This window comes from Amblyomma maculatum, chromosome 5 (assembly GCF_055883805.1).
Source record: "Amblyomma maculatum isolate TAMU_Amacu chromosome 5, ASM5588380v1, whole genome shotgun sequence".
In the NCBI taxonomy this organism is placed as follows: domain Eukaryota; kingdom Metazoa; phylum Arthropoda; class Arachnida; order Ixodida; family Ixodidae; genus Amblyomma; species Amblyomma maculatum.
Window position 1 is genome coordinate 115,923,506 of NC_139348.1, and position 72,089 is coordinate 115,995,594.

The 72,089-nt window shown below is 43.6% G+C and overlaps 1 protein-coding gene, 1 long non-coding RNA gene and 1 pseudogene across 2 annotated transcripts; 2 read left to right on the forward strand and 1 right to left on the reverse strand.

The window, feature by feature from the left end:
* Window positions 1-7,512: 7,512 nt before the first annotated feature.
* On the forward strand, window positions 7,513-20,812 carry LOC146189285 (uncharacterized). Its single transcript, XM_084605227.1, has 10 exons — window positions 7,513-7,585; window positions 12,402-12,448; window positions 13,519-13,557; window positions 14,337-14,375; window positions 16,437-16,533; window positions 18,251-18,384; window positions 18,714-18,761; window positions 19,537-19,572; window positions 20,124-20,289; window positions 20,670-20,812. The coding sequence occupies exons 1-10, from the start codon at window positions 7,513-7,515 to the stop codon at window positions 20,684-20,686; spliced, it is 696 nt and encodes a 231-aa protein (XP_084461353.1). The 3' UTR covers window positions 20,687-20,812.
* A 10,480-nt stretch (window positions 20,813-31,292) lies between these two features.
* On the forward strand, window positions 31,293-45,902 carry LOC146189286 (uncharacterized; annotated as a pseudogene).
* Window positions 45,903-48,275: 2,373 nt separating this feature from the next.
* On the reverse strand, window positions 48,276-56,450 carry LOC146189287 (uncharacterized). Its single transcript, XR_014707285.1, has 4 exons — window positions 56,393-56,450; window positions 54,487-54,651; window positions 51,868-51,966; window positions 48,276-48,378 (listed from the first exon to the last, which is right to left on the reverse strand). It is a non-coding gene; the product is annotated as an uncharacterized LOC146189287 (long non-coding RNA).
* Window positions 56,451-72,089: the final 15,639 nt, after the last annotated feature.

Below are 72,089 nucleotides of genomic sequence, written 5' to 3' on the forward strand. Positions count from 1 at the left end.
CACAGAAACAGATCAACAAAAATTCAAATCCGTGCAATTCGAGTGCTGTTCTTCTTTTCTGAAGTCCGGATAAGCTTGATATGGCTTTTAAATGGCAACGGTTGACAAGCTTTCATATAGCCAGAGTATGCCCACCCTACCCTCCAATTAAAGTTTACAGAAAACGGTATTCATACAAAGGAATTCTGTACAATGGAAAGTTGTTTATAGAACACTGTTTATATTACAAAATATCTCCAATAAAACTGAACTGCTGCAGTGAACTAGTCAGTGTAATTAGGACTTTCTTGAAACACCAATAGGAAACGGCTTTCCACGCCATGCTAGTCCGAATGGAGATTCTTTACGGCGTCACCCAGCACTTGAACAAGAAATTAAGTTGATGTTACAATATATAAACCAACATGTGTCGCAATAACGAAAGTTTACTCAGATGACCTGTAAAATCAGTTGTTGATATGCCACGCCACCGTCTTCCGTTACTTTAAAACGAATAATGCAAATCCTGCAAATAAATGTATGTATACATTCCCTTCAAATATGCAAAACGCAAGAGTCTGACTTGTGTATGACATGTGAAATGCAAAGGCACGTGTGGGAGTTCAATGCCTCGAACCTATACGTGCGCTACTATGCAGCGCAATAAAGTGCTCTGTATTCATTTAAACCACATGACGTTCCCAAGCGCGCTTCAGTGAAACCCCTCATCCATCGAGGATGGGATTAGGCCACGCATAATTACTTTGACATTTTCACCAACTATGAAATCTGGTTTCATTCGTTTACTCGAATTCAGAGTTGATAGCACTTTTTATATGTTTTCTCGGCGTAAAATATTAGGAGAGGCACTAAAGGTAATATAATCACGAGGCCGCCTTTGTGTCATGGCATGTTCTGGTCCTCATGGAACAATTTTGGACAAACATAGCTTTCTTATGTAATTACTAATAAAAATAATGAATAAAATAATGAAAGCTCATTATAGAATCATTAGGTGATACATTGGATAGGTTGAAATGTAACAGAGTGAGGCCAAACATAATTATTGCCAATAGAAATCTACTAGGGTTGGTTGTCTGAACTAAGCTTTGCGCTGAAATTGCAAATCGCCAAATTAGGAAGAAACATAAAAAAAAACAAGTTAGCCAAATGATGTTTGAAAACGATGCATGCATTGCTCTGTAAGAGAACAGCCCTTGTCTCAAAGTACGCACCGCACGAAGCCGGTGTTAAACAAACGCTGCAGAGCACAGTAGTAGCTCCGTGCGTAGGCTCCTCCTACTTGTTGACAAATGCGATTAATGACGCAAATACAGCGACATCGGCTGCAATTAAAGAAAGATACACACTGCGCCTAAGTCTGCTGAAGAACGGTAATGGCGAAAGCTACTTTAAAGGATAGTATTCATTAACTGGATCAACATTGTCATAGCTACTATCATCATCACTATCGCTTTTCTTATCATTATAAACTATATGCACCATCGTTGTCATCAATACCGCCACAGTCATTACCATTACTGTTATCATTGATATTAAATGCGTCGTCATTGCCAACATTACCATCACTGTAATCATTACGATAATCACTAACTAGTAACTGCAGCCTCATTGTCATCGCTATTATAATCATTATCACTAACTACATCACCATCGTCATTGCTACTATCATCATTATCGTCCTGATAATAATGATGATAATGATAATGAGTGAGAGAAAGGTGAGAAAAACAAAACGACGCCTTAGGTTGTGGATAGTAATCTCTGTGAAAGATAGTGGATTGAAAGGACATCTACAAATCTTGGCTAGGACACTTGCGGATGTTTATTTTTCATAAGCCCCACCCACTACAAAGGGGAAGTCAAATATCAAATCCAGCTCCACATTACCACTAGTGTTTATTTTTAAACTGCACACATTCGCAGCTTTTAGGGGTGTCCAGATGATCAAAAATTTCCATGGGCGAATTGAACATCCCTTTTTTTTTCAGTCCAAGGAATCACAGATGATGCGTATTTAAGTCATTTCAAGCAAATCGACTACTTTTCTTTTTTTCTGTCACATACCTCATGCCTGGACTTGTGGCTCTATTTTACAGTAATTTGTCGTCGGTGCAAGACATGATTTCCCAGTGCCTATAATTTGACGACCATAAATTTAAAGTACTAACTTCGTGTTGCGGGCATTACATGAACGGCGCCGCCGTGGTGGTGCAGTAACGGTTAGTGCACTGTGTTGCCCAAGGATGCGGGAATCCCGGCTGCAGTGGCCGCTTTCCAATGGAGGCGAAAAGCAAAGAACCCATGTATTGTGCGATGTCAGTGTACGTAACAGAACCCCAGATGGTCAATATTTCTGAAGCCTTCCACTAATTTTAAGGCGTCTCTCATAGCCTGAGTCGCGTTGGGACGTAAAAGCCCATAAACTAAGCAAAACCAAAGATTCGTGGACGTTTGTAGTCTGGTTTGATTTATGCAGTTTTACATCCTAAAGCAACGGCAGGCTATGAGAGGCTCCTGTGGGCGGTAGTCGCGTCACTTAAAGGTATAATTTTAAGATGTGTGAAAAAAATTAGCAGTGGTTTAACTCTGGTTAACCCTAGTTGATTTGCGACAGCAATGAGGGAAGGTTCTTTTGCCTGCTACATTATTTCCCTATCACGCCCTATCAGTGTAAGGTGCTACATGATTGGGGACACTTAAGTTCATTTTTTAAGAGTATGAAGTGAGAGAATAACCTACCAGCCCACGTATAAATATTTTCTTCTTCGAGGCTGTTCGAAGTCAAACTTGCCCCTTCCCGGGACGACGCGACGGGCCGAAACCTGGCACAGTATTGCTATCGCAATAATATCCGAAAATTTCGAACGGCGAACTAATATCCTCGAATTCGATTAGCGAACAAACAGTGCACTTTGGATATTATTCGAACGAAATTCGAATATCCTACGAATTTTTCAAATACATTTCGAAGAAGTAGCACGAGATTCGAATAAACCCCACAGTAGTATTTGTCTTCCACGATTGCTCAAAAACATGGTACGCACCAATTCTACTTGCAGTGCTACTGCTGCTACTGTGACTATCATGTGCGAGTTAGAAGATTCAGTGCTGCTACGCGGCCCAGTCGTTTCGCAGCGTTTATTTTGCTCCTGAAGACTCGTCGACCTGCCAGGGTATGAGCAGGCTTAGCAGCCTTGCCTTGTGTCCGATCTCGGAGGCCATGGCTGAGGCGCTGTGCAACCTGTCTCATGTTAATAGATTTAGCATACCGTGATCCGCGATCCGCCGCTGTGACCCTCTACCACGCGTGGGCAGGACGCACAAGCTGTTTGGTCCCGACGCAGCAGGTCTTTGCGCCGACTAGTACGTGGCGCCATCTATCGACGTTAAGGGGGTTTGGGCATGCGCAGTGAAAAGCGCGGTGGCGGATTATGGTAGTGGATCGCGGATCACGGTAAACTAAAACTCTCTATTAGAGAGCTTTAGTTTACCGTGATCTGCTACCGTGATTCGCCATCACGCGTTGCACTGCACATGCCGACATCCCCTTGATGCCAATAGATGGCGCCACATACCGGAAGGCGGCCCATAGACCTGCAGCGTCGGGGCCAATCAATTTGTGCGCCCCACCCAAGCGCGGTAGAAGGTCGGGGTGGGGGATCGCGAATCACGGTATGCTAAATCTCTTTACTAGAGAGTTTTAGTTTACCGTGATCCGCGATCCGCTACCGTGATCCGCCACCGCGCATTCCACTGCGCATGCCCAAACCCCCTTGGCGCCACGTACTGGTTGTCGGCGCATAGACCTGCTGCGTCGGGACCAATCAGCTTGTGCGCCCCGCATACGCACGGTAGAGGATCACGTTGCATATTCAGCACTACAGTGCGCCGAGAAATAACAGAATTTTTCAACGCGCTAAACGAAAATGTCGAAACAATTTATTCTTTCTTCACATACTAGTCTTTCTTCACTATTTTTTCTTCATGTACACGATCCTTGCTTCGCATACAATACACTTAAGTGCTAGCTCAAGGACATTAGGTGCGGTTGAAAGCACCATCAAAATATACAACTGCATTTGCATATGTGTACCTAAACCGGGGAAAAATGTCTTCGAATGAAACAAACTGTTCCCTTGTTCCAAATGGCGAGGAACTACCAAGGGTTGTTGGCGCATTTAGCAAGGTGCTTTAAACAAGATGGGAAAACTCCGATGGTATGAAAATACACGAAAAAATATTGAGCGGGATTCCACCCACCGCCGCCAAATGGTGTGGATGCATTGAAAAATCAGAATATAAAGAGCCACGTATACATGCTTAGTTGTTTATTCAGTTACCTCAGAGGGCCAATTGGAAAGGATATTACATAATAGGGGCAAATGAAGCCCACTAATAACAATTTGTAAGGACTCCAAATGATGTATGCTGGATAAAGTGGATGAGATATTTAAATCGGCTGCACAACCGCCACAATGCTCCAAGGTAAAGTGATAAAATTCCAAGTGAGTAGTAGTAGTAGTAGTAGCAGTAGTAGTAGTAGTAGTAGTAGTAGTAGTAGTAGTAGTAGTAGTAGTAGTAGTAGTAGTAGTAGTAGTAGTAGTAGTAGTAGTAGTAGTAAGATGAGTTACGGGTTTAGGGCGGAATTGGTCGGGTCCTAAGTCCAGGGCTTCGTTGACTGATGCCGCTGCTCGAGCTCTCGCCAGAAGGGTCTTTTGTGGCGCAGGGTTGGAGCTGGATAGAGCCACCTCCCAATCCGCCCATGTTGGGTTTTCTTTGCGAGGTATGGCTCAATTTTCTTGGCAAGCCCATAATATGTGGTAAAAGTCTGCGTTTTGGTCGCAAAATTTGCATTCAGGTGAGAAAGCACCCGGACTTATTTTGTTAAGTTTAGATGGGCTGTTGTAGGACAGTATTTGTAAACGCTTGAGGGGACACTCCTCTGATTTATCGAGTCTTTCAGCAGGTACTGGGAATGTCTGTCTCGCTAAGCGGGCGTGTTGCAGTATCTAGTAATATGTACTGAGACGCTTGGGGTGGTGATGTGAGGCGAATGATGAGGAATCTCGGGAGAGGAATGCTCGGGCTGCGGCGTGTGCACACTTGTTTCTCTCTAGCCCTTGATGAACATGTACCATATTGTCTGAGGCCTGGCGTCTGGTTTGGGATAGGATTTTACACGCCGAAGGAGAAACCCGGCCTCGCATGCAGGTTCTGTAGGCTGTTTGGGGATTCGGTGACAATATATATTAAAATCGGTAGGTCTTGCAGCTAATACGATCATTGCCTCCTCCATTTGTGCGACGTCTGAATTTCTATAGCCCTCAGCCCCGCTATTGTGCGGCCCAGGCAAGTGACGGCTGCTGTTGTGATGCCTTCCTAAGAACCCGCAGCATCCACAAAGAAAGCTTCTTTGTCCTTGGAGTAGTTTTTATCCATCGTTCTGGCTCGTGCTTTGCGTCGCACCTCGTGATATCCGGGAGGCATATTGCGTGGTAGGGGCATGGTGTAGATTTTGCCTCCCCATCCATATGGTATGTCCTGTCTCTGCTGCGTGGCGCTGGGTTGGCTAAAGCCAAGCTGTTCAAGTACTTGCCGTCCAGTGGTGGTACCCGAGAAACAGAAAGTTCGCGTTACAGAGTGAGTCTCTGTGAGTTCGTCAATGGTATTGTGGATGCCAAGTTTAAGGCGGTGGTCGGTAGACGCGGTGAGCAGTAGCCTTAGCACTCGCTTGCAGGCCTTGCGAAGTTTGGTGTCGGGTTGCTTGAGGTCGTTCTTTCGTAGCTTGAGGTACGGGGTAACGCAGGTTATGCGGCTGACGATAAAGGCCTGGATTAGTCGCGGTGTGTCGTTCTCTCTTATACCATCCTTCCTGATCGTAATACGTGAGGTAGTTCTGCTGACTTGTTCACACGTCGTCGGGAGCTTAGCGATAGCTCTCGAGTTGGCCCCTTTGTTGCTGAGGCCGAGGATGCGGATGGTGTCTGCTTCGGAAAAATTTTATTGTGGATCTTAATTTGAATCGGTTCATTGCTGCCACGGAGGGTTATGCACTAGAAGTTCTGATTTGGTAGAAGAATGGGTGAGTCCGCAGTCAGCGACGTATAGTTTTGCACAGTGTTGGAGGTTTCTCCTGGAGTGCATCTTCAATCTCTCCGGTGTTACCTTTTGTTGCCGAGATGGCAATGCCATCTGCATAAAGAGCATGGCGTTTGCCTTCTATGGTGTTGAGTCTGTCCGGTAGGTGCAAAAGGACGAGGTTAAGAAGCGAGTGGAGGACCAACTCTTCTGGTGTCCTTTTCGTGCTCAGTGAAATAGTTTGCGAAAGGCCTTTTCTCAAGGCTGGAAGGAGCAAGACTGATGATTATGATCATTAAGACACTAGCGGTATTGGACATAATTAAAGCTACATTGCCTATGTTTTACTTCTGCCATTGCTCTATAAGCTTATATTGCTTTTACCGCGCCCGTCAATGCGCAGCGATTAGGTAGTGTTTACTGAGGGTTACATATAATGCTTGACAATGATGAAAGAGACGTATGGCTCGAAATTGAGCATTATGTCGTTAAGGGCTCCGAAAGCCTTCGCTCTTTTTCGACATGTCGCAGATTTGTCGACCATTCGTCCCGTACGTTTGGAGAGCTCCAGTCATAATGTTCGGTCTCTCTGGCGTCCATGCCTCCCCCCCCCCCCCCCCCCCCCCGCTGTGCAATTGGCGTCAGCACGTGTAGCGGTTCCTGACTGCATTTAACAAGCTTCCATGACAAAAACGCCCAAAAACAACAGTAATAAAACTAGGAGTTCGTCGCTGCGCAATTATTCACTAACTTCTTTTGTTTCCTCAAACTTTCAAGCATAGACACAATACCCCAGTCTATTTGGTGGCTACGGGAAATCCGTTTCACACAAAAAATGAGCACCAATAGTCGCCAACATATCGCCCCGACTTTGAAGTTCATCCGGTGCGGAATCGCATTAATTTACTCGGAACGGGGTCTGCGTGCGATACGCTTTTGCAGCACTAAATAGCCCCTTCTGTTCAGAAAGAAAAATAAAATATGAAAATGACCTTCCAGGCCCATATGTCACGCATGCAAGTCATCGTGTTGGCTACGAGCGTCACGATATATTTGCACAGGAAAGAGAAATCAGTTTTAATGAGAAGCTTAAGGAGGGTAGGGAGGCTAGGAACACGTGTGTGACTCATCGCGCGACACACCCTGCCCTTGAACCACTGTATAAAGACATCGACTAAAACTATTTCAATGACATCTCTTTGTGCACCTCCACGTGGAACACGTGTGCGACCCATCGCGCGACGCACCCTGCCCTTGAAGCACTGTAGAAAGACATTGACTTCAACAATTTCAGTGACGTCGCTTTGTGCACCTCCACGTGTAATTGGGACCTGACTATATGTATAAAAGACATCAGATTTGCTGGGCACAGATATTGTGGACTGCTACCTGGTCTCTATCCCTCCCGCCTGCGGAACAAGCAATTCAACCATGGCCCCTGCCTCCGCCCTCGTTGCTCTTCTGGTCGCCGTGGCCATGACTTCGGCGTCAGCCTCAACAACCAGTAAGCACACATCCAAGCTTAAACTACCTTTCATTCTCACCACAAACTTTATATATTTAAGATTCTGCACACCATTTATAAATAAGTTTTATTTTTTCATTCAAATACGCCCGAAGCCTAAGTAATGAAAATTAGTGTGTTTTGAAAGCTTAAACGCCCACTACCTATTTCAAACAAGAACGCAGCCTGTTATCCACAAAGCAATAATGTGGTTTCCGAAATCGTAGAATGCTTCTGTTACTCAACTAAAGATACCCAACGGCGAGGTAGTGAAGCCTTGTACATATATGCGATTCGACCCTGGATTTCAATTCGCCTCGAGATCGAGCAGAGTCGCCACCTTGCGGCTCAGCGGCGAACCCTACTCAGTGTGGATGCGTTTTCGCGTCGCGTGCCAGCCCGCAGTGATTTACGCGCGCGCATGCGGCGTGTACAGGAGTGTTTTTGTTTGTTTCGCAGTTCCTGTGAGCTTTTGCTTACCTATATGCCTCTTAAATAAATATGAACAGTCTATAACCCCACGCTTCATTAAAAATATATATACTTGTCTGTATCGAGAATGTCATACTTGGATAAGGACATCATCCATCGCGGTCTTCGGCGCTTGAGATCCTTTTACATGCAATGTCTCAAACGAAGTGGTACTGTCGTTACCGCCTTGTCAAAGCATAACAGGTCGTTGCCGTCAATAAAAGGTAATGTAAACGCTCAGAAATCGCATATTCCCGTTTCTGTTTGGAATACCGCAACTACTAAAACATATGCCACCGCAGACTGCTTCATATAGCAGAATGCAGTTTCAACAGACCACTCTATGCCTCCTATGCCGTCTGTATGCACGATAGAGCTGTGTGAGTACATTTTTTTTTTTTTGCTTTTAAACCTCTGTCGCGGTGTCTCAATGGTAAGGGCGCTAGACTGCTGATTTTGAGAACGGGGGATTCAATCACAACCGTTTCGAAAGGCGTTCCCCTGCTGTGGGATTTGACTGCACAATAAACAATCCCACGTGGTAAACGTGGTCTTAATAATGAAAAACAAAAAGCTACACCAAAACCAGCCTCTACAATCATCCGTCATAGCCGATGCCGCTTAAATTTCATGCGTTAAACCCGGGCCAATATGCATTTGTTTTATTTTCCTTTTTTTTTTATTCTTGAAGGCTTCTGTGCATCCGTAAAAGTTTTAGTGAGCACATTTTGCTTTAGAGAAATGCTAGAATGTTTGTGAAACATATTCCCTGCACCTAATTGTTACCCTAAATATTACATAATACACCTAGATCAATGTACTTTACTGGTAGCCTATTATAATCATTATAATCCCTTTTCGTCCAAGTGCTGTCTTCTGACAAAACTCGTCATTTCTGACAAGGGGAGTAAAACAGCTTCATGCGGGCTTAAATATCAGTGTTTAGTTCGGGAATAAATACATTTTTATAGTCGCATGATAAGATGACCTGCATTTCTTTCGGAATAGTTCTATATTCGGCATCTGTTTTGGAAGCAACCCTAATATTTTACTTCGCATATAATATTTGTCACTGCTAAATAATTAGCGATAAAGAAATTTTCAGCCTGTACAATTGCTTCCCAGAACATGACAGTGCCCATGCGCAGTTTATAACGATATCTTCGCAGCGAGTAACTCGTAGCTTGCACTTTAACGTTACTGAAAATTAATCGCTGATCATTGTAAATGCTGTCAAGTGTGTTAAAGTTCTCTCACGCGGTGAAATGTATTCGCCTTGCAAAACAAAATAATTACACTACTAATTTACCGTTATATATTAACATCACGCACATCAGAAATCCCTTATACTTTCCTCAGTTTCAGGAAATCATTTACAGTTAGTGGCGCATGCATTAATACGCTGTCACATTCTATGACAGTGGCCGCAAAAAGCATCTCGGCAAATTCAATCCACTCAGCGCTGTACACGTGAACAATCGGCTTTCCTGTGCGGCGAGGTTTCCTGCACAGTGTCGGCGTGACCTCGTTTTTGGGGAATACTTGTTCGTGGTTGTCTGGGCCAGAGTTGATGTGCACTCACTCAGTCTAAAGCAACTCGTCATGCAGTGCGCTGCCAGTGCTACATTTAACCTGCTTAATCCTCGAGTCAAGTACGATATAGTGAACCAGGCTGCCTCGATTCAATTTAAGTTACTGCAGGTCAGAGCACGAACCTTGTATCTGCGTGGGCTTGACACTAAATTCGCCGGTCTCACTCGCATGAGACACGTGCAAACTGTTTAAAAGTCGATAAGAAAAACAAAGCTGTCATTAGGCAGGCCCAAGCATTAGGCCTGCAGATGAAGTTATGTGATGTTAGGAAGATAGTGAGAGACCGGAAAGTGTGGCGTGACATGGTCCATAGGGTCACGAAGAGTCAGACACGACTGAACGACTGAACTGAACTGAAGCGTTAGGCGCGTGAGCACGGTACAGCGCAAGAAACGTGCAAAGTAAATCTAGAAGACTGGTGGTTGCGTGCTTTGTTTTCCTAAAATCCGCTTTTCTTCTGCTGCATTGGCGAAATTTTTTTCTGCAATATTGCAGAAATACTGCAAAAGACACGTTTTCATCGCCAACAAACCCGCCGTAAACTCGGAAGCAGACCTACGCAGCGTGCCTTTCTGCGAGCGCCGCCGGCTGCCGATCCAAACTACCGGAGTGACGGTGGCGCCACCTCTAGGTCGATCTCGCGGCGAATAGAGCAGGAGAACAGTGCAAGAGTTAACGACGCCTCACCGTCGTTAGTGAGATTTACAAGAACTGCGCGGCGGCACTTCCGTTTGTGACATGTCGGTCTCCTTAACATGGTCTCCAACTGGATAAAAGAAATTATACCGTGTTAGAAGTGCATATGTATTAATATATTCTAAGGCATTAAATATCCTTGGAGGTCTCTGAGGCGTCTAATACAGTATGCGTACCTGCCGGCCGAGTTCATTTATCATGCAAAGGTTCCCGCAGAATTATTTTTCTCCAATTTCAACCCCAAACAGTAAGTGGTTGACATCAAACATACTGGAATATTCTTTCGTGAATAAGGAACAAAAGTCTTGTTCTTAAATTTTGATTAAATTGGCCTAATTCAAAGAAGTAAAATAACTCCTTAAGAGCTGATATTATGATTTCAAGTAAAGTACTTAGAAAAGAGAGAGATTATAACATAGCAGAACGTTTGGTCAAGGCCGTTTCATTATATACATGTATAATGCAGCTAGTGGAAAGTCTATTTATTGACTCCGTTTCGTTCCGGAAGATTTACAAAAAGAAAAGTCCGAAAAACATGACTGACCGCTATGATACACAAAAAAAAAAAAATTCAACTGCAAGTTAATTTAAGCATTCTCCTCTAAAGCACCGATCGTTTCTTCAACATTTGTTGAACACATTACCGTTACATTCCAGAATAGCAAACTTGTTGGGATTAAATTAAATTCATGCATTCCAAATTAATTTCTCGACAAATGTTCTCCTCTAATACCTCACACATACACATTTTTCGGCATCAAATCGTTATGTTTAGAGACGAAAATCGTGCTTTACTTAGGCTACTCGACCGACGTAGATTCAAAGTACAGTTCCGGCAAGTTGTTACGAGGTCAACGTCGCGAGAAAAAGACGTTTTTCTTTTTCTCGCGTTCTCTGACCTCCCAGTTTTTCTAAGCCCAATACATATTTCATTAATATTAATATTTATGTAATCTTATACCTCACCTACACGCGAAGCTGTGAACAAAACTTATTAAATTAACTTTACATGTATTTCTTGAATATTTCCTTGCCTAGACACTGCAGACGTATTTGCCCTGATTAACCTAAACTTTCTGCTCTATGCCTGTAACCCAAAAGTACCAGCTTCTTTCTTGTCCTTTGTAAATAGTCAGCCCAATTATTACAGACCCAATTATTTCTTCTTTAATATGGCAGTATCCAGAGCGCTTCAGGTACCGGTTTTCCCACATAACATTTGAGATTAATTAGTCAATTATTCTGTACTGCTGATAGTTGGGTTACATATTGAAAAGATCTCACTAAGGACAATGGACATATATTGCTCTTTAATTCGACAAATATTACCTTGTGAAGGCTGAACAATGGCTTGTGAAAACAAGTACTAACAACCGAATCACAGCAAATATGTCCAACGCGTACGGCGATAGGACATATAAGGTCTCAAATGCCATCCTTACTTCATTATAACCTCTTTTCCATAACCAACTTGTGCTGTAAACTACAGTGCACCACATGTGTTGCCAATTATCATTGCGAATATATTTGCATGCACCTGTTATAGCCGAATTTACTTCAGAAACGCAGCTGAAAACTCTCCTCAAAGCAGACCCTTCAGCCGATACCGTCGAGCCCACCGCTTTTCATGAGGCAGCGGTTAAACTCACATTTATTTCATCCACCAGTCACACAACTACTTTTTCACTCGTTTTGGGGCAATTCGCAACTGCTGTCAAGTAAAATTGGACCACAGTTAGTTAATCTAGCCCAGCCTAATTTTATTACTTGCGAACTGGCATGATGATCGCGTTTCATTTGATTTGGTATAGTTAACCCGTGTCCTTCCAAAAAATGTTCTTTCACAACTACGGAATTTGATAAGGGTAAACATATCAGATACAAAGCAAGAGGAAAATTTTAGGCTAAATTTTATCGGTGCGCATGGCATCGTTCATAAAAATGAGAAATACCTTTGAAATCGCCTGATAATGCAAGTTGAAATTTTCTCTGCGGTTAAACTCGCTTAACGTTTCAGAACGCGCAAACTAATTATTTTTTATATATATCGTTTCAGCCTCCTGCACCAACATCACGATCAGCAATATACTAAACATCGGAACAGTGAGTCCCTCAGCTACGCTTTTTTCTTGCTGTGCACATTCAATAACGTGCTAAATATTCTCAGCGGCCTTGAAGATATTGTTAACGTATGATCATTTCTTCATTCCAAGAACTGCAAAAACATAAGGAAAGGTTTGACATGGCTAAGTATACACAAAACAAAAGCGCGCGCAACTCCTCCATAGAGGACTGCGAACCTCTAGCACAGCCAAATCTAGACGACACGAAAGTGTTGCGGGCATTTTGAGGTGGAAGGTTGCGCGTAGTTATTAACTGTTCAACATAGTTCAGAACAAACCCTCCAAGAGGTAACGGCGGATACTTATAGCCTTTGCTAATGCTGTATAGCGAGACTCTAGCCTTGAGCAAACTGCCCTTACAATTGTCGACGATACGAAAGTGTCTAGGCTAATTTGAAGGGGCCCGTCCAAGGAGGCGAGCCAGATGGGTCGCGGTGACAGGAAAGTGTATAGCAGGGGACTGGAAGGCTGTGTGGCATTCAGTCAGGCAACGTTGCACTTTTGTGAGTATATGTACCGGTACGAATGAAATTTGCTACGTGTGTGAAGAAAAAGCGGGTATGCGATGCAGAAGAAGAGGTGGAGCAGCAGCAGAAGAAGAAGAGAGCGGCTTCGAGTACCACACGTGCGAAGAAGTAGCGGGTCGGCGCGGAAGTCACGCGTTGCTAGACACTTTCAAGGCCATACGAAACATAAGCCGATCAAGCGACGGAAGGACGTACTAATGATCTCGCTTTAAAAAATTGTCAGATTCTTAATGCAAGACGGTAGCATGGAGTATACGTTGAAAGGCGAAGCTTAAAATAAGACACTAGGGAAGAAACAGGGACACCAAATACATAAGACCTTGTCGCAAACGACAGTTTAGTCTGGGGACGACACTCTCAGCCCGACGGGGCGCACTTCCGCCAGAAAACAGTGTGAAAGAGAGAAAAGTGACTCTATGGGCAGTACAAAAATGCAACCTTTATTTACTTCTGTTTTTTCTAGCGTTCGCGTTACACAATGCCTATATATGCTCAAACTTTTTTTTCTTCAATACTACTTCAGTGCGTCGGCAGCTCTACAAACTTCTGCGGCAACTCAAGTGTAAGTCGTTTTTAGCATTATATTCTCACTCTTCAACAAGCTCCCTTTACGCGCCCTTGTGGTCTCTTGTTGCCATTATTTCATGTTTTTATAACTGACTGCGTTTTCGTGTACCCGGCGTCACCGTTGTTGAAATGACGTTCCTTGAGTGTCGCTTATTCTTTTATTCCTGACTTAAAGAATTTTTCTGGACAGGCCTATTCGTGTATTCACGACGCTCGCAAATGCATGTGGCGCCTCGCCTATACTTCTAAAAGCTTCTAGCGCTAAACAAAATGAATTCAGTGAGCATGAGGTATAGTGAGCATACCATGGCCTATCATATTTGGCGCCAGTGCATCGCAGCTTGAGGCTCCCCAAATTGAAATAGTTAGACTAGTTCTTGAAACTACTGGCCGAACGCCAAGCTGCCAGTGAGATTTCGCTGTTGCCTCCACAGGAAAACCGTGATATTTGATTCACTTCTTGGGATATGTTCGGTCACCACAACAGGGGCCATGGCCGTTCTATTTAACAAGTGAAAGTGAAAGTTTATTAGATTGAAAATATTTACAAAATGCATAAAAATACAGACGATGGTCCCATAGTCATAAGACTGCACCGGGACCCTCGATAGATCCCTACAACAAATTTAATTTACATATTAATTTAGAATTTAATTTACATATGCTTCTCATTTCAAGAGCCATCAGTTACCGCATGCATTGAATAGAGCACAAATTACGTGTATTAAGTGCTGATGTCTCTCCTTAATCTGTTGTTCTTGTTTTTCATTGCAGACAAGCGCTACTACCCAAGGAATCATCAAAATCACTAACGTAAGCTTCTGACCATGGATGCGTTCAATACAGCTCAAACTTCTCGCTTATGGCCGCTAGTGCTGTTTCAGTCGCTACAATTTACTCATGCTGCATTCACTATACCACCACGTTACAGAACATGTCTGTTTGAAATACGTTGACGTCAATTAACAGTCATTACATTTCCCTGATTTTGAAAATGAACGCTGTAAGTCGAGTTTGTACATTAAACTGCTTAAAGAAGGCAGGTGAATCTATGATTAAGCATGAAATGTTTTTAGCTCCCGTTATCTGCGCGCTGCTGGTGAATTTGGAACCAGAATGGAGGGAAAACAGAGCGCCGAACGGGAGGGGTAACCGAAGGAGAGTGTAGAGGCGAGCCTAAACAATCTTTCGTGGACCGATTCTTGTCACGTGCAAGCTCTGTTGGATCTAAAACAGCGTATTCGTCTATAAGGATCTTTAGTCCCATGGTAGGCGAAGCAAGTGAGTGGCGCGGAGGAGTCTACACTCCGTCCTAACACGAATCCGCGCTTTATGAGCAAGCCTTCAGCACCCTGTGATATGATAGCATGCGTGTGCCGGTCAAAACTTATAGCGTAGTTTTCACGACGCCATCCATCGGCATGGTTGGTAAGGAACCTCAATTGGTTAATCCCTTCACCACCCGATGCTGGGGAAATGTATTGTGCGCTTCATTAAAACCAGGTTCAACCTCAATAAGCTCTCAGGCCTGTCTCGACTGGTGGCGTGTATATGTTTCGACATACTTCTGTCGTACGCCAGAAATAAACCACTCTCATGCTTCAATCTGGTCTCAGTTACGCTAGAGGCGCTGTTTTATTTGTAGAAGCTATCATCGCCGCAGTATTTGTGCATTTTGCACGCTAGTTTATGCAAAATGGCCAAACCCTGGCCAGCAGCCTTTCAAGAAGCGCTGCTTCCGGTAACCACGCATCAAGTAATAATCGGTGAATCATTAATTCTCCAGGCTAAAGTACACGTAAATAACCCTCCAACAGATGCTAATGAGTACAAAACACAACAGGAGCTGCAGTGTTTTTCGACGGCATGTAACGGTAAACGTTCTTTTTTTATTGTTCTTGTTATATCAACCGGTGACCATTACGTTGACATTGAAAGGGGAAATCACGCAGAAGTGTTTTGCTTACTCAACTCAAGCCCTGTGGTTGTGGGCCCAGCTAGTGCCGTTTTCAAAATCTGCAAACATTGTTTTAGCATGCAGGTGCTGTAACGCCTAACGCCACGGTTCTTTTTTTAATTTTTTTTTTTAAACAAAGAAGCTGTAAGCAGCTCATTCTGCGTTCAGAGTGGTGGGTGCACCTGAAGACCGTAGTTTTGACCAGCTGTCCAGCGTCAACCAGGTTTCACACTCCACTTCGTCTTTCTCTTCTTTGTCTTGCGTGATGTGCTGTCTTTCGGATCTATCATACTGGTACCTCCCCGCCGAACAAGGAGCCATCCTCGCGACTCACGGTGAAGAAAGGGTGGTGGGCGAATTATAATATGGTCTTGGACGGTCGACGTGTAGAGTTACCACCGCAATGGGCCAGAGGTGGGTCCACGGGCTCCACTGTAGTTCACGGGATATAATGTTTCGCGAATGCGGTAAGGTCAGTGGCGACGCGAAATGATTTTCGTTGTGAGGCCGGGAGTCGAGTACGGCACACACAGCCAAACGAGTGCACCGGCGGGATATGAAGGCGTTGGGTCCGAAGGCTCCCGACTGTGCTTTTGGTGAGCCTGGTTTTGCGTGAAGAACGAGCGCGCATATTGCCGCCATTGTCTCAGCACTCTAGCGTGCTGCAAAACGTAGAGTGGCCTCGGAATCATCGGGGCGGTACGGAAGGATAGCAGCCATGGTGGACATATGTTCGAGACCGTGCAAAAGAGAGAGAGTAGAAAACTCAGTCGTGGTCTGCGTAACCACATTGTAGGTAGGCGTGAGTGACGAGGTGAACCTGGTCCCATTTGGTGCGAGCGGTATCAGTCAGTTTGAGTTAACGGTTGGGTGAGCGGGGACGGAGAAATCACGTTGTCATCACGTTCTACTTCCAGTGTGTAATTCAGGGACTCTACCAAAACGGCTCGCCTCAAGGAATCGTCAGCGCCCTGGAGCCCCTGCTGTTAATCATCGCTAACCGTGGCATTCCAAGTGAGCTTGAAGCACATTTATATTTACTTTTAACACTGCAGTATTATAATACATTGAATTCATGCTTACCTGTTCCTCACTGACATAGCAAATAAATAGCACACAAGAAAGAATATATACTGCCATTTTCAAAGATAATATTTACTTATGCGCTTTATTCATGCATCAATTCATGTACTATTTGTGCATTCCTATTGCCGCGTGCCTCTCGGAACCAAGGAAAAGGAGGACGAAACTGAGTGTGTGAGACTGATCCGTTCAGGGGTTGCCGCCTTCTACTCGTTACATTTTCTGATGGAGGTGCGGGGTACGATTCCCCCTTTGCTGAGTTCCACCCCTCAAGGGCAACCGAGAGTCAGCACGGATTTGACACTGGTCCACCTCAGTACCAGCCGCCGCCTCCGAGGTCAGTTCCCAGAGTTCAGGCCTTTGTCCTGGACGCCTGTGACCACCATGCATAGATCGAACACGAACATTGTGGTTAACGGAGAGAATTCACCCCAGTTCGTCGTCTCCAAGTTTGAACACCACCGTCCTTCCATGGTGAGCTTTATGAGGGCGCTGAAGACTGGCTACACCAATTCGCACGGATCGCCAACTACAACGATAGCTGCACAATGTGTACTTTGCTCTCGAAGATCTGGCGCGGACGTGGTTCGTCAACCATGAAACGACGATACATCAATCATGGGACCTCTTTCGTCGCAAGCTGTTGGCGACCTACAATGCCAACGACCGAAGGGAGCGTGCGGAGTCGGCACTGCGATCTCGCTGCCAAGTCCCGAACGAAAGAGTTGGAATGTATTACAGGGACATGATCCGCCTTTTTAGGCGTGCTAATCCAAATATGTCTGAGGAGACGAAAGTGTGCCTGCTAATGCGCGGGGCGAAACAAGAACTAGTTGCTGGGCTCGTACGCAGTCCACCCGGCACAATATTTTTTCTAGCGGAGGCCACCATGATAGAACAAACACTTCAACACAGGGCACAGTACTATAACTTTGACGTGTCCGCCATGTCACCGGCCGTCTATGCTTCCGGCTTCGAAGGTTCTGGTGACGCCTTAAGGGAGCTTGTTCGATCCATGGTCAGAGAAGAGCTGAGACGCATTCAGTTAGACGATCTAACGTCGTCATCGAGGCTTCCGTCAGCTACCCTTCCACCCCGCTTCGTGCTGACAGGAGAAAATAGAGAATAAAGAAAGAGAGAGAGAGAGAGAGACGCACGTAGCAACGGCCATCGTTCGCCATCGAAGTGGTGGCGGGTGCAATGACTGCCTACAAGTGGTACAACCACCAGTGGTAGGCTAGTTCCGCCACAAACGGCGGGGACCTACCATTGAAAGCCCCGTAGAGCAGAAGCAACCACCCCCACGACGAGATCGAAAGACAGTTAACAAGGCGATGCCACTAAGCACACAAAAAAGTAATAGTGCACGCAAATGTTCAATAAAATGCTGGGTTTCTGAATACATGAATAATGTTGAAGACCCTCTGAACGTTCTTCAGTTCACTTAACCATTGCTTTTTGATTATTATTATTATGGATGGCCTTATTTTTATTGTTCCTGTTGCTGCCGCCGAAGCACGTAAACAAAATGTTTTTGTAATATCTGTAGAGATTGCCGGCTTCGGCGTGTCCACTAGGCACAAATATTAGCAAGCTAACATTCTCAAATTTTGCTTCTTTTCGTAACATACTGAACTAAATATTGCAGCCGGCATCAACCTTGGACAGCTGGGAAACTACAAGCTCTGCAATTCAAGTGGCTGCCTCGACTTCCTCATCAAAAACGACTCCTGCGCTGGCTCAATCAACATCGGGCTGCCAGCCGTGAGAAATCTCAGCTCGGTAAATGCCCTTCTTCTGGAATGTGCGAACATCTTTAAGATTTCGGTGTATATAGGTATCCCTTCTATGGATTCTCTTTCTCATAAATATTGCCATCATTGGGGCTACGTCAAGCCTGCCAAACAGGGCTGCTTTCTGTAGGAAACAATGCCATGGTCAAAATCTGCCTAAGATTTCCTCGACTTCATCTCGGTCTTGTCAATATAGCTTTTCTCGATAAAAATACAGTTGGCTGGGACAAACAGTGAGCCTCTTTTTCGTAGTAAAGTTCGCTTCTGCAGCTTTCCCTCGTTCGTAATGTTTATGTGCTTGTTTGGTGCAATTTGCAGTGCGCTGGAGACACAACTACGATGTGCCAGGCTGGAACACCTACCACCGTAAGCTTCCTGTGAACTTTTCCTAACGTTCGCGAAGAGAGCTCTCATGCTGCCCTATCTCTATTTATAAAATTACGAATGTTGCTTAAAATGAAGCCACATTTTCGTAAGAAAACCGAGTGCGATCACACGCTTTTGTGATAACTGCGAGGAAAAGATGTTCAGGACAGCAGTTTATCCTCTTTTCGCAATACTATCGTACAGACTGCTCAAATACACAAAAACAAAAGTTCAGATGCTCGTCTTAGAAGCATCTTAAACAAGTTGCACAGAACAATAGCGATATTGATAGCGCTGAGATATCGGTGCGCCCCAGCACACCTCGTAAACAATAACTTATCAGCCTTATCCCGGTGCTGTTTTAGAGCAGTACTACCGAGTATTTTACCTCATGGGGGTAAACATTTGTCGCAAATGTTTTTGTTCACGCGCCTTGGCTTTTGCATTCTTTTCATTTTTCGTCGCAAGATAAAAGTCAACATTGTTTTAAGCGAGCGAGCTTACGCTACCCTGGCGGTGTTTTCGGAAGGTTGGTTCGTAACTGGCAATATCTTCAGCGCACGACGCATATGTGAACAATTAAATGTGCATTGCAGCATCGCCGCCTTCCCAACGTCTGGGACCAGGCTGCGCTCAAAGATATTCTCAACATTGTAGAGATGGCAGGCTAAAAATGGGGCTCGTTGTGAGGCATAAATTTCTTCGCACGACCTGATTGTCCGCACATCAACTTATGCTGACGTGCGTATTTCTCACATTCTCTTCCATCTTTCAGACCAACATGGTTCAGTCCACGGTGCAGACCATTGCTGTGAGTACACTGCATAGTTTTTATACAACCCAGCCATACTTTTGAAACCGACTTTTTTTATTTTTCATTTGCCTTTCCTGAATATGCTTAATCTATCGCAACAGCAGTGGTTAAGAAAGCAATATCTGCATATCTTTTTTTTTTTCACGCTTTTGCAATGACTCATTTGATCTTTGTCATCGTTATGCCCTAACATAAGCATCCCGACAAGGACGAAATTTTTCCCAAATTAATAAACTGATTAAACATTACTAATTAACACTGGCAAATGAAGAGGAAGTGCCCATGAACATGAAGATTTAAACGCTGGCGTTTAAGCCCAAAACTTTTTCACATTGCTGCGGGTGTAATGCAGACAACCGATATGAGATGCCAAGAAGTAAAATATCTGAAACTAAAAAAATCGCAGTGGAGCATGTTCTCTGCGTCTGAATTCCAATGCTACGTGCGCCGCATTAATTATGCTTTGAATGATTCTTAACTGCCGAAACAATCTGGGGACCTATAGGGAAGACCCTAAACTATCTTGTCTTGCATTTCTTCACTCACAGTGCATCCTGGGCCAGCTTCCCATGGATCAGTTCCTCGCTGTTCTTCGTGGCATCGTCTGCCAGCTGGTCAAGGCCATTAATCAGGCCGTACAAGGAGACGCGTCGCTTAAGACAACTTTCGGCTCGTTCAGCACCACCATCTCCACCTCGCTGGGAGGTTTCATGTGTGAGTTTATCGCAATTTTTGCCTATAGCCAGGAGGAGTGATTCCTAACTTACAATATCTGCTGGATCACGTCCCACGCATGCGGTGCTGTCGGCAGGGCGAACCTTTGTTGAGACTGAAAATTTTTTTCTTTGGCCAAATTCACTCGTTTTATTGCCGGCATGTAAAGTGCTTGTCCTCAAGAGTGTCACTTATTTTCGAACATATGAACAGACAAGCGTTATTCTCTCCAATTCCGACCTCATGTTCACAGCGAGGCAATTTTTTCATGCATGTGGCCATTTCAGTGTTCAGAAAACTTAACACAAAAGACATGCGCATCTAGGAGCTCATGTTTCCGTAGCGTCTGATGTCTCCCGTCCACCTTCTTTCACTTCCAGGCTCCGTCAGTGGGTAACGGCGACATCCCGTGGTCTTCAATGTGGTTAACGGCATCACACCATATTTTCCGAGCAACCCCTAGGTTCTGCACTGTTCCAGAATAATGCTGACAACAGAAGTGGTTGCCATGTATTCAATAAAATCTCCACAGTTATTTTTACGTACTTTACTCATAATATACGTGGCTCCACAAGCCCTGTGTTGGCAAATACTTTGTATTCTTATGTTCGGCAGTCTGACTGATCCTTCCATTCGGCGACTCCGACATTCGACTGGTAAATAGTTCGTAATGTCGTGGTTTAGAAGCCGGCAGCGGCAAGTGCATCTCGATAGAGGTGAAAAGCGAGAAGCACAGATACTACTACATGCCACACATTAAAGACGCACTTAATATGTTTACAGTAAATTTGTTCTCTTGCAAATGTCTGGTACGCTAGCGTTTTCCTGACAGGAAAATTGGCAATGATTGCGATAAAGTGTTTATGCATATGCTTGCTCACCCTCGATTCAAACTCGTGTCGTTTACATCGCGAAGTGCAACATGTTCGCCCTGTTTTAAATCGGGGGACGCGGCACTATACCATTTGATATCCACAGGCAAAAGTCGATGCCGGCTTACGCGGTTCGTTTCGTAATCGGCCAAAGATGGCGAAATCTGTATGTTTATTTTTCATGTTATAAAAGACTAGTTTTTGGTAAAAGGTATCCCGGATGATACAAAGTTAGCCTATTTGGTGCTTCACGTACGAACGAATACTTAAAGGGTGACTTTTTGCTCATGACTCTTGCTGAATACAGAAGAATGCCGGACGAATTGATGAACCCGTTATCGTCCATGTATTTTTAGACATCTGTTTTTAATCAGATTAATGTGGATTCTTTGCTATGTTTTTGGAATTCTACGAAGTACGTAAACATATTCTGCTTGTTCACTGTATTACTGCTGTTATATTCTCGACTATTTCTGCATCAAATTACAATCATAATCTCTTACAACTCTAACTCGCTGAGTATAGCAATCATTGTTGCTTTGGCGGCCAAAAATTAGCTCAGCACTAAACAAATAATTAACTTGTGCAATAATGAGCTTACTAAGATTTCATTTTTTTGTTAAGAAACGTTATCTAATACGGCCCAATCACGTTTTGTGGCCAAGGAAGAATGAACAAAACATACCCGCAGAAATGATTTCAAAATATTTCTACTACTACTTGCATACATCACTTCACCAGAGCCTTGAGCATAAATGTCATGAAACCTATTCCTATACACTATTTCTGTCGACTCGACGCAGAGCCCGTGGCTTGTATTCTTTACAAATTACTCCACCTCCCCCACCAGGCTAGGCACTTATTGCACAGCCTCTGTATGGATCGCACTGACACTTAGCGGCATCTCAGAATGGAACTCAAACATTATTTCACTCTTCTGTACCTTATACACTTAAAAAGTGTGAAAGCCTCAACTGCTTGTATGCCTCAACGGCCACCCCCTTCGGAAAGCACAGTTAGCCTCAACCAGCGTCCGAAAACTCGGAGCTTTTATTAAAGTGATGGACCTTTTCGCTATCTGTATATCTCTGCTTTTATCCACCACGTTCTGTAACGTCCAATAGCCTCGTGGATACAGTTTATAAATAAATATTTTAACATTTGACCATTCTACTTATACCGTGAAGAGAAACCATGAGGGTAACTTTTTCTTTGAATTGCAAGTAGGAAATAGCGCATAATGGTCCATTCTACAATAAACGATTATCTAATGAGTAACTACTACAGGTCATTGCAACCATCAAAGCGCAACCAAACAGGCACAAATGTTGCACCGCTTAAATGGATGCCAACTAGTTATACCCTGTCATTTCTTATTCTGCTATTTTTCTCTCAAACTACAAACACTAACCAGAAGCTAAAGTCATGCATGTCCTTGATAAAATGGGTCATGGATGCAGACTTTAAGCTGCCAAAGGTTTGTATGATGTGTTACCGCATTTAAGAATAGTGAGTACCAGCGAGGCTTTCAAAGTCTTATTACTGCTTCAGCAATAGTGAAGTGATTGCTTTAGGTTACATTCATGTACATAAACATTGCATTACTTGTAATAAACATCATGCACTGATTCTAATGTAGGCCTTGTGTAATACGCAGTCCCGAAATTTTTATTCCACAATTAGTTGCAGATATTTTTTATCTGCAACGTCCAGTTCCAGTTCAGTCGTTCGTCGTGTTCGACTCTTCGTGACCCTATGAACCACATCACGCCACGCTTTCCGGTCTCTCACTATCTTCCTAACATCACATAACTTCATCTGCAGTGCCTCGAGGATGCCATCTAACCATCGCGTTCGCTGCCTACCCCTTCTCCGGTGACCTTCAACCTTTCCCAACATCAAATCTTTCTCCAGCGACTCCTCTCTTCTCATCAGATGACCAAAGTAGCTGAGCTTTAACTTCAGACTTTGACCCTCCAATGAGCAGTCAGGGTTTATGGTGGACAATATCGACTGATTTGATCTCTTCTAGCAGTCCAAGGAACGTACCAGAATATTATCAGGGCCCTCCATGCTCACTGCACACAAGCCAGAGCTCGTTCGACCAAAAAGCTTTCGGCGTCGTAGTTGTCGGTGCATTGTTGTCAAGAAATATGGGAGAGAAGAGCTTTGAGATCGGTATAAAAGGCCGGAGTGGATGAGTCGGGGGTGCAAGAAAATACAAGCGAAGCTGGGGACGGGAGCTAGGTTACTACAGCAAAAGGATTAAAGAGGAAAAGGAGGAAAAGGCAACAGAAAGGAAGCAGAACAAACGACCTAAACCGGCTAGCTAAACGGAGAGACTCGTCCCAAATCAGCGGGAAACAGGGGATTATCGTGCAGACATCGGTATTGGCTTTGCACTTTCATAGGCACAGTTTCCTTAATTTCCTCCATACGAAATCTTCCAGTATCTACTTTCGAAAACATTCCACGTAACATTTTCATACAAAATATTTATCGTCTCAGGAAAGTAATAATTAAATGAAGAGAAAAGTAAGATGCCCAATTTTAAAAGTCCAACAGTGACCTTACCGATAGCTTTACGGAATAGGAATCACACTTGCATGAGACGAATTGCCAGGCGGATATATTAGAAGTAGAGCTAGTCGGTCCAGCTGGTACCGATTCATTCCATCGAACAGAGTGAAAAACATGTTTTAGTTTGACCAATCTGGCGGCGCCAACAGACAAGACAGACAGCACGATTTCTAAGCATGCGTATTTAAGAGCAATGCAACAATGTCAGAATCAAAGAGAGAGATTCACACCCCGCAGCCCACTGCCTTACTCACAAGGGGTGCTCGCGAAGATGAAAGTAACACAAGAGTATTGTATCGGCACATCGATAAGAGTGCGCGAGAGGTTGGTGAATAATTTGCAACATCAAAAATCGGGGCACGTACACCAGCAAGCACAACCTTTATCTAACCGACATTGAAGTTGGAAATCTATAAATACCAGATGAAAAAGGGTGGTATGGCTTTCATATATTTTTGCGTGTTTATAAATCTTTCCTTTCTTTTTTTTTCTGTGACTACCTCCCCTCATGCGTACAAGCATCGTGTATCATGGAGAATACAATTAGCTGAAAGTCAGCGTTCGTCTTTTGTCGTCTTTTTTTTTTTCTATCCACGTGTTTTTTGCGCTGTTTAATACGGCGGACTTAGTCTCTCCGATGGTTTCTTTTCATCATTTTTATTTTTCTTGTTGTTCATGGAGCCATTGAAGCAACTGTTCTTTTTGTGTATTCTTGCCTTTTAAAATTAATGGATTTCACAGATGAACATTGAAGGCTCCGCCTTCTAGAATACGGGTCCGCGAGCGATGGTCTCACCCGACGAATGAAAAACCAAGTCTTTCTTAAAAACATCGGTTTATTCCGAATCAACAGAAAAGTATAAAATAAAAAAGAAACAGCATTGGTCAAAACTGCGCTGGAAACATGCCGTCGAAGTGCGCGACAATGAACTATGCAGAATAAAACGGAACATGGGTCAGGGCTTCACCGCGGCAACACAAAACACACTGCGGTGCGGATAGGGCGAGTAATAGGGCCAAAGCGTTGACGACGGTAAAAAAGCAATGTTACTCACGTGGCAGCACTCACGCTAATATTCCTAAGGCATTCTTGTAGGCACCGCTTCCGTCTTCGTCTGGCAGGACCCTGCTCCGTCGTCCGTGTACATCACGCCGGCTTGGGACGCTGCCGGGCCCTTCGCTGGCCGGCCGCCCGGCGAAAAAGGCCCGAGCCATGCTTCCGACGCTCTTATCTACCCTCGGTCTCACGCCGATAACATGCCGCCTCCGCTCCAGGCAGCTCGCTCATGCGTACTCACGCTGCCCGGGCGGACACCCACACAAACAGAAAAAAACGCGCGCGGTTTGAAACACTAAAAGGGGCTGTGGGGCCCCACAACATGATGGAGCTCGCATAAAATATGTTACTTTATTTTAATCCGCATTCATTGATTAATGCAGACATACCGCCCAGTTTTCTCGCTTATAAAGGTTTCTGTTCCGAGCAAAACAAAAGTGTCGGAAATATCATCGAGTCCTTAACAATGGCACCCTTAGCTTACCGGTATGCTAGTACATATGCAAATGTTTATGCTCAGCCAGAACATGAGTGCTTAATAGATATCTTTAAAGTTTCCTTGAAGTCGTAGTGCCAGCGTCTGCAGTTTATCTTACAGGGTTTAAGTTCGTCCTTATGTATCTAAGCTAAATGCAAACCTACTGAACATTTTTAAAGCTGTCCAATAAATATAGAATTTCCATTTTAGGATTCAACATCCCCCTATTCGAATAATTCAATAATAGAATATGCTGAATTTTGGAATCACTTTCTACAAATCGATTATGTTATCGCCATTTCCGATAGTTTTCTAATTGTGGGAGCTTGATCAGACCAACACCTACCTTATTTTGCCCTCCATTAATGTTGCAAGGGGAGGTCCGTCACCGTACTTCAACTTTCGATATGCGCGTTCAGTGCCTAAGCGCTGTCCATTTGCGTGGTGGCATTCATATTCTTCATGCATACCCTATAAAACTGGACGACTTGCAAGAGCTCCTGTGGGAACGCTGTCTTATTGCCCGACCACGGCTGGTACAGAGTTTACACCTGTGTTATCTATGGAGCTTTGGCTGTATGTAACTGTATTTTGTCATCAGTAGCAAAATACAATTTCCTTGTAATTATAACTTCACGGTCATAGATCTAATATATTTGTGTACCCTTGGTAATTTGAGGAGGACGGTTGAATTAGCGAGCTCGTGTGTTGAGGATCTTTTCAATGGTGGATGCTTCTTTAAAGAAGCATCCACCATTGAACATTTCCAGTGTCTGATGAAGACTGCGTGCAAGGGCCGCAAAGAGGTTTTCTTTCACACCACGCATCAACAGTTTGAATTTATCGTCCTCAGTCATTTAGCTTTTGGCGCGTCTGAAAAGACGTATCATTTCTACCGTGAAATTCGTGACACTCATTGGCATGTTGGACGCGTAAGTTTAGTAATAGCTCTGCCCTCTCCATCCGTATATCAGCAGTGGCTGGTTTCAACAACTCTACCTTGACCGTATCCCAGGTGGTAACGCTGGACTCCTGGTTTCTGTGCTAGACTCTGGCCGAGCCATCCAAGGCAAGGAAGACACCGCATGTTCGCAGTGTCGTCCCAGTTATTGAATGCAGCGACGCTGTCGAAGTGCTCCAACCACTCTCCTGGGTCCTCACCTGGTGAACCGCTGAACACGAGTAGTGAGCGGGGCTGCTGCAGAACAAGAGCGACTGGCGTCGATGTCATGGTGGATGTTAACGCTACAGTGGTCTTATGTGCTCTGGTACGATCCGGTAGAAGTCCGTGCTTTGATGGCAGTCCGTGGAGGCGGCGACTGTTTCCAAGGTCCCAAGGAGCCGAGTTGGCTCCAGTGGAGATAATTTATAATGAACATCCAATACACCGCACCTCCACCATGCGTCACAAGTAGTGACAAGGTCAAAGGCAACCGACGAGGAGGCTGGGATTACATGGTATGAAAATAAAGAAACTCACTCGGCGGCAACCATAGCAGCAAGCATTAGCGTTGGCCGTCGAACAACGAATGCTCGTAGCACTCGTCAACTCTCAATGTAAATTCAGTGAATAAAAGTCGACATGAAGGCGCAAAAGATGTCTGGAGCAACTTGTAGCATTGTGGAAACTGACGCGTGTGGCTGCAGTCATTCGAGAAGCATCTCAGCCTATCTTACACAAAAAAGAACATGTTAAAATCCGCGTTTCGGCAACCCTGAGCGTAAACAAAGAACACGAGATCTTTATGTGCGGTGCAAGCAATGTGATGAGGCCGGACGCCAGCGGCTGCCAAGAGCAACAAATAAAAATTATAAGGATTTGCGGCGGTATCTGCATAACAGCATGTTAAAACATTCTGCAAGCGCATCAATATCGCCAAAAACGGAACTCATCGGTTCACGTTACCAGCTGTAAAAGCGTGATGAGAGCTCTGAACCGCACAGTCTCAAAACGCACAATTTTGCTAAACAGCTGCAGCTAGATCATTTTCCGTCAGTGAAGTTTTGTGTTGTTGATTTTTTTTTTCACTATTGCCAAGACGTACCGAATCAATGTTCTATTGCAGACTCGACTACCCGGTAAAACTTACAAGCAAATATTTGCTAGATTGCCGAATATTAGACAATTCTGATGAATACGTTACTGTCGGTGTTTTAACAATATTCCGCGTACGGCTAGAATTATTGCCAAAGAAGCAAGCCATTATAGTTTACAACGGCAGTCTTAACTACCCGGTACGAGCGCCGGAGACTTTAATAGTACAGTTTTGGGCTAGGCAGTTGAAGGTAGGTCATCAATATATTCATAACAGAATTTTAAGACAATGTGCATTGGCCTCAAAATTAAAGTTGAGGTGCCAGAAAGCTCTACTGGCAAATTTACATTTCCAGGGAAAATGCAATTGTTACACACCACGATAAGCTCAGACGGAACAAAGCAAGGCTATTTAGTAGGTCATTCGCGAACAAATGCGTGAAAGGATAACTTTTTGCCGACCACTGTTCATAATTTCCAGTGGCTGCGGATGAGATAAAGAACTCGTTATCTTCCAAGTGTATTTTGACGTCTGTTGTTTTTTGCTTGTGAGTCGTGGGCGTTCATGGCTACATTTAAATGTTGCAGTATGTTAAAATGTGTTGCTTGGTCAATGTATTACTTTTGTTCGCGTCACAATTCTTGCACAATGTCACAACACACAGCACAACACAACACTGACATTGTGCACAACGTGCACAATTTGCACGTTAAGGAACCCCAGGTGGTTGAAATTTCCGGAGTCCTCCATTACGGCGTCTCTCATAGCCTGAGTCGCTTTGAGACGTTAACCTCCACAAACCAAACCAAACCTTAATTTGTAACAATCTTACTCGCAAAGTATTGTTTACACTACTGCTTTGGCGGACAAGAATTTGAAGTCTGCACTAAAGTCAAATAATTACCCAGATTTCTCTGATACGGCGCAAGCACAAATGACAAAAAATAATGACGGGCAAATGAAGCAAAGACAGCCTTAAAAATGATACCCAGTATCGGTACCTTATTATTCTTTTGCACTATAACACAACCACGAGTGTACGTGCTGTGAAACATATCCATGAATAATCATTTCCGGCGATTCGCAACAACATGCTTGGTCTGCAAAGCGATAGATTACTCCTTCACCTGCCGTCATGCTGGGCGCTTATCACACCGCCTCTGCACGGATCTCGCAGTTATTCGAAGATGAGCATCTCAATATGAGAGTAAAAAGCTTTATTCCATACTTATGTACTCTACAAACCAAAAACTTGTAATAGCCTTCATTGCTTTCATGCCTCAACGGCCACCATCGAAGATAACTATTCAAGGACGTCATAGCCAGCATCAGAAAACTTGGAGCCTTTTCTCACAGTACATATCTCCTCATTCCAGCTCTTAAATTTGTACATATCTGCTTATATCCGCCCCGTTGTGAAATTCCCAATGGTCCCAAGGATACAGTACATATGTAAATAACGTACATTTGTGCTACACTAAAAAGAATATGGCAATTAAACGAGTAATAGCTACTTAACCATCATTACCCATTACATATATCCAGACGTAAAGAGGCACAAATGAGGCCAATTTAAATTGATACGGTCTAGGTATTACGGCGCTAATTGTTATTACGTTCTTTTTACCTGGTACAACAAACACAAAGAAGGAACTATATTTCTATATAATCAACGCAGGTCTTTGATCAAATGTCTCACGAATGTAAGGTTTTTAACCGCTTAAGTAGGGCGAGCAGTAGTACTGCATTGAACAGTTCGTAGCAGCGAATTTGAGATCAAAACTCTTAATGTCTCACAAAAGTGAAGTTATTTCGCTAGATTACGTACCTAGTCACTGCATGATTTCTGACATTTATCTGTCTGCCACATAATTAAACGAAGGGTTCTAAGTCTATCTTCGATGGGAGGACCCTTCGTCTCCTTTCATCCGAGGAGTGGGACTTCCATGAATGTTGTGCAAAAACTCCTATATCTGTGGAAAAAAAAAAACCTTCGGCTTGTGTAATTTTGACAAAGGCTGTACAAGACAGAATTTTGATTTAAGGTTTATTACCATCTCTTTTGTCTGGCATCCCTCAATAACCTTGAAAGCTTCTTGTGCGGTGTCGTCCGCCCGTCTGTCGAGTTAAGAACACCCCATGATACGCAGTTGTCTAAGTACATCGTTTTTGTAATAGACCAATAAAGGCCATTTGAAAGTAGAGCTTTATAGAACAAAGTGGAAAAAAACACAGGCTTGTCCTGCGCTTACGTATATGACCATCTTTTAAAGAAACCTGCACCAAGCGCACAAAACTTGGATTATGGCACGTACCCGGCCACGGCTCTAACACGTTTGTTCCCATCCGCGATTGCACAGCGGCTTCGAAGTTAGCGACGGATACCATGCATCAATTTAAGCGGAATACAAAACACGCATGTGCAATACCAGCGCACTTTCAGGTACCCCAGGTGATCTACATTATTTAAGCCCTTCGCAGCGCCTTCTTAGAATACCATTTGTCTCTCTTCGCGGCGTTAAATTCCACAATCTATAGTTTTCGCATGTATAGTTGTGAAGGGTGGCAGTTCCTAGCCCCACAGGGCTGGGGCGGTAGGTCAGCGCCGCTTGTGGCGGGGGCTAGCCAGCCACCAAATTTTTCTCTGTTGTAGGCCGTCATTGCACCCGCCACTGCTTCGGTGGTGAACGACGGCTGTTGTTGCGGCCCGCGTCTTTCTCTCCCTCTGCTATTTCATTTCTCCTCTATTTTCTCTTCTGTCCGCACGAGGCAGCGGACGTGGCTCAGCTACAGAGCCAGTAGCAGGCCCGTGCATTTCCTTGTTGCTACAGCCACAACAATTCCTTTTTAGGTGGGTGCCGTCTTGGGAGCAAGAGAAAGTCATTTCAAAACACAAAATTGTTCACGACACAGTCGTGGCTTGGTGACCAGCCTTCTAGATGTCATTTTGCTAAATTCATGCCAAGAAAAGCGAAACATGCTTTTTTTTTTCGCTAAAGAAAATATGAAAATGTCAGTTCAGTTCAGTTCAGTCGTTCTCAAAATCGTCACTAGGAATAATCTCAGAACCCGAATGAGGTCACCTTATTCGAGTGTCGATGTACGTATACACGTTAAACCGTATAAACCGAATAATCATCAAAGTAAGTAACGGATCCGGATTCTCCGGTTGGAGCTGTCTGGGGCATAAATTCCGTAGAGAACTCGGCGTGCCTGTCATACTCATGTGTTCCCCGATCAACGTTTGTCTCACTCGTTTATTACCCCCTAACCATGACTAGAGGCGCGGCTCGGCATTCGTATTACGTACGATGCTGCTGTATTGTTCGCATGCACCCATCATCAGGAGCTGCTTTATTCTCTTAACTTGTTTTTTTTTATTGCACTGCAAGGCCTGCGCCAACTGTAGCGCAGTCTTTTTGAAGTAAAAGGGAAATCCGCCTGCCTCTGATGAAAAATGAGTGTGTTATAACCGGGATGCTGGAGCCCCGCTCGAAAAATTCATCTGGTGCTTGTACGAGTGTACTTCTATGCATGGCAACTCTTTCTGCCCCCCCCCCCCCCCCCTCCTCTTGATCTGCCGCATCTGTGCAGTTGTCTCGGGAAGAGCAATTAGAAAGGAAATCTCCCAGAGCCTCCGTAATGCAGTCAAGTTCCGCGTTGGCAAAAAGTCGCATGCACTTTATAAAAATATAGTCATGATATAAAACGTAACTGTTACCTGCGACGTTTTAATAGCAGCGGCCACAAACTACGCGTACTTATTCCAATGCAGTGTCTATCTTTCATTTTAATGTGTGTGCGAAAGCGTCGATCATTTCCAACACTGTAAAGAGCGCTTTATATAACGTCTTCCTCGTATACTTTCACGTGTAGCTGGCGCCTGCTTTTGGGTATAAAAGGCCTCAGATTTTCTGGGCCCCAATATCGCGATCTGCTCCAGATCTGCCACCACCGCCCTCCGGACGAGAGAACCTACCATGGCCTCCACCTACGTCCTCGTTGCTCTCCTCGTTGCATTGGCCATGACTTCTGCGTCAGCCTCATTGACAAGTAAGCGCATTCCCAAAGTTTTATGCTTCTCTACAGAAGAAAGTCATTTTTGGCTAAATACACACACCAGGACTAAACAATTTCTATAAGTTTGATTTTGAAAGCTGGAATGTTCACTATACATTTTATAGAAGAGAGCAGTCACTCGTGTAAAAAGCCTAATGATGGCTTGGATATCGCGTAGAGTTTCTGACGATGCGGTTCTGGCGATGACGACCTCTCCCTTGAGAGATCGAGTGATCATATGTGTTTTGTTTTTTTGGTACCAGCAAACAATGCGAGACATTAAGTATAAAATGATTTCTCAAAATCGCGTAATGCGACCATGCTGAAGCACTATCGATCATGTACACTGTTCTGTAAATTTGTGACAACAAATTCTTTTTTAAAGACAAAAAAAAAACGAAACACCGTCAGGATATAAGTAGTGCCAATTTAATTGAAATTAGACGTAGATAAAGACTGCTGGCTCGCTCTGCACACAGCTGTGTCCAGTGTCTTAAGGATTTGAGCCCGTCGAGGTAGCTTGGTATAGGTCTGACATTCGAAGTACCGAGTCAGTGAATTCAACCCCGAACGAGACAATTAAGGTTAAATTGAGGAGAAATGCAAATGCACCGACAAATCATCGCCGTCATTCGAGTCTTCGAATTCTCGCACAGTGCGCTTCCGTTCATAAAGCGCTGGTTGCTTAATTAAGGGAACCGAGAACTGACCAAAATTCTTAATGAGATGATGATGGAAATGAAAATACCTTGCCTATATTGTCGACCGAGCGCCGTAATAGCCAATAAACGAGGCTTCAGTTTCAACGTCATTATTCTAATTTGGCATTGAAAGTCACATAAAAACGACTGAAGCCACATCTTGAGGCCAAACGCTGTCATTATCACTGTTGCACCTCACGTGAACACATTTCTGTGAAATGTAACTCATTTTCTGTGTGCACAGTGTTCGCTATTCATTAAAGAGAACTTGCCTTGTTTTACTATATTTCGCGCCCTTTTCCATGCGCCCCGTCAGTAAAAATCACTCTCCTTTCGCATGGCCTGTGATGTTTTGCAACAGATGGCGCCACGGTACTTTTAATTCCTTGGATGAATCAGTGTCCCCCTCTCTGGACAGTCGGAAACCGGTTTCACTGAAGCTTCCACAGTGCTTGCGCATAGTACACACGATTGTCTAGTGAACAAAACGACAGTGCCCAGGGAACCCAAAAGGCAAATGTCTAACTTAATCTACAGCAACCCGACTGATACAGTTCCTCCCCGACATAAATTATATCGTTGTCAAGAATTTTTTTGTCACCGAAGTAAAAAGCTAACCGCCGGAGCATAATAAAATCTCTGTATCTGGCTTGTCGGGTATAGCCAAATATTAACAGATGGTACTCGTTAAGAGGGTCAATACACACGTCGCTTACCACTGAAAACAGTTAGCATTTGTTGTACTTTTAAGTTGCATCCTAATATAAAGCTTTCGTCGACGAGGCGAACGCTTCTCTGCCGTAAGAGTTTTGGGTGTGGAAACTAATATGGACGCTACTCGGCGCTAAGAGATGTTTAATCTTTGTCTTCGAAGCGAGAGTTAAATTCGTTTTTGTACATCACCTTTTTCGTCACGCAAGCGCTCTCGCTACTCATATGTGGTTTCCAGCATCGGTCCTCATAAAAGTGGCTCGCTCACTGATAAAAAAATATAGATGAAATATTTCTACAGCGTTTATAACAAAACAGCTAAGGAAAGGACCACCCGAAAGGGGAGGTTTTTCATTGTGCCGAAAAAAAATTGGGGGTTTAAAGTACACTGTTCTGTCCCATTAAGTGTGCGCCCCGCAAGATACCATTCGGAAAGATTTAAAACGTATTTCAAAAATATTTATAATGTCACACACCGCAGAGTAGCTGCAGTTTTGTTTTGGATGGTGTTATTCTGGGCCGCTCAAAATTGGAGCCAAAAACAAGGCATAATAGGACTTGTATGCTTTGACATATCTCCAAACATAAAAACTCCTCTAGGGACAAAACTCATTGTGTAGCCTTGCGCTACGGCACGCCTGCAAGCCTGCTGAGCTGCTTAAAATTGCAAACTTTCCGTCCCAGTTACAGCACAAATGTTTTAATGACCATCCTTGAACACTGAGGAATGTTCCTTAACATAAAGTAAAAGATAAGTCTGTCGCTGTTTTGTTCTCTCACTAACAGTGCGCTTAGCATCATTTCGAGCCGTTTGAAAGGCGTCAGAAACTTGAAGCAGGAAAAATGACACCAAGAAAATCATGGGGAATTTTTTTCCTCTTCATCAGTCTGCAAAAAGCATTGAGGTCACCGCAGAAACTGCATGCAGTTAGAAAATGCGAAAGTAACAGCGCTGCCGTCACGTATTTATAACTACGTATCACTAATTATTGTATCAATACGTTATCACAAATTATCGGATCAATAATTATCTTATCACTTAATATATTATTCCTAACTACCTATACCACTAAATATATTAACAATTGCTAGCAATCTTTATTACTTTTATCGTTTTATTATTATATTTTTATAATAATTAATCACTAGTATTCATGTGCAATGACTCGTAGGACATCACCAGGGCTTAACGACACATTCGGCAAAACATTTCGATGAGAGATTTTGCGTACAGGTTTTTCGGCTGCAACATAGTCTAGTAAAGCTTTCGACATAATAACTGATAATAATGTAACGTAATAGTTCTTTAACATTTATTAATGAGCACTCAGAGCACACATGAACATTGGTTTCAGTCCTGAGATTATTAACCCTCTCTAATCACAGAGAAAATAATGCGTATAAGAAACGCAATCGCTGGTGAAAGAAATCTAACGGGAGAGAGTACAAAGCGTACGCTGTGGGTTTAAAAACGTGGTTCTGTATGTTCTGTACAGATCAAGTGATCCCAAGAAGGCTACCTTATTGTCGCTCTTTTGGGACTCCAACGAATTTCATCTTTAGTATCAAGCTGAATAAATGCAAGAAGAGGCCCATTGAATATGACACCAGTCATAAGAGAAACGCAAGAGCTGAAGAAAACGCTGGACAGTCATTTATGGACTTCTGAGAAATCCTACAATTAAGCAAGTTCTTATTTACCCTTGAACTGAGCAGGTGTGATCATTACAGAATTTGCCGACTTAATTATTTCTCCTCGTTGTCTTTTCAGCCTCCTGCGTCAACATCACTCTCAGCAATTAACTTAACATTGGAACTGTAAGTCGCCGTTTCAAGCCTTCTGTGCATCGTTGTGCAATACCTGGTAATGTAAATAATCACCGAATAGCTACCAAACTATGCCAGAATTGCATCACTTTTTCATAGTAAGGAACGCAAAACTTTGTCAAGATTCTGATGCCCTCTCACAGAGGATCGGATTAAGCGTTCAAAAGCATAACCTAAAGGAAACATTCCAGATCGCGAAACGGGAACTTAGAAGAGGAAAGAAAGCGCTGGAAGCTGAATACTGAGAGAGCTACCCTTTCAGCATCACAGGATTGATCGGAAACGTCAAAAGGAAGTGTAGAATAAAGTATTAACGAGGTCATGATATGTCATGGGCGCTATTGCGGGCATCGTGTGTGCATCCCGTCTGGATGTCGGCACAACAGAATTTTTATTAGTCGTGTTATCTAACAGTACCTCACATAGGACTTCAAATTTTAATGTTTGTTTTCATTTTAGCATTCGGGAACAATATCGCTCCAGTATATATAGGGATATTTTCTTCCATTTCAGTGCGTTGGAAGTTCAACAAACTTCTGCGGTACAACAGTAAGTTTTCTCCTTTTACGCCTAACTTTCCATCAAGTTTCTCTTGCGCTCGTCTAGAACCCATGGTCATTTTTGTTTCTTTCGAAGTATTGATCATCAAACAATGAAACATTTTATTGTTTTTATGATCATTCACACTCAGATAACGTGTGAATCTGCAGTTTATATATACACAGAGAGAATCCATTTTATTCGGAGGTTTCTTCAGCCACTCTGTTGACAGCAGGCTTCCCGCACAAGAGATTATTTGTCTTGCATCTGGTCCGAGAGGAACCAAGCACTTTAGGAATTAGGGAGTGTGTACAGAGTAATGTGGCCAATGCATAGCAGAACGAAATTCAAACAGACTGTGAGAATGTTTATCCTAGTGTCCTGGATATCAGGGCCGAAACTTGTGGCTCGACGAAAGAACATATATCCACATGCCAGTGTACAAAGAATGTTAAGTTTAATTTTGCGAAGGAGACGAATGTTTAAGGTAGCGACTCGTTGGCTGTGCTTAAATGTTTTAGAGCGCAGCTCTTTGGCGCCCGTTCATAGGTTTCGCGTCGTCGTCACCATTGGCGTTGTCCTGCGTTCAGTTCAGTTCAGTCGTTCAATCGTGTCCGACTCTTCGTGGCCCTATAGACCATATCATGCCACGCTTTCCGGTCTCTCACTGTCTTTCTAACATCACATAACTTCATCTGCAGCGCCTCGAGGATGCCATCTAACCATCGCTTTCGCTGCCTACCACTTCTCCGGCGACCCTCAACCTTTCCCAACATCAAATCTTTCTCCAGCGACTCCTCCCTTCTCGTCAGATGACCAAAGTAGCTGAGCTTTAACTGTAGAATTTGACCCTCCAATGAGCAGTCAGGGTTTATGGTCGACGATATCGACTGATTTGATCTTCTGGCTGTCCAAGAAACTCTCAAGATTCTCCGCCAGCACCACAATTCAAACCCGTCAATTCTTCGGCGGTCAGTCTTCTTCACAGTCCAACTCTCGCATCCATACATCAGAACTGGAAAGACCATAGCACGAGTTATAAGGATCTTGGTTGGCAGTGTAATGCCTCTGCTCTTTACTAGGCGGTCAAGGCTAGCCATGGCCCTCAGTCCCCTGCCGGGGTGGCGCAGTGGTTATGGCACTCAACTGCTGTTCCCAAGGACGCGGAATCAAATCCCGGCCTCGGCGGCCGCTTTTCAATGGCGGCAAAAAGCAAGGTGCCCGTGTACTGTGCGATGTCAGTGCATGTTAAAGAACCCCAGGTGGTCGAAATTTCTGGTGTCCTCTACTACGGCGTCTCTCATAGCCTGAGTCACTTTGGGACGTTAAACCCCACAAAGCAAACCAAACCAAATTTTTCCCAGAAGCAGGCGTCTCCTAATTTCATGGCTGCAGTCTCCTTCCGGGGTAATCTTGGAGCCCAAGAAGAGAAAATCTGTCACAGCTTCCACTTCTTGTCCCTTGATGCTTCAGGACTTGATGGGGCAAGACGGTATGATCTTTGTCTTTTTAATGTTCAGTTTAAGCCCAAACTACTCACTCTCTTCTTGTACGCGCTCCATTTCTAGTCCCACCTTCCTCTCTTCCCTTACGGCGCGATTCAGGCGTCCACAGAAACAAGTGTGACAAATACTGTGCCTTTCCATTCCTGTGAACCAATTGTGAAAGGCACGCTTCAGAGCTCAAATGGAAGATGTGACCAGCCACTGCAAATATATCATGAATAATGCGAGCGCCCACACCGAACTGCAGGGTAACATGTGCAGTAACCAAGAATTCACACACTCACAGAGAAAAGCATCATATTTTGGTGTAGTTTGCGTATATACATCTAGTTCACCACGGTAAAAAAAAAACCTTCCCTTTTCAAATAATGTCTCGAATCGCATCGTTTAAGCATTAAGCTCTTTGGCGCCCGTTTCTGGGTACCACGTCGTCGTCGCCGTCGCCATTGTCCCTCGTAACCAGTTGTGTGTAATTGTACGTACATGGCTTGCTCGAATTCTTTGCCTCAATCTATCGAAAAGCTGTGACAGCTGATGAACTGCGCTCAAATTTCTCCTTAGGAAATACCGTAATCATCGCCATTTTTTACATTATTATTTAAACATTGGCTGCACGAGGGTGCTCCATTTCATAGCGCTTGTTAATAACGTTACCGGATACACGTCGTATTCTGCTTGCGCTCTACTGGCAAGAAGCAATAGCTTAGGCACAGTGACATATATATTAGAGGTAAGACTTTGCTATATATTGGCATATCCGCCTTCACATCTATGTGATCGCCGTAAATACATCCTTCTAACTGCATACATGTTTTTATCCACACCTTCCACCTACAAGGCCGCCACAAAATCGTAGTCACCTAGCTCTCTCTGTGATTTCTGTTGCCTATCTATGTCGCCGTTATTGAAAAACAACCATCGTAATTGAATATTAGTTTCGCACCAGGGAATTCGTTCATTTGCCGAGATAACTGGAGCTCTATGCTATCCTCTTCTATTGACAAAGAGTTAATTTCACTATTCAGTCGTTATTATTTGGCAAATGCACGTGCTTATATCAATATATTTCATCTTAGTTTGTAAGAATTTGCGCCGTAAATATTACGTCTATTTTCTTACAGGCAACTGGTGCTGCCCGAGGACTTATCAAGGTCATAAACGTAAGTTTCTACATCCTCTTGCGTTCACTTTTATCGAAACTTAACACTTGTTCTATTCTGACTCTACAATACAGATCTTACTAAAAGAAATAAATGAAATTCTACTTTCTCACGGCGAATATACAAATTTTAACTTTTAACACTAAAGTTAGGCTTTTTAACAGTATAATGTGCACCTATATTCATAGTTTCTGCTCACTGTCAGTTCAATCGTCTAGCGATGGCTTTCAGCATATACGTCAGGTCATTTGGTGCGCTTTCCGTGGACGAGTACGGCCCATGGATTGAACTGACTCTTCCTTTCGGATGACTTGGGCAGCACTAACATTTAAAAAGTGCCTTTAAACTAGAGACTACGCACAACTGCCTCCGAAAAGACAAGAGAAAAACGAAATATAAAAAAATATAAAACCTGCTCTATAGTAACAAATAATGAACAAAAATTCAGCATTACGTTAAGCACACTTACGAGAAAAAAGTATGCTGTAAACCCACAAGACAACGGAAAACATACTCCCGACAAACTGGCCCGCGACAGCTGGGAGTTCGTGCAATTAAGCTCGTGCAATTGAGCGTCATCACCCCGCTGTCACTTAAAACATTTACACTGTCTGAAAAAAAAAAAAAAAAGAAAAAAAAACACGGTTGCCACTAAGCGTCCTGTTCTCAGTCTGTATTTTTTTCATCGGTGTCAAAGTTCACACTATCTAAACAAATATTTTTTTAGCCAGTCGTTTACATGACTGCCGCATATTTGGAAGCTGAAATACTGGTTATAGAATGAGCATATCAATCTCTCAATCTGTGCGAACAGCACTCATATTTCAAGAAATACATTTGCGTCATTAATGCACGCATTTCCCACATCTCGGCGATAACAGTCATTGAAATTTACAGCGCATTCGAATCGGTTATCTTAGTCTAAAAAGTACGTGTACGTTTATCCTTTACGAAGCCATTATTAGTCAACGACAATGTTTTGCTCCTTGTAGCTTTTTTTTTTTTTTTTTATCCTGCTGAATGCGATCAGGAAGCCTAGCGAGGGAGAGTAAAAGGGCGCGTAGATAATTGCCAACGCAAGAACGGATGGTACGTATCGAAGGCAGAGGATGCTCCAAACTCTAAACTGCACTTTTTATATGAAATAAAACAAAATACGCTGTCTGTTGGGAAATAGTTCAAGTCCCTACAACCTAAGGACGGAAAGAGGAAAATATTGTTCAAAGAGTGCGTACGAAAGATGCAAAGGAAGTAGGAAACCAAAGTGTTCAGGTATTTGTTCAGCACTTGCAAGTAGATCGCTCGCAAGATAGCAACAAACTGCGCTAAGAAAGCAAAGCTAAAAGGACAAAGGGGATCAGTGTGTTCGGAGAATTTTAAAGAGGGCTCACACCCAACTAAAGCCTGGATTAAAACTTACTTAATAGTCTCTCTGTATTGCCCTTAGGATCCATGGTTACACATGGTGTACCAGTACAAGTAAAAACATTTGTTTCAGTAAAGAAAGGATTGGGCATAGAAACCTGGGGCGAAATATAGAGCTTCGGTGGTTGGTCTCCTTTAGCTCAGGATCCCGTTGGCTTCCGGGGCTGCCTTAGCCGTCGTTACCAGCATAAGCACTGTGCTTGGGTCGGAGTCGGTCAGGAGCGCTTCCCTAAGCTCTGGACTAGTGCTATTAAAATTTGGTAATAATCAACATTTCGCGCAGAAACAGGTGAAGTCGCACGTCAGGGAGTAGACCGCACAGCATATGTACTTTTTCATTTATCTAGACTGCCATTCTTCAAAAACATCACTCTGATTGAAAATTTCTCTTTTTGTAATCGTCTGAGCTTGGGGGACTACTCTCTGTTGAGGTTGCATTTAACCTTAAGGTTTAACCTTTAGCCTTAAGGCTCCGACCCTAAGGTCGTAGCCACGTATCTTTACGTGCTCCCTAAAACGTATTAATTGCCTTCCCTTAAGGTTGATGCACCCTCGACCGCTCCACTGCAAAACCCATTCTCCGGATCGAATTTCCGTCTATGTATGCCCTGGTTGCCGCCTGAAAATATTCTGCTATCCAGTAACTAACCCCCCCCCCCCCCCCCCCCCCCAGTTGGCCTATGTCAGAGCCAGGACTGAGGCAATCACTTCCGTTGCTTGTGTTGCCTTTGTGCGAACTGACGCAATGGGGATTGTTTCAGCTTAGGCGATCACTACTGCGGCCGACCTTGTTTTTTAGTTCGTTGTGTACTTGAGCGTCCGCAAAATGAACAAATTGTTTCTTTCTTGGGAACCTAACTAGCTTTGACTGTTTCGTAACCCTCCTTCCTTCGTGGTACTTTGGCACCGGTGTCATCACGAAAGTGCTATTTGTTTTTGTGCCAATTCCTGTCTGGTCTTCATTTCCGTCTACTCTTGGGTATCCAGGTTCACCAGTAGCGTAGCACAAGTAACACCAGGCCTCTTTATACAATTTTTCTGACTCATGTTTATACTTTCTTCTCCACCCTTTAGCGAATTTATAGGTACGGCCAGCGCCGAAGGAATCCGCGACGCCTCCCGCTCCTTTTTTCGTCATATTGTGTACCGCTTTTCAAATCGAGGTCTAAGGCGAAACGGGGCTTTGTTGGTGGCACAGGAATAGTCGACCAGTGCGAGCAGCTCCATACCTTTTATTTTTTTTTTTTCTAAGCACACTCCCTTCGCTCTTCGAAATCATTCTTACACACATGTCATCCCCTGATGTTAACAAAGACAAATAATGTAGATGGTTTCGTTAGTAGCTAAAGTTCCGCAAGCGTGTACATAAAATATTGCAACTTTCGGCTTATGCTGTTTTCAGGTCTTATGCCACTACACTCACGATTTGGGCCGAGTGTCTTTTTTCCTTTGCTGAAACGTCACTATATGTGTATTCCTAAACCATAATCCTAGCTCCTGCCTTCAGACGTCCTCGGGGGGGGGGGGGGGGAGGGGGGGTTGAAAACCGACTTCGCAATGATCTTCTTTCAGTGCGTCATACAAGGAATCTACAAGTACGGCTCACCACTAGGAATCGTCACCGCCCTTGAGCCTCTGATGATGATCTACGCGAACCGACTCTTTCCAAGTGAGCCTACTGCAATATTATTGTCTTATAACGCGCATGTATTTATCTGTTGCAGTTTATCCTATTTGACAGCCAGACTTGTCTTATGCAACAGACATGTTTCATATTGAGTATTCGCCGCGAGATCTAACTAGAGGTGGCGCCACCGTCGCTGTGATAGCGTCGCTCGCAGAAACGCACCCAGCGTCGGTTTGTTTTCAAGTTTACGGAGTGAGTTTTGGGTGATGACAGCCTACCCTCTGCAATGGATAAATGATTTACTGCTTACAGTGTTCGCATTTTGGCGAAAGTTGGCTTGGTGTGATCAATAGCCATCCCGAGTAGAATTTCAGAAGCAACCACTGCGGCGAAAGCGGCGGCGGCGGCACCTACACCGCGCAGCGGAGGAGTCGGCGGTGGCGCCGGCGCGCCAGTGTGCACCGTGTGGCATCACTCCCTCCTGGCGCATGCGCAGCTGGCGCTGCGGCGGCGGCACTTCTGAGTAACCCGCGCAGCGGAGGAGTCAGCGAAGGCTCCGACAAGGTTCTCCAGCTGTGCTCTGTGTGACGTCACTCACTCCTCGCGCATGCGCAACTGGGCTCATCGGGGGCTCCGGGAAATGGCTCAGCGACTAGCGTAGTGTTGCTTCCACAACAAAAATACCGCAAAATATATCAACGCTGCTGAACAGAAACGCAGATTATAGGAAAACACGGCACGCAACCACTGGCACGCTATCTTCAGGAATTTGTGATGCTTTCTGCACGTGTTCTGCATGTAGAACGTCAGTAGAAACGTTTTGTTGAACTTGCAACAATATGAAAGCTTGAACTGAGAATATTATACGTTAGGCGGTACCACCAGAAGAAACATGGTGCTTTGCTAACAAAACGATTGATTAACGATTGTCCTGAAAGCGCCATGGCATTGAGTGCAAGATCGCTGTGCGCCAAAATCTCTTGGGACTAGCATGGGTAATAAGATTCGCAATTGTAATACGCTTAAAAAAAATTGGAAGGGGCACATTGGACAACTAAAGTGCGATTAAGCGAAAGCCTTTGTAGCGCTGTGGTTGTTGGGCCTTTTGACCGATCTTTACTGAACTAGGAATGACTGCTTACTGACTCTTGAACACTTTTTAAATTACTTGGCAAAGCCTGACCTTAGATGTTTATAACATTTATTAATGTATGCGGCACTTTCTGTGGACGGACGCACGCACGGACGCCTATTCAAGACCCTATAAAGAGTTTGAGGACGAAACAACTGCATTCTTAGACACGGTAAAATCAGACGACGCGAGGGCACAGAGCCCCCATCATAGACTCATTTTACATGTAGGACAATCAAACATTCCACTCATTTTTATGTTATACTGTCGCTTGCGTTCTGGTACAGTCGACGTATAAAAATATCTACGGACACGCTGCATGGCACTCAGATTACAACGTTTTGCAAAAATTGTGTTTTTTAAGAAGGTACTCGCACTCGTAGTAAGTTTCATGCGCTTCATCGTAGTTTTTAGTTAACTGCGAAACATTTCAAGAACATTTTTTGTATCTAATAGGCTACTGAATAACGAATTGGCAAATCGTGGCTGTCCCAAGGCAATTTCGAATAAAACATTGGCAGTGTGTATGACTTACAAATGGAAGAACACCCGTCTAGAATGTTAGGTAAACTTTACATTCTATGTTCTGACTAACCGCTGAGTTGTTATTAATAATTACACTGTTGCTTTCGTCGCTCCTCAAGTGGATAATATTTCTCAAGTTTTATAGGCAAGAAATTTGTTAATGTACAACTACATGCTCTCCATAGTGCTCTCCGGCCACAAAAACGCAGGCATACGCCTAAATACTCTGAGGAGATTAATTCTTCCTCCTGTTTCTTTTTTTTATCATTACATTGCACATAATTTTGCAGCTTCATTAAACCTTGGCACTCTGGGTACCTACCAGCTCTGCAATTCGAGTGGCTGTCTCAGCTTCCTCATCAAGAACGACTCGTGCGTTGGCTCAATCAACATTGGGCTGCCAGCCACTGGAAACCTAAGCTCGGTAAAAACCTTTCATTTGCTTTAAGAGCATTACTAAGATACGAATTGACTGCAATACCCGCAAGCACATTCCCCGTTTGATCAGTATACGTTGCCATCATCATCCATGCTAAGTCTACCTTGTCATGGAAATATTGTCAAGGTTAAACTCCTTCGATACATTTGCCAGTTTTATGTTGATGAAACTGCAATTTAAACTCCTTCGGACACGGATGACGCCTGTTTCCGCGATGTTGCTGTTCATCCGTCATGGCTATTATTCCATGTGTGCCGTTTGCAGTGTGCTGGAGACACGACTTTGATGTGCACGGCTGGATCACCTACTACCGTGAGTTACCATTTATTTGAGACTCATCGCACCCGAAGAGCTCGGGCTCCTGCTCCCCACCTTCAAACGATGTGTGCATTTTTTTATGTAATATATTGGTTTCAATGTCATACTAAGACCAAATTAAAATAAAGCAGTTACGATCATCTTGAAAAAAGGGGGTTGCATTCGAGCAGCCGCAATAAAATTAAATATTATAAACAAGCTTCCCTCACTGTTGCTTCAGCTTTATAAGCAAAAAAATAAGGCATGTTTGCGTTGTGCGCTGCTCGTAGTGTCTATCAAGGCAGTGAGTGTCTTTGTGTCGTGTCGTGTCACCGCGCCCGCTCAATAGACGGAATCATGAAAATGCAGAAAGCGTCAGGATTAACAAAAAATAGGCTCTCAGCTCATCAATAGCCTCGAAATCAACCAGCAGCTTTGGGGCTTTTTTAGAGAAAGAAAAAAATTATATAATTCAGGCCGCAGGTACCTTGCAGGCATCGGCGATCACTTACGTGTGGGCAGGTAAGACGAAGTTGAAGGCAATAAGGCCGCCATATGTGGACGACTGGATACCAGGTCCTCATCAGTGGTTCTTACTAAATTTCCTTCGAGAATTTAGCCTGTACTTCTGCCTGTAAACAACCATTCTATGCTACAAGGCGTGCTATTGCAACACAAAAATTAAAAAAAAAGACTTCGACCCGAACGTTAAACACACTTCGATGTGAAAATAACAATTATTACACCTGACTATAGACAGTGTACGAGACAAACGTCAGAGAACGTGTTAAAAAATACTTGCTGTATACACGGGTTTCCAACAGTGAAGTACAATCAAATTATCGGGTTGACTAAATGTTTGCTTTTAGAACTTTTTATTCCTCATGCTTGCGAACACTATGGCTGATTATTCTGACTCATGTAAATAAAGGAAAAATTATTGGTCTTCATATTTATACAATGTTGCATTTCCCACACAGCCTCAACCGATGGTTGTGCATCACTTAGTGGTGCACAACCAAAAAAAAAAAGTGCATATTTGTTCAGTGAGTTCAGCGGTCTGTTTCATGGTTGCCGTATTCAAGAATATCGAGATATCAACCAGAGATACCTCATTTGGGGTGTTAATTATGACGTAGAGAACAACTGCATAGGGACGCAAAAAACGTCCGCGCCAGAGAGGACGGGCGATTCGTACATACTAACGCAAAACCATCGAAATAGCTTCGCTTTTTTTGCCGACTCAAGTCCAAACCAATTTCTGGACGACATTTCGATCTATTTGAATGACATACTTGCGGACATCTGACAGCTCAGGCAGGGCACAGACATGAACGAGCAAAGGGCTCCGCAATGCACGTTCAATATCTGCCTCCTTCGCGTCGGGTCCTCACCTTTGCTCAAGATGCTCTCGAGTTAGTCAATTTATCAGGCTAAGAACAAGGCCTTTTATGGTGTATAGCCTTCTGCAGCTACCTACAAGACGTGTCGTGTAACAAACGCTGACTCATTTCGATTCTCTCTTTGCGCTCCTTCTTCCAGACCAACCTGGTCCAGTCTACGATGCAAGCCATTACTGTGAGTATACAGCATTCTTCTCGCACACCTCATCAAGGGTTTTTTTCTCGTATTTTAAAATTATCTCCTTTCTGTGTGCAGTTTCCACAAATTAAATATTTTTACGGAAACGACAACGCTCTTTAGAGCGGCAATTGCCGTATTCTTTGGCCATGTTACAATAGGGAGTTATAGCATAGCATGGTCATTGATCCGCTAGCGTCATCCGCTACAGCATGCTGCCACTGCGCATGCGCTGGTCGCCTTAACAACGCTAGATGGCATCAGGTGCCTACTAGCTGTGCGAACGTCCTCCGCGCCGGGACTTAGCACTTATAATAAGCCTCTGCACGCCAGCGGCGTGCTGAAGCAGATTATAGTAGCGGATTAAGCTGTTCATTTTTACATTAGCATGCGGGTCGCAACCATTATTTTTTGACAGATTGGCCATCATCAATTATTTACACTAACCATCAAACACTGACCAACAAAAGGAAGGGCCCTTGAAGTGAGTCATTAAAGTTTACCATTGCATATTCAGCATCAGTCAGATTGCCGAAAAAATACATGAAGCCGCCGCGGATCTCTATGGGATGTCACTGTAAAATGCTAAAATGTTTTAAAGCATATCGTTCTCCGGCCATCTTGCCTACATATAAAATGTATATCTTGTGTGTACAGGTTAATGATTCCATTCCTATATATTAGGCCGAAGCACTGTGAAAACAAGTGTGGAAAACGTTCAACCATTGCTTGCATTTATTTCTTCACAGTGCACCCTGAATCAGCTACCTATGACACAGCTGCAGACTGTTCTTCAGGGAATCGCCTGCCAACTAGTGCAGGCCATTAACCTAGCCATACAACAAGACCCGACTCTCCAGCTGACTTTCGGAGCTATAAGCACCACGCTGTCCGTCCTGTGTGAGTATGCAGCATGCTTTGTTCCTGAAAGGAAAGCGATTGGTAAGCTGCGGTATTTTCTCGTTTTTGCATCACGCTCTCAAAAAGATATTTTGTATTCGTCACATTATTTGCATACAGAGTGCTTGTTGGAACTTGGCATTTTCTTGATAGTCTGCTGATGCCTGAGAATGTATAAATAATGAAAACCGCTAAACACAACTCCGGTGTGTGTTGAGGAATTTTCTCAATCATGCCCACTATAAGACAAAGTACGCAAACAATGTCAGTGACTCTTTGTCCCTTTATTTTTGCTGTGAGAACGAATAACAAGAATGCGTACACGCATATAGCTGTTTGTGTTTTGTTAAAAACTGATGCTTAGTTTTACTTATTTCACTTCCAGGCATCCCACTGCCGATATTAGGCTAAGGGCTACAGCCACGGTCTTCACCGCGGTATACACTGCAGCAGCTCCGCTCTTGCGGCGTGTCTGGACGCTTCTTCTCTGCTTTTGGAAGCAACAAATAGATATCAAACAAAAAAGGGGGTTGGCATATATTCAATAAACATCAGTTCAGTTCAGTCGTGTCCGACTCTTCGTGACCCTATGGACCTTATCACGCCACGCTTTTCCACTTTACTCATTTATAATTAAAATTTTCCTTCACTTTGCTATGGGTTTAGGAAGCAAGTTGTAGCCATGATGTCAATATTTATCGTAGGTCTCATGAAGCAAGCAATACCGTAATATATTTCAGCTATTTCTTCATTCATATTCCTTCTACCGTGTTGGGGCAAATTGAGAAAAGGTGGGAACTGGGTTAAGTGGAGAGAACCGGGTTAAGTGGAGAAATATGGGAGAGGCCTTCGCCCTGCAGTGGGTATAATCAGGCTGACGATGATGATGATGATGATGATGATGATGATGATGATGATGATGATGATGATGATGATGATGATGATAAAAGGTTGCAGCTAATTAAAACGAAGCCGCAACCATTTTACAGTATTAAGGGACCGAAGGCTGGCGTCATGCCACCGTTTGCCTGTTGAGCCTGAAACAATAGGGGAGAAAACAAAATTAATTCTATTTTGCTCGCCATGATTAACATAAATCTGCACGGTGGTGGTCCAGACATTCTTATGAATTAAGCAGCCTTCCAACTTTTTTTAATGCAGACTCGCATCTAACCACGACGCTTCTAACGCAGCACGATGGACTTTGCCGGTTTTCGTCTGCCTAACCGAGTGTTGCTGTGGCAACAACCAAGCCTAGATTTCACTATAGGTGGTTATAATGTATGTTTTATATGAGTGACGATAACTGTACCGTAATTTAGAACACATTTAATCAAGTCTAATTAACACTAATTAGTCCTAACAAAGCACTGATTAGTAAATTAGGTTTGAACGTGTGTGAACACACATTTGCGTAATTACATCTTCTTAAGCCATATTGGGCGTGTTACGCTTAGTTAAGCCTAAAAAAGTGTTTCGTGCTTTCACGCGTAAAACCGTAAAAGCTGCGCTCAGCTATGGCTGAGTCACTGTAATTTTTTCATGCATATATTTGCCTTCAGTCTTCTCTTCACCTTCCTCTATAGTCCCATAATAGAGGCGCTGTTCTTTGCCAAAGGTCGTCGGTAACCACTCAAGTGGGAAGGATCTCCCTTTGGAAACTATGTCCGATGTTTGGCATTAGATTCACTGTAAAAAAAATTGGTCAAAATGACGGAAAATTCTTGGCAGCTCTATTTCCAAGCATTATCCGTCATTTCAACTTATGGTGCTTCTGGTCATTTTGATGTTTACTTGTCAAACTGGAATACATTTAAACCGTCAATATGACAATTGACCATCATTTCTAAATGACTGTGCATTTCTTCATTTCGATATAATGTACTTAAGTTGTAAATATGACAGTTGACCGTCATTCTCAAATGACGGTTCATTTCATTATTTGGTATAATACACTTATGCCGTCAGTATGATGGCTGGCTGTCATTCCCACATGATGGTGTTGTTAATCATTTTGACGTACTGCTTGTGAACCAGGAATACAACGGAGTCATCAATCTGCCATTGTACAATGTGCCGTCATATTGACGGTTGCTGTGTCAGTTTGAAATACATTTAAAGCGTCAATATGACAACTTGACATGTTTTCACTTCACGGTCCAATGACATTAAGCACTTCTTTGTACAGTACAGCATCAGTTCAACATTTTTTATCGTTCAACATAAAGCATATTTAAGCCATCAATATAAACCTACAAGAATCCATCAATATCATTTTAGCGATTTGAATCTAAAACACATTTATTTAGAATTTCCTATAGCATCGATTGTAAGAAGCTGAGCAAAATTTAAGTTAAACTTTGTGCCGCTCTGAAATCGAGCCTCAAGAGCATGCAAAGTTAAACTGCTTCTCTTTGCCATTTGGATCTGTTCCTTTTTATTTCTAATCAAGGACTTCCACTGCTGCTGCTGTCAAGCTGCAGACTGACTCGCAGAATATCTTTAAAGAAGACACAAAAATTAGCACTTTCAAAACAACCTTTATTGTTATAAATGTGCTAAAATGTAATGTAAAAATACACTTTGAACTTGCAGCTTGCTGCTCGCAGATTCTTCCCAAAATCATGCATGGTGTATCTAGAAAACAGAATATGACGTATACTCATATTAGATACACGATCATATTAAGGGTATTTAAATAAAACAATATGGGGCCATAAGAAAAGCATCCAACATATGCTGAAACTAACTTCGGATATAAAAAATACAAACATTCAACACGTGGGCAACTTCTGTTACCATCATTGCATTCCAGTAATTTCTATAAAATGAGACAACAGAAATCTGTCCAATTCGTATTTATGAACTTTGAGTCATTTTGTCCAGCCTCTTCCCTGATTCTGCAAGAGATTGTGATTTTGTCAAGCTAGCCCGACATTCCAGTTTCCAAGTCCACTTATCCCAGCTGTTATTTCCCAAAGCCTTAGAAAATAAACAATTTGAACAGAGATGAAAAACAAAAGTTGAGATGACAGTCAAATTCTTTATAGTACCGTAGTTCAGGTAAACATTTTACACTGTCGGAAGGAATGGCTTCATTATCTTACTTCATTACCATTTCATCTCTAAGCCATTGAGATTATATTCATGCAATTACTTTTATGTTTCCCATGTGAAGGCAACTATATTGGTCAATTTTCTTCCTTTGCCTGATTCTTTCAGTTAAAGAACACAAACGCTTGAAATTCCTCAAGGTCAAACTTTCACTTATGGGGCACTTCATATGCTGCAATTTAGGCACAGTCTTAGTTGAATGCATCAGTACCATCTCACTCAACTGGCCAGCTCCGAGAAACAAATTGTCCCTCCCGCAAGGCACATTTGCAACCGCCACAAGACCGACAACAAACTTTTCAGATTCACTAGGGCTGCAGGAAGGTTAGGAAAATCAAATTTAGTACAAAAACATGACTTTACATAAACTTCCAATTGCCAACATGGTGGAGCAAGAGATTCGCAATTTTGTTTCCGTTCTGATGCTTGACTGTCTCAGCACATTGTTTACATAGACGACAAGCAGTAATCGATGACAATGGCTGTAGTGGTTCTGCAAGCCTAGGGCAAACATGGGCTTAGACGAAGTTTAGACTCAAAATAAACCTGCCACTGTGAGTTCACTCAAGGGTAGATGCTTGGGCTTGTTGGTTCGTGGTATAAAAGGAAAGAAGCATAGCAGAAAAAGACATGGACACACGGTCAAGACACACAGTGCGAACTTCCAACAAATGTTTATTTTAGTAAAGAAAGGTTTTTATACCTTCATATTACAGTGGGCCATCAGGCATGCACTAGCAAAGTATTTCTGACAGATACACAAGTTCCCTTGACAAAGTGCGACCAAAGGGCTGCTTGCATAATTTTATTTGAAAAGGGACAATCACTGGGCTTCAATTAATTTACGTGTTAACCTGTTTTTATGCACTTTTAAAACCACAGGCTTTCTGAGATGGTAAATGCATTCACACACATGGCAGTGAGTCGACAAACTTTTCCCGCACATGCTCTTCTACATCCAGCCCATGGTCTCGATGCTTATCATTCAGGCATCTGCCCATTTCTCCTACATATTGTTTGCCACATGGGAGAGGAATTTGGTAGGGAACATTCTCGGAGCAATAAACAAAATTTTCCCCAAGCTTGCTTGTGCAGCAGCCAACCGGCTTATTGAGCTCTGAAAAAGTTTTTGTGCACAGACGACTCAACTTGTTAGGAGCCGAAAAACCCGCTCTGCTGCTAGATCACTGCGCTATTTTCTTTTTAGCCCAGCAACACAGTGGCAGAGTTCTATTTTTCGGCTCCTTATAAGTTGAGTCATCTGTGCACGAAAACGTTTTCAAAACTCAATAAGGCACTTAGCTGCACAATGAGGCTTGAAGAAAAATCCATTTATTGCACTGAAAATGTTGTCTATCCAATTTATCTCTCCTATGGGCTGTGGCAAACAATATGTAGCACAAGTGGGCAGATGCTTGAGTGATAAGCTTTGGGACCATGGGCTGGGCATTAAGAGCATGTGCGGGAAAGGTTTATCGACCCAATTCCATGTGTGTGAATGCATTCCCCATGTCAGAAAACGTGTGATTTTAAAAGTGCATAAAAACAGGTAATTAGCACGTGAAATAATTGAAGCCCAGTGGATCGTCCCTTTCGAAAGAAAATTATGCAAGCAACCCTTCGGTCGCACTGTTGTCAAGGGAACTTGTGTATCTGTCAGATACGTTTTGCTAGTGCATGCCTTATGGTCCACTGTGATATGAAGGTATAAAAACATTTCTTTACTAAAATAAACATTTGTTGCACTGCATGTCTCTCCTACTTGTGTCCATGTCTTTTTGCGCTACATATTTTTTCTTTGCGCTCACTGAACGACCACATTTTGTGGGACACTTCCCTGCATAGTCTTGTAGTTCATGTGGCTAACCACTTTCAAAACATGGCAGTTATGGCTGTGAAAAGCCACCACTGCTACTGCGTTGCACTGCAGAAATGTGTGCGAAGGCACTCACAATTTTGAATCATTTCTTGAACATTTCCAAGAATGTGTGCAAAAGCAGAACACTAGATTAAATGGAACAAAATGGTCCTTGGCGCATGGTTTTGAATAATATTCAGAGCGTTCATTAGGCAAAAGTACTGTGATGCTGTATGTTCTTGGCAGTTCTTGTCAGTTTCATAGGGTTATTCAAAAATTCTAAGCATTTACCTAATCTCTTAATGATGAATTAATCAAGATTGTTGTATTTGCGAAGAAAGCAAGCACATGTGAGCTCTGCGAACTTTGAGCAGTGTAAGCTTTGGCAGTGGACGATATCTCAGAACAGTAAGAGCTTGCAGCCATTCGTATGTACTGAATGACCCCACTGATGATAATAGACTTGCTTTTATTAGGCTCCTTTCTGGATTAAATTTTCTGTCTGATCACATTTTCGGCCCCCTTGAATTCTGAATTATTGACTTTCCACTCTGCATATTATATAGTGGTTCAGCTCTTTGCAGCAGCACTGCGGCGAATATAAAAGGTTTGAAAAACTTATAACATTGGTTTTATGACTACTGCTGTGGTTCCCTGAAAATGTCGAAATAATCGAGAGTCGGAAAACTCACAGGTCAGAAATTTCGCCTTTGACTGCTACATAGTTAGTCGTTTTGCACATTGCCTGCTTCAAATCTCAGCAACTACAGATATTCAAATTTTTGGAGCTGCAAGAAATAATCACAGTAAAGGGTTTTTTGCCATTTACTTTAACTACCACAGCAACTACCAGCTGCCGCCGAATATTTCCTCGCCTTATTCTCAGACGAATTTAAAATACAAATGAATTCTATCTTAATGTACTACGCAATTTGCAACTTAGCCTTTCATGTCTAATGGTGCATCAATCAAGTCACACTGAACAACTTTCTTTAAAAACCTTTCATGTAGGAATGAGGTTCCTTGAACTAAGAAGAGTGAAGGAAATCCTAATGCATTGTGTAGATGTGCATTAACTCTAGACACTGCTATAAGCTATCACAGTAGCACAAGCCACATAACAGTGACAGTGATCAATTCAAAGGTCAACTCACCAGTGTAAAAACACCCGTAGCAGGCTCAACGACCTCGGTGAAATACCGCTGGCTGGCCCTTTTCCTCGGCCCTTGAAAAGGTTTATTTTTCCAAAGTACCTGTAAAATATGAATAGTAAAATAAATTAGATTGATTTGGTGAGCGACGCTGCTAACAATGGTTCATTAAAAAGCAGAGGGGTGGGAGAAACAAGAAAGTAAAGATATGCATGGAGTAGTTCCAGCATATACTCAATAATTTGTCTAAAAATGGCAAGGCCAGTGATGGTATGAAGTGTCACTGAACGAGGATAAAGAGGGCACGCCTCAGTTCGCAAGTCGAGCCAATGTTTCGATAAGTAGACTTGTCTTCGTCTGGCATGACATGGAAATATGACATGAATGAATTTTGAGTATGTCAAGAAATATTTTCCCTGCCTCCTCTTTTCTAATTACTTTGCTTCGTTAGTGTCGCAAAAATGAAATAATTGTTAAACCTAGCTTGACATTATCTTGCAGTTATATCATGGGCACATCTTCCATATATTCTTATAAACTGAGGCAAATTCCCATAATTTTTTTTCACCTTTCCCACGACTTTTTAGTAGCCTGTATCTATGCGTAATCGAACATTAAACACTATAATGCTCAACAAAAATATTGATTTATTTATACCACGCATTATTTTTGATTAGGATAGCACATGTTACCTCAAATATCTCCATCACCGGCCTTGGTAGAACGAGAGGAAGAAGAGGGTTTACACGGTATGATGGAGCACTGAACAAGGGTAAAGGGGGTACGCCTCAGTTCGCAGGTATAGAGCCAACGTTTCGACAAGTGGACTTGCCTTCGTCTGGGCTTAGATGAAGACAAGTCCACTTTTCGAAACGTTGGCTCTACCTGCGAACTACGTTCTGCCCCCTTTACCCTTGTTCTTAGATGAAGACAAGTCCACTTGTGGAAACGTTCGCTCTACCAGCGAACTGAGGCGTACCCCCTTTACCCTTGTTCAGTTCTCTATCATACCGTCTAAACCCTCTTCTTTCTCTCGTTCTACCAAGGCCAGTGATGGAGATATTTGAGGTAACATGTGCTATCCTAATCAAAAGTAATGCGTGGTATAAATAAATCAATATTTTTGTTGAGCAGCATAGTGTTTAATGTTTGATTACGCATAGATACATGCTACTAAAAAATCGTGGGAAAGGTGAAAAAAAATTATGGGAATTTGCTTCAGTTTATAACAATATATGGAAGATGTGCCCATGATATACCTGCAAAATAATGGCAAGCTAGGTTTAACAATTATTTCATTTTTGCAACACTAACGAAGCAAGAGTAGTTAGAAAGGAGGGGGCAAGGAAAATCATTCTTGACATACTCAAAATTCATTTCTATGTCATATATAATGTGACTCATATATTTTGGCATATAGTTGTCTAGAATGCCTTGAATGTTTATAGTGCATAATCTTCTTTGAGGCTGAGTATGCTGAAGTGGTGAAGAGAAACATGTTTGGGACGTCCTGATGGCAGACATGTTCACACTCTTAATATGCTCAACTATACAGAATCATTACCTACTATACGTGCTTCAAGAGGAAAAGAGGGTAATCTTCAATAGTAGTAGGTTGCAGTTAGGGCAAAAGACTTAACTTACTTCGAGATGCAGCTAAATAAATCGAAGCAGCCTCTACATATGACGATGAGCAACAGCAATGAAACAACATTTTCACATTATTACCGTGAAAACCTTAAATATCAGTCCAAAACACAGGACGCGAACTCAAAACCTTCAGGTAGTTACATGGACATTACCTAGAGTTCAGTAAAGGAGGCTATTAGATCTCATTAACAAATTGGTTGCTTCCTATTTAACAAAGTAAATAGAATGTACTGTCATGCTCAATACGAGTTGCAACGCATCACGAGTGAATCAATTCTGGCATCCATGCAACAATAAATTAGTGAGCATTTAGGGAGAGCATGCAACTTGTAAAAATAATAAATGAACTCTGTTATCCATTTCTTCAACTGAATGAATAAATTGTGAGTAAGGCTATAGTCAGTGTGTGCCAAGAACATAGCTCCTACTGCATATTGTGCGTTGTAGTGCATATTAAGTGCGACAGTACATTTTCAGAAATTTTTATGCAAGTCAGAAATGTATTAAGCACATGATGTAAAATGCATTACTAATATACATGATATTTACTAGTGTAAATTATTTAAGACTGCCATCTTGCCATGCTAAATACCTGCTAAGTAATTTTTTTACGCATGATAGTCAGGCACAACTAAAGAATGAACCAGCAGTTGCTCTACAAGTCCATTCAGCAATTGCCATCAAACAGTTTTATGATGGCATGGTTGATCCAAGTGTAGAGTGTTTATTCACCTTTCCTAGTCATCAAAATAAAAAAAATATCAATTGTGCAAGTTGTTCTATGGAACCCAATATATACAAAGCCTCAGCAATGATTAAATTCCTCGAAAATTAGAGATGAAATTCTATTTATTTCCTAGCAACTAAAGGGCTTTATCCTTATAATAACACTTATATCTTAAATATGTAACCAGTACAGAAATTACAACACCTGATGAAAAGATTTTTTCCCATCATTTGAAACTCATTTACCTCTGCAAAAACACCATAGTAAGAGGGCGCCAGGTGGATAGGAGATATTGAACACGAAGAACGCTCCAAGTAGTAGTGCCATTGCTTTCTCCATGCTTGCAATGCTAAAGCACTCTTCTTCATCTACTGCCAGCACAACTCGATGGATGTCCCCCATGTCTGAGCCTGCATGTGAAAATCACATTACTTCACATAAACCTTCATCATGGGTGCACAAAACAATTATGATTTGCAACATACTTTTCATAAGTACATAGACAAATATGAAATGAATCTCAAGAATAATAACATACAGGACTATTGTTTCTATATTAATATAAACTGTCCAGTTGTAAGATGAGCAAAAACTCTCAGCATGGTGCAACCCGCCTTTCTTGATTTAGAACAAGTTTTTCTAGCAAGAGCACTGCTTCTACAAAATGAGGCTATCTATTAACAAGAAAATATAATAATATATGTACACAAAATAGACTCGATTGGAAAATGACTACTGACAGACCATAAGGATTACAGCTACAACTTTGCCCATCTAAATAAAAAAAAATGCTTACAATATCTTCTAATTCTAGAAACAAAATTATTTAAAAGTAATAGCACTGCGAACTCATACTATAATGCCCCTGCGGCCGAAGAAAGACAAAATCTTGTTATCAAACACCTTTCTCTGCGCATGCGACCATGGTGGCGGGGCTGCCACGCAGACGGCTCTCTGGGCAAAACGCAGCAGCGGGCTGCTCTACTGTGATGCTGACTGGAGTCGTGTAACGCTTGGCACGCGGTTTTTTTCGCGCGTACGTTCGCCTACTTAAGTACAGAGAAGAGCTGGCTGAGGCTTTCAGCGAACATCGTCCCAGCAAAAAGCAAAAAGAGACAGAAGGTATTGTTAACAAACACCTTTCTCTGCGGACTGCAGGTGGTCACGCGGTAGACGAAAGACAAGCCGGGGCACCATGGCCGCACTGTGGCCCGCAGCGACGAGTTATATGATAGCTCCCAAGAGCAGCGCCGAAGGACGCAGGTGTTCAGGCGGGCGCTAGGCCCCGCCGCTTGAGCAAATCGACTATGAGCGGCAGCAAGACGCCATCTTCCAAATTTTCCGCGCACGCCATATACCCTGCCCTGGCGGCTAGGCGTCAAAGAGAGATAAAACGATCTTAAAACAGACGGCAGCTCGCCAGGCATCGGATGTTAATCCTTTCAATGTCTGCAGTCACCAAAAGTAGCAAAACACTCAAAACTGATCCGTGCATTTTGATATAAAGAAAACAGCACATAAAAAAAAAACAGCCAGCGTTGTCCTGTGCTTTTAATAGGCGAATGCACACGTTTAAAATATGAGCCTCTTGACATCACTCCGGTCAACACCACAATATTTCAACCCGCTGCTGGGTTTCGTGTTTTTGAACACGCGAGAGCCCTCTCTGACTGCTGCTCTTCAATCACCGAGAACAACGTACCATTTAACTTATGCACCTGTATCATGCCCAACGTGCGGTCCATGCGCGCTTTAAAAATTACTTGCACAATGCGCAGTGAGCACCCTGGCCGTGAGCCTCGCCATTATCACATATATTCAGCAACCCCATCTCCACAGCAACTCCTTCCTAATCACCTCTTATACGTAACCTTTCAATTTGTGACGTTAAGCCGCACAAACCAAACCATGGACACACTTTGCACAAATACCCGTGAAAAATTCATGTTCTCTATACAAATATATCGCGCCTACAACTTTCCCTTAACGAATGCTAGCGGACAGCCTTCTGTCGTTATGTGGAGCACAATACGAGCGCACGCCGGTTGCCTTCAGATGCACGTTTCGCATAAGCTCGGCGCACGCGCTTGTATCCTACACCACAAGCTCCACAAAGTCTTCAAGTAAATAAAAAACACGCAGTACACTTACCGTAATCAGGCGGACTTGGTCGGAGACTGCAGCTTCGTGTGCGGGGCTGACTCCGAACAACGCAGTCCTTTTGCAAAGTGCAATACAAAATGGCGCAACACACACAAAGGAAGAAGGAACACGAGAAGCCGACGAAAACGGCGCAGGAGACGTCGACCTCGCACGCAGTCAACGCAGCGGCAGGCTGAGTCTCGCCCGACGCCGAACAAAACATTGCGATAGGCCAAACGCGGATCACGGGTTGTGTGACGTAACCCAAATGGCGGCGAACGATCTGCGCGCATTGTGTTTGTTTTTTAGGACTCCTGGTCTCTTCACTCTCTCCCGCTATTTGACTCCTCGGCGGCAGTTTATTCTGTTGGCGTCAGCGCTCCATCAAAACTGAGTAGAGGGAGGCCGTCAAAGTGACGAATATTTTTTACAGTGTTCTCTGCACGTTACGAGTTGTGTCGGCAGCCAAGCGTATGCATGCAAATGTTCCGAGCGCGAACTTTGCCAGCAGCGCCTTCTGGCACATCGCGTCTTTCAAGAGGGGGGTACAGGATGCCAGCTGTCTCGGTGGACGCACTCATCTTAATCAAATTGGGCTTTAAGGCGACAGCCTTTAATGCTTCATCGTTGTCGTGGACAAAACGTGTCCCGCTTTTGCGGCGGCTCTGATTGGTCGAGACGGGATGACGTCATGGAGGTATCGACCAATCACAAAGCACCACCACAGTATGCGCGAATGCGTGCGTGCCTTATATAGTCATGTGCCAATCAATGACTGATTAATGTAACGAAGGAGTAGCTAACGACTAATCAAATTGTTTACCAATTACATATCTATTCGCTACTCTAAATAATTAACTACTTTCATTAATTAGTCATTACTTTGTTAATTATGTCATCAGGCTTTCTCCTTTCACTACATTAGTCGCTAAAGTCCCTCGTAATATTTCGCGTCATGCGCGTATACGGCATTAAATAGTGGGATTTAAAAAAGTTTTGGAACCTAATTTCGACTGCATTTTTTCTTTGTCAGGATATTTTCTTCTTTACAGGAAATTACTATACATGGAATACCATACCAAATTTCTGATCGAAAATTCCTCCCATGTATGCTTTTTCGGTTTCAGTTGCGCTCTGCCGTCAGAAGTCAGCTTAGGCCAAGTGATGCAGGAATACACTGCAGTAGAATTGCTGCCTCTTTTTGGTTCCCATCCCGCCTCTCAATGGAAGTATAGTTTTAACAGGATAGTAAACTTAACAGCGTTAAGCGACTTTATCGCAGATTTTTACACCTCGCGTGACTTATGCTGACTTTCTTCGCAACAGCCAGCATTCGGCTCTTGAAGCCGAGAATGCGTGAGACATAATTTAGGTTATAAGTTATTCAGCGCTCGTAGGCGTACACCACTTGGCTATCCGCTTTAATAACGTCTTACACATCATCGTAAAGAAGAAAACATAAAACCAAAAATTTAGTGCATATATTAAACTAAGCGCTTTAGAAGCACCGTGGTAATCAAGCACGCTATGTGTCAGTCTGAACACCCTACCTTTACTACCGAAGTGAGGGCTCTTAACGGACTTTTAACGTGCACTTACTAAGAACGTAACCGGATAACAATGAAACACCGGCAAGAGCGCATAGCTACGCTCTGTTTCGTTTTTTTTTTCTTCGTTTTCTCGTGGCTGCACGGAGCCGCTATTGATTTGGTCAGCGCTAAGTCATCTCAAGTTAGACCGTCCGATTCTATGCTTGAAGTCTGGAGCGCGAAACGTGATGTTTCTTTCACACCTGCGATGAAGTTCTGGCACGCAAAGCAAAGCGTATTTTGCAGTTATAAACTCCATTTAAAACATTCTCGGTCACCTAGGCAACCGAAAGTGCATTACAATGCATTCAGGGGAATTCACATAGAGGGTGATATGCCAAACTTAGAGGATGGCATCCAGCGAAGAGCAGTGATGTGGATACAAAAAAAAATGTAGCTTCGCTTGAGTTTGTGCTGAAGAATAATTGCTTCTTTCAAATTTTAACTCACTGTAGAGAATACCGCGTAACATATTAGAAAGAGGCGGTTCCCAGGTCGAGTTGATGATTTCGGTTTCGCACTACCACTTACCAGTCGTCCTAGTTAATTTAGTTGATAGAGTGGCTGTTTTATTCAGCCTGTATCACCGAGTTCGATTCCCAGAGCAAGAGCTGTTTTTCTCCAGAGTTTGTCTGAAAGCTGTATGCCTTTCCTTTGCGGCCGTACATGTCCGCGTTTGAATGAATGCTCTGAATTAGTGCAGCAGTAGAACGACAGAGCAGGGCCCGTATTCTGGAACTGTCGAGAAGTCCGCTTTTCAATGGCTGCCGCTTGCACTGCATGGATCAAAAATGCGGCGAACACTTCAGCCCTTTCAATCGCGCTGATGAAAAGTGTCCACAAAACGGTTTCCGCAAAAAGTGCGACCTGGAATTGTCTGATCGGATGTATGAAAATTAATTATTGGAAATAATTGATTACATCTAGTTGAGAATAAAATAGTATGAAATGAATACTGTACCGATAATGCAAGATTAGATAGTGATAGTTCATGACAGAGATAGGTAATAATAAATAGCAATTGTAGTAATGATGCTCAATGGCAGATATGATAGGTATAATGACATCGGTAACAGCTAGTAATAGTGATGTAATCGATAGTGATAATGACGATAACAGAGATATCAATAGCAATGGTGATAGTGGTTGTTGATAGCGATTGTAATAGTGCGATAGTTAGTGATAGCGGCGGGGGATGACACATATAGCGATAGTGATGGGAGTTAGTGACAAATATAGTGATAATTATGATGATAACAAAATATCGACGTCAGTGTTCGAGTCCGGTAAGGTCGCGGGTTCGACCCAATAAGGTCGAGGATAGCAGAAAATAGGAAGAAAGAAACGCGTTGGCTTTTTAGACGTTTGAGTAGTTTTTAGAGCAATCCTGTAATCTTTTTTTTTTTTTTTTAATATAGCACAAGTGTCATTCCTGCCATAAGAAGAAGGGATTAGGCCAACGACGTAACCAGGAAGATCTGTCAGATGTCGTCCCGCAGCATTTAACAGTTGCGCATTCGGGGCGGCAACCAGTCGGCTAGGACCGAAGTGGACAATGTACGAGACCATAGGATGCAAAGCATGAGCATAACGATATAGCCGCTCTGAGGCAATGACAAGACGGCTGGGCGATGCAGTGATATCACCTACTCATAGCTTCCTTTATACGTATGTCTAAGTGCTTCCATTAGTAGTTTGCAGCTTCCACAACGCTTTGAGCTCTGCCGCTCGATCTCCTCCTCGCCCCTTGCATGCGGACGGGTTTCTTACACGCTTTTCTGGACGTCGATGGGTTCTCCGCCTCTGCTATAGATATATACTATGTATATCCGTGTAACGCATCAGCAATTGGCGTTTCCGTGCATATCTATTTTATTGCAAGAGGACTTTATTGCAAAATGCCACTTATCTGAAAGTTGTTAATATTTAGCTAAACAGTATAAGGTGCAGGGAATGCACTGCTGGAAATACTTCCGTTATTAGATTACTTTTTTGTTATTAGATTAAACCGGTAATAGTTATTTTACGGCACATTGAAGTTCAATGTTGTTAGGACAGATTTAATGAGCCGTCTAAATTGTGGAACGAGACATTTGTAAGCATAAATTGAAAAATCTGCCCCGAGTATTCCATACTATAATCATAGAGCAGTAACATTTGTCACAACGTACTGCTATATCTGCTCTAGATACTTGAGATATCCTTGTTGTAAACTTGCAGTCAAAAATTGCTTTGAAATAATGAAGAATGACCAGAGATGTGGTATGAGTTGCAATTATTAATTCGAATTGCAGTTAATACTTCATCCAACAAATTCAACTCATCATAGGTAGGTAAACTATGAGATGCAGATTTCGAAGCTGTGATGTCTCAAAAAATCGTATTTGAACAACTTTCGTCCCCTCTTAAAAAGGTGGTGAGGTGCAGCGGTGGCGTAGCGGTAGAACATCCGCCTCGCATGCAAGAGGACCGGGGCTCAAATCCCGGTGCCACGCAATTCTCCACCGGATAAAAAAAAAACCGCGTGTTGATGGTATTGCATAAACAGGTTTGGAGTGCGACCTGATGCCGGTGAACACCTCTCCGGCAACGCACATCCTCACCAGAAAAGGAGTTGGCCATCCTGGTGCAGTAATTGGACGCAACCTCCTATGATAAGCTCCATACAACCCCGGCCCTCAGTCACCAGCGGCTGCGGAACAACTGACCACGGCGGCGGTCAGACCTGTGACGCAGCAGGGGGTGCTAAGAACTTCTGGCTCCGCTGGACAGGCCGCCATTGCAAACTGACCCTGGTAACGTTTAACGCTAGAACCCTAGCTAGTGAAGCTAGTTTAGCAGTGCTGTTAGAGGAACTAGAGGGTATGAAATGCGATGTCATAGTGCTTAGTGAGGCTAGGAGGCCGAATGAGGCATATACTGTACTGAAGGATGGGCATGTACTGTGTTATCGAGGTTTGCCAGAGAGGCGACAACTAGGAGGTTTCCTTGTCAATAAGTATAGAGCGGGCAATATACATGAATTCTATAGTATTAATGTGAGGGTGGCAGGCATCGTGATTAGGCTTAATAAGCGGTATAAACTGAAGCTTGTACAGGCCTATGCACCTACATGTAGTTATGATGACCAGGCAGTTTAAAGCTTCTACGAAGATGTAGAATCAGTAATGCGAAAAGTAAAGACGCAGTATACTGTACTAATGGGCGACTTCAATGCCAAGGTGGAAAAAGCAGGCAGGAGACCAGGCAGTAGGTGACTGTGGCATTGGTTCTAGGAATAGCAGGGGGGAGTTAATAGTTGAGTTTGCAGAGCGCAGTAACTTACGAATCATGGATACCTTCTTCAGCAAACGGAAGAACCGGAAATGGACATGGAAAAGTCCTAACGGGGAGACTAAAAATGAAATTGACTTCATACTGTGTTCAACCCCCGCCATTATACAAGATGTAGAGGTAATCGGAAAAGTGCGATGCAGTGACCACAGGATGGTGAGGTCCCGAATTAGCCTAAATCTGAAGAAGGAACGCAACAGATTAGTAAGAAAGAAACCCGTCAACGAATTAGCGGTGAGAGGGAGGGCAGAAGAGTTCAGGATCTCGGTAAAGAATAGATATTCAGCTCTAACTGAGGATGGCGATATTACCCTAGAGGCAAGGAACAATAATTTCAGAGATATCATTACTGAGTGCGCGGTAGAAGTAGGCGGTAGGATAGTTAGAGAGGATACCGGTAAGCTGTCCAAGGAGACGAAAGATTTGATTAAGAAACGCCAGAGTATGAAAGCTTTCAATCTAACAGACCAGATAGAATTGGCAGAGATATCAAAGCTAATCAATAAGCGCAAGGTGGCCGAAATAAGGAAGTATAACATGGAGAAAATTGAGCATGCTGTAAAGAACGGAGGAAGCCTTAAAGCGGTAAAGAAGGAATTGGGCATAGGCAAAACCAGATGTATGCAAGGCGGGCAACGTCATCACGAATATGGACAAGATAGTCAAAGTAGCCGAGGAGTTCTATACAGATCTCTACAGCAGCCAAAGTAGTGAGGACCGTAATGCGATAGGCGGTAGGGAAAAACAGTCAGACGTTCCACCAGTTACGAAGGACGAAGTCAAGAAAGCATTAGAATCTTTGAAAAGGGGGAAATCAGCTGGAGAGGATCAGATAACTACAGATTTGTTAAACGACAGGGGGGGGGGGGGGGGGGGGGATATCGTGCTAGAAAAACTGGCCACCCTGTATACGCAGTGCCTGGTGTCACCGACGATACCGGAACCATGGACGAATGCAAACATTATCCTCATTCATAAGAAAGGGGACTCTAAGGACTTTAAAAATTACAGACCAATAGCTTACTGTCTGTTACGTATAAGGCATTTACTAAGGGTATCGCTAATAGAATCAGGACAACCTTAGACTGCAATCAAGCAAAGGATCAAGCAGGGTTTCGGAAACGGTACTCTACTAGCGATCATATCCATACCATCAACCAGGTGATAGAAAAATGCTCGGAATATAACCAGCCCTTACACATAGCATTCAATGATTACGAAAAAGCATTTGACTCAGTTGAAACTTCGGCGGTGATGCAGGCATTGCGAAATCTGGGGGTAGACGAGCCGTACGTGAAAGTGCTGGAAGATATATACAGGGACTGCACAGCAACCATAGTTCTGCATAAGGAAAGTAACAAAATTCCCATAAAGAAAGGTGTTAGGCAAGGAGACAAGATCTCCCCAGTACTATTCACAGCTTGCTTAGAGGAAGTACTCAGAAACTTGGAGTGGGAGTAGTTAGGGATAAGAGCAGATGGAAAATACCTCAGTAATCTGCGATTCGCTGATGACATTGCCTTGCTAAGTAACTCGGGGGATGAACTGCAAATAATGATTGATGACCTAGACAGGAAAAGTAGAAAGGTAGGCTTCAAAATCACTATGCAGCAGACTAAGGTAATGTTCAACAGCCTCGGGAAGGAACAGCAGTTTACGTTAGGTAGCGAGGTACTAGAAGTAGTAGGCGAATATGTCTACTTAGAACAGGTAGTAACCGCAGATACGGACCATGAAAAGGAAATAACAAGAAGAATAAGATTGGGATGGAGCGCATTTGGCAAGCACTCGCAGATTATGACTAGCAGCTTACCGGTATCGCTCAAGAGGAAAGTATACAAGAGTTCCATCTTACCTGTACTCACCTATGGGGCTGAAACGTGGAGGCTAACCAAGAGGGTTCTACTTAAGTTGAGGACAACCCAGAGGGCTATGGAACAATCAATGGTAGGGGTAACATTAAGAGACAGGAAGCTTGCAGAGTGGGTCAGAGAAATAACTCAAGTTACTGACATTCTAGTCGAAATCAAGAAGAAGAAATGGGCATGGGCAGGACATGCAGTTCGAAGAGCGGATACCCGATGGTCGCTTAGGGTAACAAACTGGATTCCAAGGGAAGGAAAGCGTAGCAGGGGGCGGCAGAAAGTTAGGTGGGCGGATGAGGTTAAGAAGTTCGCAGGGGCCAAGTGGATTCAGCTAGCACAGAACAGGGCTAATTGGAGAAATATGGGAGAAGCCTTCGCCCTGCAGTGGGCATAGTCAGGCGGATGATGATGATGATGATGATGCAATAGGACGTTTTACGCCTTGCATATGCGCTGATAGTCTAAGCAATAAAAAACTCAGATGCACACGAACCGCAGCAAAGGCAATGCTAGCAAGTAAAACAACTTTCGACGGAAAAAGTGTCTGAACCATGGAATAACTCTTCTAAAAGCTTTTTCCTTCATTACGTCTTATGCAGGTGGTCTAAAGAAATACAACGGCGTACTCATTAACGTTAATTTATTATACTAGATGCTCTGAGTGCTTTTTGTTTTAATTTTATAAGCCGTCGAGGCGCTGATATAGACCAAAAGCACGAGCCACCGCTTAGTGCCACAACTGGCCAAGGAAGAAAACACAGACGCTATATATTTTAATTATCGAGTGTTTTTTTTTTTTTTTTGTCATCGTAGTTCATACCATCGGAGGTGCCGTGCGCTTACGGTCGGTGTTCGCAGATTACTCTCTTCCTTTTGACTTTGAGAAATAAATTAACATTCTGCCTTCTGCTGCCTCCCTCCACCACTTTATTCATACCTGTCTCTTTGCCGTCCCCTCCTCCACTTATGTCACCGACCATCTTCGATCGATTCGTCGTCAGCCGACCGACGTCCTGAAATTCTCAGTACGCGACTCGATTGCCTGCTTCCCCCCTCGCACTTTTCACCTCTCCCATCGATCACGCATAGCGTGGCGCCGGAATTCGCCAGAACAGAGAACTAGGAACAGCGCCCCCTTCTCAGAAGCAGAAAATGAGGTGCGAAATTGATCACTCGCTCGATGAGCGAAAAATGATGAACGTGTCACCACCAGTCGGTTGCTTGCGAATGGCAGTGAATAGATAGGGAGGGCGATAACAATTCAGCCAACAAACAAAATAATGTATTATTTGTCGAGACAATCTAGGTTTGTTCTTCTCACTAAAAACATATTGTTAGTGAGAAAGTAAACATACATACATACATACATACATACATACATACATACATACATACATACATACATACATACATACATACATACATACATACATACATACATACATACATACATACATACATACATACATACATACATACATACATACATACATACATACATACATACATACATACATACATACATGCATGCATACATACATACATACATACATACATACATACATACATACATACATACATACATACATACATACATACATACATACATACATACATACATACATACATACATACATACACCCCGCCGGGGTGGCGCAGTGGTTACGGCGCTCGACTACTGTTCCCAAGGACGCGGGATCGAATCCCGGCCTCGGCGGCAGCTTTCCGATGGAGGCGAAAAGCAAGGCGCCCGTGTGCTGTGCGATGTCAGTGCACGTTAAAGAACCCCAGGTGGTCGAAATTTCCGGAGTCCTCCACTACGGCGTCTCTCATAGCCTGAGCTGCTTTGGGACGTTAAACCCCACAAACCAAACCAAACATACATACATACATACATACATACATACATACATACATACATACATACATACATACATACATACATACATACATACATACATACATACATACATACATACATACATACATACATACATACATACATACATACATACATACATACATACATACATACATACATACATACATACATACATACATACATACATGCATACATACATACATACATACATACATACATACATACATACATACATACATACATATGCCCAGTAAACCTAATTTATCCTCTATCCTTCCATCTAACCATGCTGACAATAGTGCCGGGTCCGCAATACATCAGTCGTTATATTACACATTATAAATCAATCATGTGTGATGGGCCCATAGTTTCTTATAGGGGATTAAAGCAATATAGCGAACTTATCATAAATCAATCACGCAATGTCTGAGCTGTAAAATAGGCGGAAAACGAAAACGCGATAACTCGAGCGCGCATTGATTATTACCGAGGCTCTGAACGGAATAATTGATTATAAGGACATGATGTGATTCCAGCTCTCGTTGCGTTCGCACAGCCGTCGCTCCGTTCAAGCGTCATGTTCGAAGCGATTCAAATAATTTTCTTCAAATATGTGCCGTTCAGGGCCAAAAGAGCTTCCAAGAGCTAAATTAAAGAATATAATTCCTAATATACAGTGTTTCTCCATTGCGCAAGGTCCACATACACTGTCGTCATCGGCTGTAACACAATGAACGCACTGCTTGCATAAGTTATATTTATGTCGAAGCCGTGGTGAAAAGTCATTTAGTACCATGTGCAAACAATGGAAGGGTAGTCGCTGCTTTGAACCGGATGCGGGGACTGCCCGGTGAGCAGGGTGCGGCAATGGCAGTCCTAAAAAACAAGGGGTGTGGCGGTACAGTAAGGTACGGTATCACATGTGTTTGTACTGTATGAACTGTATATGATATGGTACGGTCCAGTATGGACTTTAAGTCCCCTGGGTACACGTGAGACAAAAGTGTCGCCGTGGCTGTGGATGGTTCTATACGATATTTTCACTACGTACGGTTGTCTAAGCAGGGCTAATGCTTTAGCGCATATCGCCATCGTCTACAAGCGACCATGATGCAATCACGCGATCTTGTGTTCATCTGCCACCTTATCCACAGAAGCTACCATCTTAAACAGCACTTTTGAGGAGGAAATCGAACCTATGGAGACCATTCGATGTCGAGTCAGACACCCCTAGACCACGCAGGCACATTAGCACGGCTTGGCGCTGTCCGGTGATCTTTCACATATGGCTATATCGGGCTACATTCCGATTGCTTGTTGATGAGTATGTGCGACCGGAAACAAAACAGATGCATTTATTTCGTAATCCGTCTTAATTACGCGAAATTGTCAATCTTTCTTTTGCTTGGAGTTAATATGAAGGGCATTCGGTTTGGCTTGTTTAAGTGCATCATGTCTTCATTTCATTTGAAGCCCGGAAATCCACACTGTAGTTATGTATATTGAAGTATACATGGCCCGCCCTGTCCACACAAAAAAGCATGAATGCTTAAGCTCACTGGAATAGAGATGGGAAGCGTGCAGATTGGGTCAGAGAAATAACTCAAGTTACTGACATCCTAGTGGAAATCAAGAAGAAGAAATGGGCATGGGCTGGACATGTACTACGAAGAGAAGATACCCGATGCTCGCTTAGGGTAACAAACTGGATTCCAAGGGAAGGAAAGCGTAGCAGAGGGCGGCAGAAAGTTAGGTGGGCGGATGAGGTTAAAAAGTTCGCAGGGGTCAAGTGGATACAGCTAGCACAGAACCGGGTTAAGTGGAGAATTATGGGAGAGGCCTTCGCCCTGCTATGGGTATAGTCAGGAGAGAGAGAGAGCCTCTCTCGCAGCCTCCACCCTTCCTACAGCTCCTACACTCTTTCTGCCCATCCATATTCAATTCTCACCTTATTAGTTTTTTTTTTTGTTTTTACTTCTATACTCCGTTCGTTTGTCCAAGCCTTATAAAATGAGAAGCAGCAACGAAGAGAAATTACTTTTGAAAACGATCGGTCCCCCGATCGAAACGTAGAGTAAAATAGAAATGTTTCTTGATATGATGCGTACACTTCGCTCTCTCTCTCTCTCTCTCTCTCTCTCTCTCTCTCTCTCTCTCTCTCTCTCTTTATATATATATATATATATATATATATATATATATATATATATATATATATATATATATATATATATGTATATATTCTGCACATATCAACGCCGTAAAGGAACAATATTAGAGAGGAAAGTTTATCGTAATCATGAAACAGAGAAACAGAATGTGCGAATTACTCTGGTTTGCATTAAAAGATTCTTTAGCAGCGTTCACATCTGTCCGCACAAGTAGCTCCTTCAGATAATCGGCTGAGTTTGGATCGTGACTATACATACAAGTAAATCGCGGAGACAGCTCCTTCTCCTGTTAAGCAGGTGCTTGGTTCATTGCCTCCAAATCGCTGCTACCAAGGGCGCTTTCCTTTGCCGCTTTTCGCCGAGAGGAATGCAGGGCGCGACCGTGTAATTCGCAGAAAACGACGGCTGGCTCCGACTTCCTGGATCGGCTCACTGACGCACGGATTTTCCCCTCTCCAACCGGCGCATGCGCCAGGCACCACGAGCGCGCGAGTTCACCGGTGCGTTGCGCGTGCTCTGCACCTGGCATCCGGGACTCCTGTAACAATGACCTTTCGATGTGATCGCTACCCTGGATGCGAAAGCGTGCAGCACGTAATTGCCACCGCCTACCGCGCGAATATGGATGCAATGTATAACGAAAGATAAATGAAAACGCGAGCACACAACAAAGTGAGAAAAAGAGCTGCAGCGCTCTTGACCACCCGACGCATCCGCATCGTTCGGCGCAGCCGCCATTGAATTTCCCATCCTCCCTCTCAGCTCCCAAAGCTCCGCCCCGTTCGATTAATCTGTCGTGCCAAAAGCGGCCAATGGCGCTCGGCCTGCCCTCTACGTGGGCTGCGATTGGATGGACGGCGCTCTCGACCGATCCGCTGAAACATTTTTTTTTTCTTTCGTTCCTGCGCTCTCCCTCTTTCGGGAAGGCTCCCCGAGCGAAAAAGGGATGCTGCTGCCCTCTCGCTGCGATGTCAATTTGCGGCTCTTGTTTTTATTCCCTACCTTTCCATCCTTTCCTGGAAAGCTGCTGCTGCATTCCTGACCGGAGAAAAAAATCCGGATAGCTCTGACGTTGGTGCCGCGCGACGCTCTTGGACGGGACGACTGGCGGTCGCCACGTCGCCGGCCGCTCCTCTATCTCCTTTTCATCGTCCCTTGGTCGGAAACAGTTAGGAAAATAGTATTTTGTGCCGTGTCCCTGTTATTCGCTGTCGCGTGTGAATTAGGCCTATATATTACTAAAGCTGTGAAAGTCGTCGTGATTTGTGCTATCCCATCGAGGACTGAGAGACGCGCCTGCAATCTGTGTCCCGCCGAAGACGTGCGTCTAGTCAACGTTCAGTGGCTTTGGATAGGCTGAAGATGACTTCCGAAATGAAGTAACGGGCTGGGTGCTGGAAGACGCCCGCGAAGACATCTTGTGCCGCTTCGTGTGCACCTGCTGATCCAGTACAGCCTATATACCGCGATGCGGTCGTCCGTGGTGAACAGTGTCGGATTCTCGTAGCCTCACCACTAGGACTAAAGACCGGCTGCTGCTGAAAGGTAAGTTGGTGCGCGTATACGGTTGCGAGACGCGGATTAGCGGCGAATTATTTGCGATGATGCGCGGACTCGTAAGGAATAATCCGAGGCCTAAAGAGTGTCTGGACGAAAGTGGCGCATGGAGCAGTTCTACTGCGGTGTTTCACTTTTCAGTCCTAAATGCTCTTCGGTGTTCTCAGTAAAATTGTGAATCGAGCCCGTCAGACGTAGAGAACGGAGTCGAAAGTTAGGTAATAAGAAAACAGTTGCTCCCGGATGAACGTTGATTAATTTTATGGGATTCAAGTTAGGAGCTGCTTCATGAAGGGCTGCTTCAGTGAACCTGAACGCGAAAGGAAACAGAGAAATGACCGAATTTTGCGTAATTTTTTTAGAAACAAGGGGCTTTGCGTTGTGAATAGAATAAAAGAAACACATTTACTAAACAGGATCTAACAGGACCGTGCAGATGTCTTAGTTCTGCACCATATTTAATGGACGCCCACTGCTCTCCTACTTGCCACATGTGTATTCAATTACTCCGGACAATTATATTGGCAAGTTAAACTGATTACACAACTAACTAAGCCACAAACTTGCATCTCTCTGGTGGCAGGACGTAGAGGGGGTGCTGTGTGTTGTGTATCAAGAGAGGCTACGAAATAACGTGTCTTTCCGAAAGGCAGTAAAAAGCGAAGGGACTTATTCAAGCACTGCGTCCATGTAGGCTGCTCATGATCAACGCACGAACAGCCGTACGCTTGTCCTCGTGAATATCTAAATAAACCATCCGGCATCTTCGATGGGTACGGGATAGCAGATGGGGCCTAAAGGTTCTGCAATTAGACTATTCAAATACTCCTATCAAATATGCCCTTTGTTCCACCTTCTGAACAGCTCGCCACATGCACGTCATCTTAAGGTATTCGTTAGTGTCCTGTCCTGGACCGCAAAGGACGGTCGCTGCAGCGCAGACGCGTCCAGTAGCAGCAGCAGCTGATGGCTGCAGCATCCTCCGCACCAGGGACGCCATGTACGATCGAAGGGGCAGCCGCCATTTTTGAGCAGCGGGATTGCGACCGCGCAGGCGTGCGGAGACCGGCGCCATGATGCCGCGTGTCCCTCGCGCGCTGGGGACCCTGGTGCGCGACGCTGTTTGTCCGCTTGCGGATCGATGGCTCTCTCCTCTTGCCGTGGGAGGGAGGAGTGGAAGGTTGGACGGTCCATAAGTTACGGCAATCGGTGTAGCCGGTTGCTTGTAATTGTTGGTCCCAGGACTCCGCTCCGCATAGCCACCCTGTGGTGCAGGGTAGATAAGGTAATCGGCGGCTCTTGCGCCGGCGCAGGTGTGCCGGACACATCTTTTATGGAAATGCTGCCATGAATTTCGTACCGAGTATTGCGGCATTTGTCAACAAAATCAAAAAAGGATGTCTGGAGCTCAATGTGCGGGACTGCATCAACACAAAAATATGAAATTGTGAATCCTCCCTGAAATAAAATTATGACCGCGTATTCGCAAAAACGAATATGAAAAGAATAGTATGGAATTACACTTTTCCCACACGTACAGTCTTTGTCTAAAGTTCACTTCTCAGGGGCTTGCTTCTAAGTAGTTTAGTCGGGCGTCGGTATCACTACCCTATGTCTTACTCATTGGAAGAAGAAGGAGCGAAAATCTTCGTATATTTAGGAGATTCAGAGGGATGTGGAGCCACACAATGTTGTTCGGAAGCAAATCTCCTGAACTTTAATGTTCTGACAAAAGCTGTGCGTAGCCTTGTGAGCCCGTCTGGTATTTCCCACTCTGAAGCATGCTTGAAAGTTTTCGAGAACCCACTGCCTTTGATGGACATCAAGTGTATGCCCAGTAGCCTTAAGCATTTTAATTGCTTGTCAAGACGTAATCTGGGTACATTGCACGCTATCTTCGAGAAGAAGCAGTACAGCTAACGGGCACACTTGTTACAAATTGCATTTCAGCATTCCTCGTTTGTGACCTTGAGTAAGCGTGCGCTCTTCACATGCCTTCTGATATTCAAGGCAACAGTTACTCTCAGGTCTGTATTGCAACGCCGTCAACATGTACCGGCCCCTTCTAGATTTTTATGTTTCACATTGTGCCGACCAAGCACTGGATGAGTTCAACTGATTCAGGATGTGCTGTGTGACACGTGTCAACGAACACTGTGAAACACGCCCTCAGCACGTGTTATAGTAGGGTGCACAGGGTTACTCTCCTCTATTAACATTAGCAAGTACGGATATCTCCCCTAAGCATTGCTTGCAAAAAAATATTAAGGCGAAAGACATTCTAGGCTCATCGAACGAAATCCAGTGCGCGAGAGTTGTGCGCCACATCTGTGCGCGAGATCTGTCATATTCCGCCAAATTTCACGAGATTAGTTCTTGTCTAGCATTCCTGCCATCTGCAATCCCACACTTGAACGTGCGCGCCAAGGAACGCCACGCGACATGAGCGATGGTGTACTGTCGAAACTCACACTTGCCGGAGAAAGTGTAACAGATACTTCACCTTTCCTTTCCTGTAAACCAATTATAATTATATATAGCACTGCACGAACTCCAATAAGAGACATACAATGAGAGGCAAGTCATAGGAGCCGAAGGGTAGGCTTTCGTCATTGTCCTTTTAAGAGACATCTGGTTTGTTTTGTGGGGTTTAACGTCCCAAAACAACTCAGGCTATGAGAGACGTCGTAGTGGAGGACTCCGGAAAATTGACCACCTGGGGCTCTTTAACGTGCACTGACATCGCACAGCACACGGGCGCCTTGCTTTTCGCCTCCACCGAAAAGCGGCCGCCGAGCCGGAATTTGGTCCCGCGTCCTTGGGAACAGTAGTCGAGCGAAGTAACCACTGCGCCACCCCGGCGGGCACATAACAGGCATCTGAGACCCTTTATTTTTTGTGCATTTTCGTGAACTATTAGCATGTTTGCTTTATCCAGTGGTGATTAGATCGTATTCTGCGCTTTATGCGAGCAATTTTTTCTGTTAGGAACCAAATAGATTCCAACCACCAACCTAATCCACTCTATTAGTTAAAAAGAAACGCAGCATCAGCTGCCTTGTAATGGCTCCCGACTGCACCGTCATCGATTAAGGGCGGACAAAAAAGCCAAACGCCGCCGCTTTTCAGGGCATTCCAATGTTACCCTTATTTCGCAAGATCTCAGCCATGGCGACTGCAAGCATTAGTAACATGTCCATTTTTTAAGGTTTGCGAAACGACCTGAACGCTCAATCTGCGTAGTGGTTCGCACAAGAAAAAGAAATGAAAGCTTTAGAAAATGAAAGAAAATAAGAACTTTTTTTTTTT

Bases quoted from the DNA above. Each gene is read 5' to 3' on its own strand.
- LOC146189285 (XM_084605227.1), top strand. From the start codon at position 7,513: ATGGCCCCTGCCTCCGCCCTCGTTGCTCTTCTGGTCGCCGTGGCCATG. The intron at 13,558-14,336 runs GTAAGTCGTTTT...TTTTCATTGCAG, and splicing joins ACTTCTGCGGCAACTCAAGT to ACAAGCGCTACTACCCAAGG. The intron at 14,376-16,436 runs GTAAGCTTCTGA...TTCTACTTCCAG, and splicing joins GAATCATCAAAATCACTAAC to TGTGTAATTCAGGGACTCTA.